We start from the raw sequence: 72,089 nt of genomic DNA, 5'->3' as shown, positions 1-72,089 counted from the left end.
GGACTCCTATGTATTGAACCCGGCCCTTGCTGCTATCAATTCAGCCTGGCAGAAGGGTTACAACAGCACACTTAGTGTTTGATTTCTATAACTCTGAATACATATAATAATTTACAGCAGTTGACCCCTTTCATAACTATACTTGCCCTTTGCTTATGGTTAAGAAATACATAGGGACCTTTGAACATATTGTCGAGTGGAAACAAGAGAGCCTAAATATGATTTTCAATAGGAATGGTCCATATCACTTGATTAGCTATGCTTAGTTTTAAAAATCAGCCTCTTTCTATTTTATAATTTCCAGGAATTCTGCTTATTTAACTGTGTTATCTAAACTAAATGCATTTATCTGCACTAGATTTGATATGGTGGTCAAGAAATAAAGAAATCCAGTATAGCATTACCAACCCCTGGAGCCATCCAGCTGTTTCTCGTTAACTTGTTCCAAGTATCTCTCAATGGTTTCATTATATTGCATCCATTTTCAATTTATTCAAATTTATGTACAATCTGGATCCCAATTTTGAAGCACTGGTCCTTCAACAGAGAAGAACAAACAAACAAACAAAAAACCCAGACAAGTTAAAAAAGCATAATCTTACCATTGAAGGCCAATTATTTTAAAGAGGAATCTTTTTTCTCATTCAACTCCTGCCTACTAGCCTGATATTCTGTTGTGATGGGATCCACAAAGGGGCTTGGGTGTTGCAACACCAAGTGTCACAATGCCTAACATTTAGGTGCCTAGGAAAAAAAAAACCACAGGAAGAACACTGCCTATACAGTGAATGGGGAGAGATAAGTGCCTTAGAACGTGATCCACAAAAGCCAGCATGCCCAATGAGTATTTAAGTATTTATCCACTCTGTACCAGAAAGAAAAAAAATGACTCTTTAGTCCAGTGGTTAGGGCACTCACCCACTCGGGAGGTGGGAGACCCCAGGTCCAGTCCCTCTTTCATTATTTATCCACATCAGAATATCCCATAGCTCAGTAGTTAGAGCACTCTCCGGAAAGGTGCGAGACTCTATTTAAATCCTTAGTCCCCCTCTGGCAGGCATGTGTTCTAATCACCATCTCCTCCTCCTTTTGAATGGGACCCAATCCAGTAGGTGTGTTCAGAGGCTGCCTACCAGATTGGGACCACTTATGACTTAGGTATCTGAAAGCCTATCTTCCCCCAGTTCATGAATCACTCTGGGAGGTAGCAGTGCACGTACCCAGGTTCTAAAACTTAGGTGGCTACCTAGGGAACTTTTGCAATGGAGAGTTAGGTGCCAAGTGAGCTTAGGCACCTTCAGAGTTGGGACAGACAAGCAGGAGTTTTGAGGATTGCAATAGTGCTGCATGTGGGGATGTAGGCTCCTAACTCTGGAGGTTAGATGCCTTAGGATATGTCTACACAGGGATAAAAACGCATGACTGGCCCCGGTCAGCTGACTCAGGCTTGTGGGGTTGAAAAATTGCAGTGTAGATGTTTGGGCTTGGGCTAGAGCCTGAACCCTGGGACCCTACAAGGGTGGAGGTGTCCCACTGCCTCCCTGTTGCGGGACCCCTGCTGCGTCCCCCCTTCCAGAGCCTTTCACTGCTGGTGTGTAGCCACATGCTGCAGTGTGGATGCAGCCTGTTTTTCAATGTGGCATGTAGCTGCACGTACCCTACACGCCGCCACAAGCATAGACAAGATCTTAGACTAACTTTGTTATCCTGGATTTGTTATCTGAATTTGAATTACTGTAGCACCTAGGAGCCCCAATCCCGAACAAAGACCCCATTGTGCTAGGAACTGTATAAACTCAGAACAAACTCGGAGAGCTTACAATTTAAGTACCGACCAAACAGAAATGATCTAAAGCCTCTAAATTCAACTCCTCTGAAATTATCTGCACACACATCCACAAGAACGATAATAATAAAGCTACTTTACTTCATTCTTACATCAGCACCATTTTTAGAACACAGTTTAACTCTCACCAAGCTTCTTTGCACCTTAGGATCTAAACACACCAAGGATGGACACACATTAAATAACTTTTTCCATTAGTAGACACAGATTTTAATGGATTTAAGATATAGACTAGGCCATTCCGTTTCCCCTTTACCTGCTAATGTACTTCACTGCAGATCATTTAAGCAGATGCCTATATGGAAAACTTTTACATTTTGCATGTGTTAGCCTTTTTCTTCTTTATAAGATTTATTGCAAATATACAATGACTTATTTGAGGAATTCCAGGCGTGGGTAAGCCACAAAAGGTCTCAAAGCTTCAGAGTGAGGTAAATAGTAAGTCATAATATGTTTAGCAAATGACAATGTAAAACACAGGAAAAGAGAGAAAGGAAAAATATGTTCCCTGGCTGCAAAGTTATTAATATAGAAAGTCAGGTACAGTTCTGAAAGTATACTTTTTTAGCTTTCCCAGTTACAAATAAATCAGAACTATACATATATAGTGTATGACACTCCTGGGGGAATTCTGCGCCAAAAAAATCCAACATTCTGCATATTTTTTTTGTCAAATAATGAAATATAATCACACCAGTTTCATTTATTTTGGTAATTTATTTAAACTACCATGCAGGGGGCGGGGGAGGGAAATCACAATAACTTCAGCATTTCCTAAACAGATGAAAGTTAAATTATAATTACTTGGTAACCAATACCCTTGGTAACCAATACCAATTATCCAGTTATAATCCTGGATTTTCATTTAAATTACATTACTTTTATTTTGGTGTTTGGTGTTCTGTAAAATAGAATGTTGCTTTAAATTGCTCAGACTTTCACACATGAAAGTCATACAGTTTTGCTAATCATTGTCCTGCATTTTTTTTTAATGGATAAGTAAAATAGATCCTGAGCTGTAACCTAACCCCATTGTACCTCTCTGGCACCAGAAAAAAAGCGAGAAAGCACATAGACCTTCCTAGCTGAGGATTCTGTTAACTGTCATTTTCACACCCCTGAGCGAGAAAGTTGCTGCACTGTAAAGTGCCAGTGTAGACAAACCCTCAGTAACAGCCAGCGAGAGGGACAGAGTGAGACTCCCTCACTCGTTCGCATGCAGGCAGGCACCCATTCCCACCCCCTTAACATCTTTCCATGGACACACACAGGCATGCCCCTTCCCCCTCCCTCTCCTCTCCCCTCCCCTTCTCCCTGCAGTAATCTGCTTTCTGCCGCCAGCTGCTCCCAGCAGATGTGCCCGGGCTGCTGGGGAAGGGGTGTGTGTGCCCCACAGATTTCTTTGCTCCCCCATTCTTCTGCAGGGGAGCCAAGAAATCTGCAGAAGGTTTGAATTGGGATGCAGAATTCCCCAGTAGTATGATCCTATATAGCAAGTTTCTTTCCTAAAGGCATTCCTCTTGGCTACCTTCCGTCCCATCCCATCAACCTACATCTTAAGACAATTTGTTTATGAACATGTAGACTCCTATATGACTATTAGGAATTACAGCCTGTTTGGGGGCTTTCAGCCTGCAAACAGTTACATCCACAAATACCCTTATTAAGCTCAGTAGGACTACTTTTGCGCATGAAGTTACTCACATGGAGGCGTGGTTTCAGGATCAGGACCTTAGCGATGAAATGGAACAAAGAAATTCCACACATGGAAAGAATCCAGCTATTACACTGAGGCCTGAGAAAACCTACCCCTTTTTTGGGGGTGGAACTAGAGACATGCACAGCCCTATTCTTAACAATAGCTGTTCCTTCCCTTCCCATTTATATATAGGAGTGAAAGGTAGACTGAGAGAGGCACTTTGCCCAGAACACACCTGTGCCTGCTTGTGCCTGTGAGTTGTTATAAAAAATCAGTTAGCAAAAAAACCATTATTGTTCTTTGTGTAATGTTTATTACAGTGCAGTTGATGTGAGGGAGTTGGAAAGGGTGCTTTGTAAAGAAAGAATGGGCTTAATTGAGAAATATTTCCTGTCATAGAGAAGTGAAAGAAACATAAAAGCCAAGCTCCATTTTTCACACGCATAAAGGAAAAAACATGCTTTTATTACAGATTTAAAAAAAAACAGGTAATAAAGAAAATATAGAAAGCTCTGTGAAAGAGACAAGTAACCTAATGCTTCAATTCTGCTAGGAGCTCCACGTAGGTGGATCCCTACTCAGGGCCGCCCAGAGGACTCAGGGGGCCTGGGGTCTTCGGCGGCGGGAGGCCCCCAGCGCCGAATTGCCGCCGAAGACCCGGAGTGGAAGACGCTCTGGGGGCCCGGGCCCCGCAAGAGTTTTCCAGGGCCCCCGGAGCGAGTGAAGGACCCCGCCCCAGGGCCCCCGAAAAACTCTTGTGGGGGCCCTGTGGGGCCTGGGGCAAATTGCTCCACTTGCCCCCCCCCTCTGGGCAGCCCTGCCCCTACTGAAGTCCAGTGAAGCTCCGTATGAGTAAATACAGGGCTCATTGCAGGATTGGGGCCTGCGCAACATTTTGCCATTGAATTGCAATACAATTGCCCCTGAACAGACAAGGAAACTCCTCTACATTTTAAAGGTGCAGTACACAATGACATAGACCACTTAAAAAATATAAAGAATTTTAAAAAGAAGTTACTTGTTTTATAAGCCTAAGCCTTTCAAAGTATGATTCTGTGTGTAACAAACCCTCACAATGCATAGCCTTGCTCTAGTACTCATTAACATAGAACTAACTATTGTCATTTTTTCATCCACTAAAACTAAAGCAATGTGCACCACTAGTGATAAGTACAGTGCTAGGAAGCAGCCCAGAGCAATTGTTTTGCCTTTATAAATCAGATCTGAGTTGTGGACAGGCTAGCTACAGTAAGCTGTAGATCACATGAGATGGACGGGAAGCTAAGAAAGATGGAGGAAAATGAGAAGCAGCATTAAGTCACTTGGAAAACTCGGAGAAAGATTATATCTGACTTTGCTTGTGAGAATCGTTTAAAAAAATAACTTATTACTTGGAAGGCTTTCAAGTTAAACTGATACTGTTCTACTTCTAGGGGAAGGTTTGAACATTGGCAACATAAGCATCCCGTATTGCCTCTCCTCCTGACCTCCTAAGAAAACAGAATGTAGCAGGATAGACTGACTGAATAAATACTGAGCACCACATTTTAAAATCTGAGAGTCATAAAAATACATATGTCCCTGTTGCACTCCAGGAGCTCTCATTTGCATGCCCAGGGCCTGATTCTCCTTTCACGCATGTAAATCAGAAATAATTCCCCTGAAGTCAATGTAGTTACCTAGGTGGAGAATCACTGGAAGCAAAAAGAGAACAAGTCCACTGATGGGAACACAAATAAGGTAATTGCATGCAAAAGGTAGTGTTTAAATCCAATTCTGCAATGGGCTCCATGTGGGCAGAGCCCTTTGCAAAATCAGGAGCCAAATGCAAGCAGTTGCAGGCCCCCATACTATGCTCGCTGTTGACTATATGAGCCTGTGCTTAGAAAGATTAACAACAGTAATGAATGTTGTCATTTTTTCAAGACGAGGAAGGGTGCTGAATATGTCTGGGTGTGACAGAAAGCTACTGAGACAATCATTATCAAAAAATAAAAACAATAAAAATGTTCATAAACCTAATTTTTGCAACTGTCAGATCATTAAACCAGATATTCATCTTTTACTCATAATCAAATAGATGTTATTACAACAATCTACTATTCACCATGAATAATATATGAATGAGATAAGTAACTATTCAAATTGTATTAAAAATTACCCAATGTTCATGCTATAATATATTTTGAATACCGTGTCGTGCTTTTTAAAGGTCATAAGATTGACTAATTTTATCATTAAAAATAAATCCCATTCATTCTGTACATTATGTGCAATACACTGTAAGAAATATCATTGACAAGTCAATATGCAGAATTATTATTTGTTCCACAGTTGCAATAACTGCAAACTGCTCTTACTGTGTGTTCTTCAAATCACAGGCACCCAGTCCTCCACAGACTTATGTACTTGAGTTACTTTACCAACATGCAGACACTCATTGATTTCAATTGGCCTATGCTCATGAGGGAAACTACGCGTGCATTTGGTGGCCTGGAACCTTGGCTGGTTTTAAAACACTGGCAATTTAAAATAATGCTTTTTTAAAATTCACATTATCCGTCTCCCTGCTAATGCAGGATTGTTCTTTACTCTGCTTTGTCCGGTTTACTTTTCAATATGCTAAACCATGAATTTCTACCACTTCCTTTGGGTCAGAAAGGAAAGGTAATATATCTCTATTGATGCATCTCCTGTAGGTATCCAGAAGTTCCCCATTACCATAGTATCTGAAAGTTTTCTATATATATAAAAAGAGAGAGATTGTTATTATTTTTCATTCTCTTTCTTCTGTATCCTGTAAGAGAAATAGAGTTATTGATTTATAAGGTTTTGTTTGTTTGGGCTGGTTGTTTTTTTTGTTTGTTTATAAGTGTGAGTGGATATATTATGTGTGTGAAGAATTCATTGATAATTCTTTTGTGCCTTAAGTAGCTCTGAAATATTCTTATTTGGCTCTCTCCACCTCCACCCCCCTTTTTTTCCCTCAGAAAATATGTTTGAGGTTTTTTGGGTTTTGGTTTTTTTAATTTGGATCTCTAAACAGTCCCTGGAATAATCACATTTGGCCATTTCTTGTTCCTTACATTCTTAATTTCAAAGGAATCATTGCAGAATCCCAGAACCTGGGGAGAAATACAGACCGGATAGAATCTTGAAGTCAGGAGGCTTTGTATAATAATAACTAGAGCATTGATATAGAATCTGTATCTTTCCTATCCTTAATACCCCCATGCTAAAGCTCTAAACCCTATCCCGTTGAGTTTTCATAGTAAACTCAACAGGAAGTTGGTTTCATGAGGATATCTTCCCTGGAAAACTTGCCATGTGATCATGCAGAGAACTTGTTTCATTCTAATATACACAGGGCTGATGTCTGGATGCCATTCAGCCATGTTAGTCTGGTTGCTATGGCCATGTTTCCTATAACCTTATATTGAAACACTAACAGTCAAGAAGGGTTGGGTTATTTTGGTATATGAAAGTGGTTAGAGAGAGGTTAAATACATGCAGATGCTATACAAGTTTCCCCCAAAGGAATATAAGCAGACTAGGCCTGAACACACATGCTATTAATTTAGTCACCTCTACAGCTCTGCCAAAGCGATTCTCTGCTGATTTTCAAACCCTGACCCCTCCCCACAATTACTCCAGTCCTGTCCCCCACCACACACGCACACACACACCCCTCAGCCAATATATCTTAAGTTAATTGGGACCTATAGCATATCCTGCTCCCTCCATTGTCAGCTTCTCACACCAGAGGTGAACAATTCTGATGAATTGTGGGATGATTTATGCAACAAGCAAATGGCCATTCCCAGTGCAAATCCAGGTCATCGGAAGTGGAAAATTAGTGTATTTAACCTACCCAGGGCCTTTCAGTATTTTCACATTAAACACCAAAATTCTTATATTTAAAGCTAATAAAAGTATCAAACTGTGTGAGAAATCATGGCAAACATTTTGACTTTCAAGCACTATAATAATCAGAAGCACAGAGATTGGATTTGCAAACGTAGAGAGTCAATGAAAAAACATGAACTTCAGTGACATTATGCTTACATGATATTTCTCCTAATGTTTAAAAAATAAACTTCCTAGATCTTATCTTTGTTAAGCCATTGGATATTCCTCAAAGTGCACATGCATTATCATCCCCATATCATGCATGGGGAAATAGACTTGAAGAGGTGAAGTTTGTCCCAAGGACACCAAAGAGGTGTACTAGAATTAGAAGCCAGTTCTCCCGGTCCAAGCTCCTATTCCCTGGTTATACTGCCTCCTCCTCACTTCAGGCTGTGATGCTTCTGCCTTTGGGTATTGTCTTACTGAGAAAATACAATGACAGTATAATAAGGATGCCTTCATCCTATTGCTTATCCAATATTGTGATTAATTAATAAACCAATGTCTGCATAGCTCTTTGAACAAATAAAGACCAAGTGCTATGGCCTGGATCCGCAAAGGGATTTAGCAGGCATTGCAATGGAACCTTACTTGTAAGTGCTTAGAAAAATCACTGGAACAACAATGTGATCCCCAGAACCTAAGTTAGGTGCCTAGGCTCCCTATACAATGAATGGGGAGAGAGAAGTGCCTTCCAATATGATTCATATAAGTCAGCACTCTAGGTAGGAAGCTTCCTAAGACCCACCCCTCTCTGCTTAGCAATCCATGAATGGGGACCTATCTCCTGGAGTCAGATGGGTTAGGCACCTAAGTAGTTTCTTGTGGGAATGAGTTAGGCACCTGTCTCGCCCTACAAAAAGCCCTGTGGTTAGACCACTCACCTGAGCTGTGGGAGATCCAGTTTCAATTCCCTTCTCTCCCAAAGAGAGAATGATGTTAACAGAGGGTCTCTCACCACTCAGGAGAGGGATCTAACCACTGAACCATTCTGTTGTGCATGGGAGGAGACCCCCAGTGTCTTCTGTTGAAGCTGTTTCTCTGTGGATAAGTGCAAGTAACTGAAGGAGAGGGACTGGACCTTGGGTCTCCCACCTCCCGGGTGAGTGATCTAAACCACCAGACTAGAGTGTCATTCTCACTCTGTCTGACCCAATGAGTGTTCCACGGTGGATAAATACTTAAAATAGTCACTGGGTCTGAGAAAGAGAGAGAGCTATGCCTCTGTAGTCCAGTGATTAGGCATTAGGGCACCCACCTAGGAGATGGGAGACCCAGGGTGGAAGCATCCCTGCTCAATTAACGGTTTCATTATTTATCTACAGTGAAACAGCTTAAAAATGAGAGACTGAGGGGAGGCCCCCACCAGACTATCCCATAGCTCAGTGGTAAGAGCACTCTCTACTAGGTTAAAAGTTATGAGGTGGGCCAAACCGTGACCACCACCTCCTCTGGCCAGATTTTGAATGGGACCTGGTCTGGCAGACATGCTCAGAAGCTGCCTACCACACTGGGCCCTGCACACATCTCAGGCAGAGGAACACCTGTCTTCCCCCACTTTGTGAATCACTCTGGGCCTTCAATGGGAGATAGGCATCTGGATGCCTACAGGGAGGCAGCCATGTGCATGCCCAGAGGCAGAAACTTAGGCACTGAAGGAATTTGGATGCTGATAACTTAGGCATGGAGTGAATGTAAGCACCTCCAGGGTTCAGTGGGAGTTTTGTGGATGGCAGTGGAGCCTAGACCTGAGACTTGAGTCCAAAGTACCTTTATGGATTCCCTTCTATATATTCATTGTTGTTGCAGTGGTTGGTCCATTTTTTTCACTACTCCCAGCCTTTATTTTAACAAACCAAGTAACTCTTCCATGCGTATGGACCATCTCTTCAGTGGACCAGACTTGTGTCATGCACCTGTGTGTATTTCCTGGTAGAAAGGAGCTTCAAAGCAGGCAATTCAGTGAAGAGCCTGCCTGACAGACACAAAGGAGAACAGACACTTTCACGCCTCAGTGAGTACATGCCCAGCTAAGGCAAATCATATAGCCCCACATAAAACGCTGACCTAGAGCCATCACTGCGTTTAAAATAGCTGAAGTAAAGAACACAATTACTTACAGGCTCACTACCATGTGCTTTGACACCACCAAGACCCATTGCCAGCTTCAGGTCTTTTGCTTTCTTCATTCAAATTGGCCTGGGATGTGAGCATTATCACAGGGAGTCAAAACTAACTGAAAATGTATTAGGGTGAAGCATGCACAATTGTTTCGATTTGAAAGCAATCTTTGTTCCATTAATTGAAAGCTAACGCAGCCCTGCAAAGCAACAGGCAAGTTTCTTACACCGTCATAGTGCCTCATCTGCACCAATCACAGTCACCTCCTAGCATTACAAGCACTGCACTCCCAAGCATAGCAGCCAATATTAGTGGCTTTCAGCTTCAAATTGCTGCCTTAAGGCCGCTGTGATCCTTATGGCCCCGCACTGTGCCCCTCTAATAGCCCTGGTCTCTTTCTGTTCAAGTTCAGCCTCCAGGTGCTGAGCTACAGAGGTCCAGCCCTGAGTGAAGCTTTCACCCTTCTCTTCACAAATATTATGGAGCGTACAGCACATGGCTATAAGCACAGGAATACTGTCATCGGCCAGGACCAGCCTCCCATATAGGCAGTGCCAGCAGGACTTTAAATGGCCAAAAGCACACTGAACAGATATTCTTCATTTGCTCAGCCTGTTGTTGAACCGCTCCTTGTGGCTGTTAAGGTATCCCATGTACGGCTTCAAAAGCCATGGCATTAAGGGGTAGACAGGGTCTCCCAGAATCACAATGGGCATTTCGACTTCCCCTACGGTGATCTTCTGGTCTGGGAAGGAAGTTCCAGCTTGCAGCTTCCTGAACAAGCCAGTGTTCCAAAAGATGCGTGCATCATGCACCTTTCCAGACCAGCTTGCGTTAATGTCAGTGAAACCCCCATGGTGATTGCTGCTGAGGGTGAGCAGGGAATCAAGGGAGGGTCTTCTCCAAGACTGTGGTTCCCACTCTGGTCCTTATGTGGCTCACCTGTGTGCAGCAATGGTCCCCCACCCCGTGACAGCAGAGTGGTGTGGGAAAGTTACCCTTAATGGGGCAAGAAACAAAGCAGCTCTGCCAAAGAACCTGCAGCAGCGGATTGCTCAGCGTCTCCATGAGAGTTTTGTGGAGATCTCGGAGGCAGATTCCCGTGAAGTGAGGGAGTCAATCAACACCCTGTTCTTCCGCTCAGACTAGATACGTGGTGGTATGTGCATCATACAGACACAAGCCTGCTTTCTGCAACCCTCCTGCCCCCAACATCTTGCTTCAGCAATTCCCAAAATCAAAGCCACTTACTAGGGGCCTTCTCTCCTGTTTGCACTTTGCCAAGCTCCGACACCTGTGACTGGCTAGCCTCCTCCAGGGTAGAGAAGAGCTCCTGGCTGCATGCATCTCTGACCTCCGAGTTGTCCTCTGCCTCTGCGTCCTCCTCCCCCTCCACATCCTCATCCAAGATTTCCTCCTCTTGGTTCGGTCTACTCTCGACTGGCAGGTGAGCCACCGAAGTATCCACAGTGGCCTTTGCAGTGGAGGTGGGGTCGCCACTGAGTATTGAATCCAGCTCTTTGTAGAACTGGCAGCTCATGGGTGCAGCACCGGAGCAGCGGTTTGCCTCCCGCGCCTTGTGGTAGCCTAATGGTAGCCTTTTGGGTAACAAAGTCTCTGTTCACAAAACCCTGCATTTATGCATTAAAGGCTCTGTCAGTCTCTAGTAGAAGAAAAAAAAAGATATGTCATTTAAAAAAAAAAGAAGAAGAAGAGGGGGATAATGATTCTCTGCCCAACATTCCTCTCATATAATAAATGTTGGACTGATTTTAATAGCTGCTACATCTGCCTACACAATAACTGAACTCATTGATACCTTGTTATCCTGAGCATGATAAATATGCTCTCAAATCAAAATCTTTTCTGCTCTATAAAAAGCAGGAATTCAGTGAGGGCACCGCCTGTGTATGATAGCTCTGTCTATTTTCAACTGAGTTCCCACACCTTCTTTCTTGAGGAATAACATTTCTCTGCTACTTCTGGCCATAATTAATATGCCATACAAGAACTGACTTGAAGGTAGCAGCTTTAAAAAAATATGCAGTGGATCCTTAAAGTTAGTTTTCAAACAAAAAACCAACAATTACAAAGAAAGCCATCAAGATGCTTTCCATAATTTTAAAGAATTTTCTCTTCACTCTTAATAACAGCCCCTCGGTTGCTTGAAACCGAAATCTATTTAAATTTCAATTGCATATTGGTTTGTTAGGAGTACTCAGGAGTCTTAAACTGTGTATACTGTTGGCTTTTATTATGAAATGGTTGTGTGTGCTCATTTCCAATTGCAGGGTTGCCCAGGAGAACTGGGCTGCTGCCACTGACTTTATTTATTTATTTTTTTAGAATAAAACATTAGAACTTCAGGAGATAGAAAAATATGCAGAAGGGATCAGATAGGCCAGAACTAAACAGGCAGCACATTGGTTTTGAATGTCTGTTTGCAACCTACAGTTGGTGAGTTTCATTTTAAACCATGCACTCTTTTTGAGCTAAATCCTGCTGGATGCTGAGCACCCTCAACTTCCACTAAATTAATAAGGGGTGAGGGTTTAACACCTTACAAAAGGCAGATAGCACTTTGCATGATCGGGCACTTAATTTTACATACAGCATTTCAAGGACTCTGAATTGAGACCCCACTGATTACTGAGGATGTCAATTTTAGTTGGATGTATTCCCGGAAGTTTCATCACATGACATAATCTTTAAATTAAATATTAATCTTTAATTCCTGGAGACCCCAGAACAATCCTGGGGGGTTGGCAACCCCACTGATTAAATGGCCTCTTTTGGCTTGCAGTTTCTCTAATCTATTCATTCTCAGCATATCCAGCATTCCATCGGGCTCTGCTACCCCTGTAATGTTGCTAGTCAGGAGACTGTGTGCTTAACCCTGACTTCTGTTTCTTGCATTTCCTTCTATCCCTGACCTCACATTACACTTCCCCTTTGATTCTGGTACCAGGTGCACTTAAAGATAAATCAGAATATGCAACACACATCTCCTTCAATGCATAGCGTTAGGCCTATGGTCTCCTACATACTCTAAACACTCAAGAACAAACTCATTAAAACAGGTTTTCTATATGATAAAATGTATTATGTCGTTATGGTAACAAGAGTTCTAAATATAGGACAAAGAATAAGAGACACCACTTAAAGATGTGCATCAAATTACGACAACTGAAATTTTAAAAGTAAATCAATTATGGATTTTTTTACCTTTCCTTTGAATAGCACTTTGTAAAATCTTATTTGAAACTCATTTTTATAATTTCCCTGTCACCCTCATATATCCACACTCCATAACAAGTCAGACATTTGACATCCAGTGACTGTCCAGGTATATCCGTCCAGTGACTGACATGCATATCTTCAGAATTTTAATCTCCTGACCAGTTCAAACTGGTACCCAGACACCATGGTGATGGTTGTCATATGAGAGAACCTAGATAAATAGAGAAACTACAATGACACAAATGCTTGATTCAGATTTTCACCTTTTGGATGCACTGTGCACCTCTAAATAAAATCAGTTAAAGAAAATTATAAATGAAGATCAATGGTCATCAGGAGGAGAGAATTTGCCAGTAAGAGCAGCTGGAGCTCCATAATGGGGATCATTTAAAATCAGGCTGGACAAAGAACTAAAATTATACTGTAGGGTACTGCCAGGGTGTGAACTATTAGAAGTAGTTGCTGTATTATGGTAGTAGCTAGTAACCCCAGTGAAGGATCAGGATCCCATTGTACTAGCTCCTGTACAGACAAATAGTAACCCCCCCCAAAAAACCAACAACAACAACCAAAAACAACAACCCAGCATCTTATAATGGTAATGGGCATGAGGACTTAACAGGTCTTTTCGATCAAATTTTTAGAATTCTGTGTGCTGTGGCTGTCCTTACCTATTGCGTGGCAAGAGAGAGAGAGAGAAACTAGCTATTTTACTTAATTGTATTTTTCTCTCTCTCCTTTGCTAGTTTTTGTCTAGAAAAAGAATGTGTCTGAAATGGTGGGTTTTTTGTTGCTTTTTTTTTTTAAAGAAGAAAGTTGTTGTGGAGGTTAAGAACACAGACTTTAGAAACAGTATGCTGCAAATCTCAGAGTTGTGCTGAATCACAAATACTGAGTTGCAACTAACCAGCTGTACTGCTTACCACTAGGTGCTGCTTTTGAACTTAAGTCAGATGCATGAAATACTGTAACTCAAAACATACTTGAAACAACTTTAAAAAAAAAAGTCTTGTCAAAATCCCAGTTGCAGCTGCTGTCCTATTATTCTTCATAATTAAACTGCCCTGGATGTGAAGACTTAGACATGAATGTGCTAGATAGGCAAGACAAATCAATTCCCTTCAGCTGTTCTGATCTGACCTAGCAGTAATGATCACTGAAGATGATAAGCTGCAGCAAGGATATCATTCAGTGGAGCAACAAATTAGCAAAACCTTGAGAAAACTGTTTGTTCCCACCCTTATCTAACTAGATTCTGATATGAAGTGGTCCTGCTAGGAAACTGGACAGCTAACACTCATCACTCCAATTGGTGAGGATTATAGCGCTGCTTTAGGGCTTGGTCCTGCAAGGTGCTCATCATTTTGTTCCTGATGCAGCAAAACACTTACATATCTGCTTAACTTTGAGCACTTGATAGTCCCATTGACTTCAATAGGACTATGCACATGCATGAAGTTAAGCACATACTTAAGTGCATTGCTGGACACAGTAATCAGCAGCTTGCAGAATCAAGCTGCTAATAATCTTGCTAGGGAATGAGAACAAGCAAGTGATGTTCTTGAATGGTCTAATGAGGACTATTTAACAATAACATCCAAGTGGAGACTAACACCATTAATATTTGTAAGAGTTTGTATTACAATAACACTGAGCCCCAAAGAGATCAGGACCCCATTGTGGTAGGTGCTGTATGTCCATATAGCAAGAGTTTATAGTCAGCTCAAAGGATGGGAGAGGGGAAGTATTATCTGTAATTTACACATGGGCAGATGAGGCCCAGAGATTAAGTAACTTGCCCAGGGTCACATGGGAAGCCTATGCCAGAAATGGAACATGAGATCTCACAAGTCCCAGTCTAGGTGATAATTCTCTTCTTGAAGAAGCCAAACATTATTACAGGTATGAGGAACATATTTGAGGGTTCATCTCTAAGGAGTGGGGGGAGCCATTAATTTCAATTTTAAGTTTGTTTTTGTTAAAATCAGCTTCCAGACAGGAGGTTGTGTCACCAAGGCTGTTGAATGGCAAAATTTTTATATAACCCAGCACAATAGAGTTTGTATAATAATCCCTATGTTTCTCTGTCTCCCCACACTGCATTAGAACTCAGGGTCACAGCCACTCTTGCTCACCCAATGGCTTTCCAAGAAAAGTTCCCTTTTGTGCTACTTCTAAAAGTGCCCTTTATTTCAGTATTCCTAGTAGCTTGAAAATGTCAGTATTAATGGATTAAAGGTGAGAGGAGGGGCAGTATTCATGAGCAGCACACATGTCTTTATAAATTGGACTCTCTCTCTGTACAGGTAGGTCATGGTAATAAATTGATAGTGAGATTCATTTTTCTATTCATTGCCTGTTTCCACATGAAGGTGGTGTTCTTGCATTTTATTTTCTTCTATGTCAAAGTGACCGAGTAGGAACACTTAAGTTTGAGAAGCTCTCCTTCCTTCTATCCTACATCTATCAGTCTCTCTCCACACCTTTCCCCCCCCCTACTCTCCCCTTTCAGTGGGAATTTACCACTCTCCTCCTTGTCTTGTCCCCAATCCTGAGTCACTAAGTTGGACTACCTGGTACCACAGAACTGGGAGAAGAGAGTGTACAACAAGGAGTAGGAGGGGAAAACAGCCTCATAGCCGTGGTGATATCCAGTACTTTAGTCAAAAGCCAGACAGTTGTACAGGACAGATATTTAGAATACACTGACAACTTAGTGCTTCTATTTCTGGTTACCCAGTTGATTATTATCACTCAAAGAATTTTGTTTCCTCAACTTTTGCACATGATTTTTTGTGTCCAAGGGAGAAAGCTATTAGAAAGTAGTCAGAATTGAAACAGTTTCCAGATTGTGCCCTTGGTTACCATAAAGAATCCAAATTCTGTTGCATTATTTTACACACACTTTGATGCTGAGAGTGGAGATTACAGATGGATTGGTTCGCAGTCTGTGTGAACTCTTCCTCCCCCTATTTTCATCCCATTTAGTTTGGTGTCCCAATGAAACTTCCAGTAGACATCATTATAATCTTTTTGCTGGGGTTTGTTGGTTTTTAGTGGTCTTGATTGGTTTAATTTGGGGAACCAGTAGATCAAATTCATTGCTCAGGTCCAAAACCTAGCTGGCCACTTGGAACCAGCAGGAATCAGTTGGAACTTTTCAATTAGAACTTCCAATAAGAACCCCCCTGAGTTTCACTCTGAATTCCTGTCCTGAGTAAAACTTGCATCTCAAAGTAAAGCTCACCTAAAACCATTGCATTTTGCCTGGTTTCAGACATATGTGAAACAGTATACTTAAGCATGGTTTCCACTCAAACTGGAAAAATGGATAGTATCATCTCATAATATGGTGATAACACTCTTTTCATTCCACTAGTATCTCTGGAGAATATTAAACAGAAGCTACTAAAGTTAGCCATTTTTAAATCAGCAGGTCCAGATAACTTGCATCCAAGTGTTTTAAAAGAGCTGGCTGAGGAGCTCACTGGACTATGAATGTTGATTTTTAATAACTCTTGGAGCATTGGGGAAGTTTCAGAAGACTGGAAGAAAGCGAATGCTGTTCTAGTTTTTAAAAAGGGTAAACAGGATGACACTGCAGAGATACAATGATCTGAAAGCAGTGTTTCCCAAACTTGGAACGCCGCTTGTGTAGGGAAAGCCCCTGGCGGGCCAGGCCGGTTTGTTTACCTGCCCTGTCCGCAGGTCCCGGCCAAACGCAGCTCCCACTGGCCGCGATTTGCTGCTGCAGGCCAATGGGGGCTGCAGGAAGCGGCGGCCAGTAAGTCCCTTGGCCCGCGCCACTTCCAGCAGCTCCTATTGGCCTGGAGCAGCGAACCACGGCCAATGGGAGCTGCGATTGGCTGGACCTGTGGACGCGGCAGGTAAACAAACCAGCCCGGCCCACCAGGGGCTTTCCCTATACAAGCAGCGTCCCAAGTTTGGGAAACACTAATCTAAAGGAATAAATTTAGCCATTGCATTGTGATGTTTGCATTTCGATTGTGAATCATCATGCTACATCACCATAATACAACCATCAGCATGATACGTTATTCCTCCCACTTGGTTGGTCTTTTCTAGAAAGACTGTAAGCTCCTTGGGGCAGGGACTATGTGTTTGGCCAGTCCCTGGCACAAAGGCACCTTGTTCCTGGTTAGGACCTCTGTGCACTGGTTTAATACAATAATAATGATAACTTTACTTCAAGCAGGGATGCTGGGACAGGGGAGGGCATGGTCCCCCACTTTTTACCAGCTCTAAGGGCAAGCGGCGGGGGAGGAGGGTGGAGAGGAGCAAGCGGGAGGAAGAGGCAGCACAGGAGCAGGGCCTCAGTGGAAGAGGTGATGCAGGGGGGTAGGGCACTGTTCGGGTGCCTGTGCCCGCCCCCCCTTTAGGGCACTTCTGCTGCTCCTGACTTCAGGCCAAATCCTGCATTCTTTACTCTGGCAAAAACAACCTTGAATAAAATGGCCATTTTGTTTCAGTAAAGGCTGTAACTTGTCCTCTGTGACTATTTTAAAAACACATCAAAGGAACCTTAAACTAAACTAAAATAAATAAGATGTTTATTTATTTATTTATTTAATTTATTTATTTATTTATGTGGTTGCAATAAGTTTATGTAAATACCTGGATTGGGATACATACTTTAGGGGGTTCTATAGGGGAAAGATATGCATCTTATTTAAAAATGCATTTTTTTTAGTCTAAAAGGTCAAAATTCCAGGTGTTTGAGGAAGCTACTGTACTTTTACCAGTATTAATCACCATAAGATGAAAATACAACTGGGACTAGAAAAGCATTACAGCAGCATTTATAATCAATCATGTCTTCTTATCTAGGCTGCCCTAAGATATGTTGTAGCATACTATGCATCTATAAAAAGTGCAGTGTAGTCACTGAAATGTATTAAGACCCCATTGCTACGTTTTGCTTCATTTCATTTGCATGATGCCCGCAACCTGAGGCCCATTGCTAGATGCTTTTGCCATGAAATGTTACAACAAATAAAATCATTACAGCATCCCCAAAGCAAAATGAACTGAGATTCAAAGTTCACCCACAAATGTCTCCAAGGAAATAAGAAAAAAAAAATCTTTGCAATCTATTCTTGGTGCCTAGGAAACTCAGATGTTTCAGAGAAATTGAAGTGTTTAATCTATCAAGCTTTATCTTCTAGCTAGAGGCCTTCCTAAAAGAGGAAATGATAAATTAAGGCCCTGGACATCCATAACAGGAAGGTACATGAACATACAATTTGATTTCACAAAGGAGAAAAGAACAGGTGAGTCAAATTATGGGAACATGACTACCTGGTCAAATGATGATGACCTACATTATTCAGCATTTCTTATCCCAAAGGATACACAGAGGAATCATTTCACCCAGCCCCAAACTGAAGCCATCTCCAGGGAGAGGCACAGGAATTGTTTAACAGTGCACAGCAATATAAAACACAGAATTTAGGATAGAAAGCTAGGACAAATACCATCCACCTAAATGAGACAATCAGAGGAACTTCAGATAGGCAAAGGAAAAAAGGTCATATCATGGTACCCCAGAAGCTCTACATCCCAGACAGAAGAGGCATCTCTAAGGAAAGGAAGTGGAGAAATGTTATGAGCCACATCACTAATCTCCTAGACAGCCAGAAACTAAGGCCTTAAGGCCCAGTTTGACTGATTTCATGGCTGGGTCATGTCTGGGTTATGTTTGATGTAGATAAATCTTGGTTGACAGCAACCATAATCAACTTTTTCAAGGCAAATGTGAATACAAGCAGAATTAGATTGGACAATAGCAGAGAAACATCCTGTGAATGTGTTCTCTGACTAAGCAGAATTATCAAGTTACACATTCAGATAGGAAAGGAATGATCATTGCCCGAGTTTTATGAAAAAAGTATTTGTGAGCATTAAGATTGACTTACAGCCAAGTTAGAGAAGGCAATACACTCATGCAATGTATGTCCAATAAAAGTTTAGAGAACTATGGACTCATAAATTTTTTCTCACCTTGAAGAACCCCAAAGTATTTAAAATAATCTGTATACAAGAACTGTTTGCCTACCACACAAATAGAGAGGAATATGAGAGTTTTTAAACACTACATAGCAGTTTGGGACAGGAAGTGAATAACACTGTATAAAATTAAAAATCTAGGGGGAATTTAAAGAGGCAGAATTCAGTTACCTAACTGTGAATTTAACACAGGAAATAACTTCTCTTATGAAAAGAGTCACGGGGATTTTAATTACCAAATATTTTTTTACCATTAATTACCTTTCTAGCTTATCTGGAAGTAAACAACTTCCACAGCACAGTGCCTCTTAGCAGCATGCTTAAAGCACGGCTTACTGCATCCAACCCATTCCCAGCAGCACCTTCAGTCTGATTTGAAGGACTCCCATGCAAATACTGACCACGCTGAGCTTGTGAGAGTTGATAAGAGCTCAAGCCAAGGTGAAGCAGGACAGCACTGCTGTAACACTTGGCAATACTTCAGAAGCCATGTTTGGTTTTTTGAGTTCTGGCACAGACAGCTGTGTAACCATTCACTAATCCAGAGGCAGAGAGCCAAATTTACCAAGTCCTCCACTAATATTCTATGTCTACAGAATTCATGAATGTGTCCTATCTCAGACCTGGTCAAGCTCCCCCTTGCAGGGCAGTCACCAGGTTGCTGTGTTTGGACCCAGATGTGGGATCTGTGTGCTTTCTAGCCCCCCTGGGTCTGGGTACGTTCTAGGCACTCGCTCTTTGTCCAGGGAGTGAGCTACAGGCTGAAGAAAGACTCTTGTCTGGTACCTCTTCTCAAAGATGACCCCAAGACCAGTGCTGAACCTCCTCCCCTCCACAGACACTAGTAGCTTAAACATGCCCATGGAGGGTGGCCAGATGCCTGGTTTTCAACCGGAAAGTCCAGTCAAAAAGGGAACCTCACGGTGTCCGGTCACATCTACTGACTGGACACACAAAGTCCAGTTACTGCAGGTGGAGAAGGTGCCTAGTCATTACCCGCACCAGCCCCTATTTATCCGGGGCCGCCTCCTACCTGTGTTGGGCAGCTGCAGCTCCCAGCCCTGGCTCCAGAGGTGGGAAAGAGCAGCGAGCAATGGGGGAAAGGGGAAAGAGGAGCAAATTGGAGTGAGGCCTTAGGGAAGGGGCAGGGCAGGAGCGGGGCCTGGGGTGGAAGAGGCAGGGCAGGTGAGGTTCCGGCACTCCTGCTGAAGTGTCTGGTTTTTAAATATTACAAAATTAGCAACCCTATGCCCACCCCTGAGGGGGAACACTGGGGAGCTCTGGTTTATTGTTTAACCTTTCAGGGACACATGATAATTGAGGGCATAAGACAGAGTTTGCTGAGGGATTTCTAAAACCAATCATTCTTAACTTTTGGCAGCACAAGATGTACAGGTCCTGGCAATATAAGAAACATCAGTAAGCAATACCCCTGCTTCAGTTTCCTCACCAGCCTTGAGCATTCTTTTGGGGTTGGTAAGGATCCTTTCAGAGTTCCAAATTCCCTCTTCTTGAGCTCACTCCTCTAGCTCAGGCTTCTCTTCCAGATCATGGAGTCCCCTCTCACTCTAGTTTGGTCTACGCTACATACTTACTTTGGTATAACTATGTCACTCAGCTGTGAAAAATCCACATCCCTGAGCTCTCCCGCCGACATAGCCACTGCCTCTCGAGGAGGTGGAGTTTAGCTGATGGCGAGCTCTCTCCAGTCAGCTTGAAGCGTCTTCACCAGACACGCTACAGCGGTGCAGCTGCGCGCTGTAGACCTGCCCTCAGACTCCTGTGCCCCAAACTCCCTTTATGTTCCTAACCATCCCAGTCTGTGTTTTTAAAAAGCTAGGACTAACACCGGCTGGTTCTCCTCTTCCCCTGCCCTCATTCTCCATTCCTCTGCAGAGAAGCTGGAGAGACTTGGTTTTATCTAAATTGCAGGCACTCCATTGTTCTGCTAGGGCAAGGCTTTCATGTTGTCGATGGTCTTTAATGACTGTAGCTGTACCCTAAATGGGACACTGTTATAAGAGACCCATGGCACAGCCAGGGCTAGCCTGGGTCAGCTGACTTGGACTCATGGGGCTCAGGCTGTGGGGCTATAAAATTGCAGTGTACACATTCGGATTCAGGTTGGAGCCCAGGTTCTGGGATCTCCCCCTCACAGGGCCTCCAGCCCAAACATGTACATCGCAATTTTAGAGCCCAACAGCCTGAGCCCCATGAGTCTGAGTCATCGGACCCAAGTCAGCCACAGTTCTCTTATTGCCGTGTAGACCTACCATCAGAGGCAGCCACCCAGGCACCATTCCCCACTCCTTGCCACAAAAAAATATGATGCAAGAATACCATAGAGACTATTGCAAGGGCACATATATACAGATAGTTCATAATATTAAACAGTCATAAGTTGTACATAAACAGGCCCCCCAAACTGTCACATCTATTTGCATACACATTCTGCATTTATGTGCACAAACAGACATGAAAATGTAGGAATACACACTTGTGCTCACAAATTATGTCAGAGGAATAAAGGAGGCCTACTGACAACCTGATTGTAATGTCAAAAAAAAATGGGGGGAGGGGTTTTATGAAATGTTTTATGAAAATCACAATGTACTGTAGTTGCTTTGGCCTGGGGAATGAATGCACTTTATTTGAACCCTCCAGTCCTTCTACACAAATGTTAATTAATGTTCCTTTCTTGACTTCACTATGCGAAACCCTATATTAGCTGTTTTCCTCAATTTTAAAACAGTCCGTTTCTTGGTGTATGAGGTTCTCTAGATGCAAATTCCATGGGGATTGTCTTTCCATTAAACAATGTCTCATGAACATCTGCTCCATTGCTTTTGTGGCACGGATACATTTTGCTTTCACTGCATATTTTTTCCCAAAAAAACAAAGAAGTGGTATCTGATTGGAAACAATTAATAATAAAAATTAAAGGTCATAGAAAGACTTCTACATAAACAGCCAAGAGAGAAAAAGCATTAGCCATTATATTCACCAAGTTAGAGTGAACTTGATTATGATGAGCCAATATTTATATTATAAATCCACCATTTGAAGCCTGGGGGAAACCATTCCTCATGGTTCCTTGTTTTACTTGGCCATTAAAATGACTAAAACTTGACTGATTTAGAGCCAGTTCCTGATATCAACCATCCATACCTGAAGCCAATGGAAACTGTAGGCAGTCAGCCCCACTCACAGTCTGTCCCTTCATTTCTTTTTGTTGTTTATTAGTGAAGCTTTTCCTGTGGCTGACCTTGACTTTTTCTAAATTGTGATATTTTGGGGCATGTCATGTATTTCTGACCAGCCATTTCTTTACTCTGGAGAACTGAAATAGCCTGTTTAGCTGGAGATTTGTAAAAAAAAAAAAAACGTGTAATTGTGTCATAACAGATCAGAATGATTTGTAAACATTGTGGAAACATTTTTATAAAAATAACTGGACTGTCTCTTGCTCTCTCCATTACAAAAACATACCAAAGCTATTTAAGTGGTTAAGTATCACTACAGTAACTTTAGTGGTGACGTAACTGTTCCCTTTAGAGCTAATGCCAAAGTTTCTCCATGAACTAGCTAACAGAAATCCTTATTTGTGGATAGAGTGTGGGACTACAAGTTCCGTGTGAAGTATAAGAATCAAGACAGATAAACAGTCTAGAACCGAGATAAACAGTGCAGGCCAAGCCAGTCCTGCCATTTTTACTAACACAAGTGAGGTGCTGGATTGGTTGCCAAAAAATTTTTTTCTTAACCTTGACTGAGCACATCAGTGACCAGCTTCAATGAAATCTATCTTCTTGTAAAATCAGTATGAATATTTAATTTCTGCTATAGGATTTCCAGAAATGGAGGCTAGCACAGGCATCAGATGGCCAGACATATGGCATTCTTTACTGTAATGTCAGACTGTCAGCATTTCAAAATCCCTCTTTTTTTAAGGCAATATGCAGATGAATGAGCCAAATAAGGTTTCAAGGAACAACAAAAAGGCAGAATGGAGAAGTGATTAAACTTGAAACTGGGATCCTGCTAAACTCGAATGATGTCTAGAACTGGTCTTGTAAATGTGTTCATGCCAAGATTGTTCAGAGACGGACACCTTAAGGGATTAAATAAAGGAAATGGCTTTAGAGCAGTAGTACAGTTAAACCACACCCAAAAGTAGCACAAGGTTCAGATGGCTTAGTCAATGATATTCAATGTATCATGACAATTCATGTGTTGAATATATTCCAGTACTTTGAGCATCTAAAGCAGAAGTGGGCAAACTACGGCCTGCGGGACCGTCCTGCCCGACCCCCGAGCTCCTGGCCTGGGAGACTAGCCCCTGGCCACACCCCTGCTGTCCCCCTTACCCCACAGCCTCAGCTTGCTCGCTCTGCCACCAGAACAATGCTCTGGGTGGTGGGGCTGTGAGCTCCTGGGGCAGTGCAGCTGCAGAGCCCGGCCTGACCCGGTCTCTGTGCTGCACAGTGATGGCGGTGGCTCCAGCCTGGTGACGCAGCCGTAGTGCCATCAGCCACCGGTGCTCCCAGCAGCACGGTAAGGGGGAGGGAGTGGGGGGAGGAGGGTTGGATAGAGGGCAGGGGAGTTCAGGGTGGTGGTCAGGGGGTGGGGGGGTGGATAGGGGTCGGGGCGGTCGGGGGGGAACAGGGGGTTGAATGGGGGCAGTCAGGAAGGAGGTGGGGGTTGGATGGGGCGGCAGGGGGCAGTCAAGGGCAGGGGTTCTGGGTGCAGTCAGGGGACTGGGAGAAGGGGTGGTTGAATGGAGCAGGGCTCCCAGGGGGCCGTCAGGGAACAGGGAGAGTTGGATGGTGCAGGAGTCCCTGGGGGTGGCAGATGGGAGGTGGGGGCCACGCCATGCCCCCCTACCCTAACTGGCCCTCCTTACAATTCATTAAACCCGATGCGGCCCTCAGGCCAAAAAGTTTGCTTGCCCCTGATCTAGAGGTAGAGGTCAAAAGAGAAGCCTGACAGACATCACTGTGACCATGAAAAGGTCAGGCAAACTGGTTAGATTAAAGATAACTTGCAGAGTGGAAAGATATGGGCTCATTGGAGAAGGGGTAAAATAAATTAGCAACTGACTGATAGTGAGCTACTAGGGTTTGAATTAATATTAGCTAGGCTATCCTAATGTCAGCAAGAGGTGGTAAAATGGGATGTAGCTTTTAAAGATCTCATGGGCTTGTCATTCCAGCAATTTGCTGTTGATTGAACTGATGCTTTTCATAGCTATCATGTACAATCGGTACTGGGAGTTGGGGATGTGTGTAGAGTGAGGAACTGAATGCACATTTCCAGCAGCTGAAATCCACCAGTATCTCATTCTCCCCCTTAACCACCTTCCAAAATGAGGGGTTAGCTTGAGTAAGGATCTCAAGATTTGATCCTAAATCTGTCATTAAACTCTGGGAATCTAGATCATGTCACCTGTGCACCATGCTCAGGATTGTATAGGTCAACATTGTGTGCAAAGACACGTCTCTATATGACTGATGTAACACTGCTGCTGCTTTTCTTCATGAATGAGATGTTGGAGTGCTGCATCATGCATGACCAGTTCCCGGGTCACGCACGGTCTCGGAAGAGAAGGCAGGGTCAGAGGAAACTAGGGCATCATGGAATGAATTGAAATGGCACCTGGTAATCCCCTTCACAGTGAATGCTTAGAAATGGCAGGAGAATGTAAATTAAACCTGACAGAAACAACTTTAAACAGAGCAATAGAAAAATAAGTCCAGCTAAAACTGTAGTTAATAAAGTAATTATCAAGGGCCTGAGCTTGTGTTTTTCAAAATGCAGTTTAATTGAATTGTCAAAGGTCAAAGAGCTGACAGTGTTATTAATTAGAAGCATATATTTCTTTCATTATTCTTCAGCAAAGCAATTTGGAGTGGTTAAAGCATCTCTTTTAGTATTCACCTTCTTCCTATCCATAGGAATCTACATTTCTGAGTTAACTAACCCCTGGCACCTATTTGATTGCTGTGCTGTTAAATATAAAAGCTAAGGCTGTCTAATAAATACACATACAATTTATTTTTCATTTGGCTGTGCAGTGTTTAGCACATCTGGTCTCTGTGTAAAGTTACATCCAGGGCTATGGTTTTTTTGGTTCAGTGCTTACCCTAGGTAACAGGTGCTTTGCTTTCCAACTAATCTTCCAGTTTCATTATCCAGTCTAGTCAATACCCCAGAGAGCTGCTCCACATATACTAGTTCTTGACAAAGATTTACTTTTAGTTTTCTTTTTATTGCCAACATTTATTCATCCTCAGCCACCTTGGTTTTAATATCAGTCCATCATAGCACCAGACCATTACAAGCTTTGACATTACTATGCATGTACAAACCTAAAGAACAAAAATGAAAGCCACATGTTCTAGTTGTTTATGTCCTAGTCCCAAGATGCTAAATTCAGTGGGAATTTTCATAGAGTTTAAGGCCAGAAGGGACGATCAGATCATCTAGGCTGGAGGTGGGCAAACTACAGCCCGCAGGCCACATCCGGCCCGTGGGACCATCCTGCTCAGCCCTTGAGCTCCCGGCTGGGGAGGTTAGCCCCCAGTCCCTCCCCTGCTGTCCTCCCTCCCCCGCAGCCTCAGCTCACCGTGCTGCCAGCGCTCTGGGCGGCGGTGCTGGGAGCTCCTGCCAGGCAGCACAGCAGTGTGGCTGGCTCCGGCCGGGTGGTGCGGCTGCCAGTGCGGCTGCCAGTCCTGCTGCTCTGGGCAGCATGGTAAGGGGACAGGGAGTGGAGGGGGGTGGATAAGAGGCAGGGGGTCCTGGGGGACAGTTGGGACAGGGAGCAGGGGGTGGTTGGATGGGGCAGAGATTCTGCGGGGGGGGGGCAGTCAGGGGATGGAGAATGGGGGGTTGGATAGGCGTGGGAGTCCCAGGGGGCTTGTCAGGTGTGGATAGGGTTTGGGGCAGTCAGGGGACAAGGAGCAGTGGGGGTTGGATGGGTCGGAAGTTCTGAGGGGTGCAGTCAGGTAGCACCTATATAAGAAAAAGCCCCAAATGTCGGGACTGTCCCTATAAAATCAGGTAGGGTGACCAGATGTCCTGATTTTATAGGGACAGTCCCGATATTTGGGGCTTTGTCTTATGTAGGTGCCTATTACACCCCACCCCCGTCCCAATTTTTCACACTTTCTAGCTGGTCACCTTAAAATCAGGATATCCGGTCACCCTACAGTCAGGGAGCAGGAAGTGGGAGGGGACGGATAGGGGGCGGGGGCCAGGCTGTTAGGGGAGGCACAGCCTTCTCTACCCGGCCCTTCACATGGTTTCAGAACCCTGATGTGGCCCTCAGGCCAAAAAGTTTGCCCACCCCTGATCTAAGATGACCTAGGGTGACCAGATGTCCCGATTTTATAGGGACAGTCCTGATATTTGGGGCTTTGTCTTATATAGGTGCCAATTACCCCCCACCCCCGTCCCGATTTTTCACCCTTGCTATCTGGTCACCCTAGTATATCACAGGCCATTAAATTTCACCCAGATATCCCTGTATTAAGCCCAAAGACTTTGGTTAGATTAAAACATTTCAAAATTGGACTTAAGCACCACTACATGGATCACACTCAAAGTGTCTGACAGGATGAGCTGTTGCTTTAGGAGGGTTGAGGCCTCAGTTTCACCTCTGCCAGTTTTGTCCTGGCTCCCCATCTGGAGGCAATGAGTAAAGTGGCCTGAGAAGGAGTCAGGTGACCAAGAGCCAGGACTGCTGGGGGATAAAAGGGCAGGCCTGGGACAGAGAGAGCTGTCTGAGGCTGTGGGTACTACTGCGGGGGCTGGCCAGAGAAGGGTATATTATGGCTGAAGAAGTGAAGTGAACAGGTAATACCTATATACTGGTGGCTTTTACTGTCATATCCTCAGACCTGTCTGAGCATGGTTAGATAGGGTGGCCATATTTCCCTGTGCTAGGACACCTGGTAATATTACTCATATTTAAGTGAGTTCAACGGCAATCAGTCAGAGCTATGCAGTATCAGCGTACAAATTAACATCAAGTTGACTGAGCCCATGTTAAAAAGAAATACTGCGTAGTTGGATTCTTTTTATTTACCTTATCTTTAAGGCTTTAGGGTTCACACAGGGAGAGGTGACTGTGTGTCTCTCTTTCTCTCTCTCTCACACACACACACACACACACACTCACTCACACACACACACACACACACACACACACACACACACACACACACTCACTCACACACACTCTCTCTCTCTCCCCCTCCCTCCCATAAACCTCTCTCACGGGGGTGGGGGAGGGGGTCGACTGACCCGACCCTTCTTGCCCGGTGCTTTCCGTCCTCCATGCCTGGCTGGGCCCCCATGACAGACCTGCCTCACCTGGTGCGTGTCTTCTTGAAGCAACATGTGAGCGGGGCATGTGGGGGTTACATGCCTCCCTCCCCAGATTTTTATCAGGGTTCACACCAGAATGTGGCCAGCAGCACCCTTTCGGCACTGGGTGAGAGGGAAGGGACAAGAGCTGCTTCCAGTTGTGGGGGAGGAAGGGATGACCTGGCCCCTGTCCTTTGCAGAGCTCTTCCCCACCACCCTGCTCCCCTGTGGCTGGAAGTAGCTTGTCCCTTCCTGCCCGCGCAGTGTCAAAAGGCAGCTAACACCTCCAGGCTGCCTCCTGTCTGCCACGTGGGCAGGAGGGATTAAGCACTAAGGATGCACTGTGCACCAGGGCCCAGGGAACCTGACTGCAGGGGCTTCAGAGAACCTGGCCACAGAGGTGGCTCAGCAAAGGATGGTGTTGAGGGGACGGAGCAGCCCCATGCTCCCTGGAGGCAGGACGAGGTGGGTGAGAGGGTGCTAAGTCCCTGGCTATGGGTCTGCTGTGGAGCCTGCAGGGTTGGGGTGTGAACAGGCTGGAAATTGCTCCCTGCCACTGCCACTCCAGAGCTTAGCAGAGGGGCAGAGAGAGGCTTCCCTGTGCCTGTGTGGGGCTTTGGCACATGCAGAGATTGGCTCCTGGCCAGTACCATGGGCCAAAGGGTCTTGGGTTTTCCCGGGGCACCAGCCCAGCCAGAGTCAGTGGGGGAAGGAAGGATCCTGCCAGTCAGGCTGTTGGTGAACTGAGCGCTCCAACCAGGGGCTGATTCTCCATGTAGCTAAATACCTCTTAAAAATCTGGCCTCGTTTATTAAGTCTCATTAGAAGTTGATGGGACTTAGGCTTCTAACACCTATGCACTTCTGAAAAACTTACCCCTTAAGCAGGACCTTAAGTACTCGGCTGTAATCAGCTCACTTGATTCAGAGAGATCGCTGCTAGAGGAACGATGCTGTTGTAATGTTACAGGCTATGGTCGTTGTTATGGCCCTATCTGAGTCCTGGTAGTGGACAGTTATCAGTCTGCCATATTGGACCCTACCTTTGGATTCCATGTGCTGCTAAGCTCCCTGGGTCTGGGTAGTGACTAATCACTATTCCTAGCTCAGGGAGGAGTCAGAAGGATGGGAGAATGGCAGGAGTTCTGGCCTTGCCCCCTCTATTCACCTGCCAAAGTAGCTGACCAGTCATGTGGTGGGAAGTAGGCTGCTTCATGAGATAACTTACTTACTCCTTCCACAAGTGTTTTGAGACCATTTCACTTCCTTGTCTGTTCATGGGGTGGTGAGATGAGCGCTGGGCATTATTCAGGGCAGACTGTAAAACCACAATGCACTCTACAATCAGTGCTAAATTTTATGATGGTGACCAGAGTTTACACTTAAATAGTGGTTTGTAATAAAACGGCTGAAAATTATTCACAGCTTTGAACATACCACAGGGTAAATATTTGGCTCTTCACATGTGAAGCAAACTATTTTCAAAAGCTGGTAAAGTGCTTAAAGGATATCTTTGTATTGATATGATGTATTATACTAATAAAGAGTAAGTCACTGGCCAAAGCAGATCCTCCTATTTTAGTGCAAAGGAATTGATTAATTGGATAGAAAAAATGATGGGTCCAGTGGAACAAACATACATAATTGATATGCAAATACTTTCTCAGGTATTTTATATATACAGACTCATGAAATCACTGGCATCTGTGATACATGAAAGTTTTCGCATGTAAAATTGAGATGCTGTGCATGTTCATGAAACACGCTTCATATGTGCACATGATTATTCAAAGCTACCATTGAATATGGGCTCCCCAGCCTGTTCATTTTTCTTTTTCTGCCTCTCGAGCTAAAATCCTACAAACATTTGAGTGTAGCAGTCCCAAAAGAGAATTACTTGCATGCTAACGTTATTTATGTATTCAAATATTTGCAAGGTCAAGGCCTTAGGACCCAATCCTGAAAACATGCTTAACCTTATGCATGTGCATAAGTCCATTCAGTGTCTCTACAAACATGTGTAAAGTTACTCAGATGTAAGGATCAAGGGCCTAGACCAGGGGTGGGCAAAATATGGCCCACGAACAGCACCACACGGTTTGGCCCCGCTCTGGCCAGGACGCTGGGTCGGGGGCCGCACCACGCGGCTCCCGGAAGCTGCGGCATGGCCCTGCTCTGGCTCCTACGCGCTCCAATGGGAGCTGCAGAGGCAATGCCTGTGGATGGGGCAGCATGCACAGCCATCTGGCTGCGCCTCCACATAGGAGCCAGAGAAGGGACATGCCACTGCTTCCGGGAGTTGCTTGAGGTAAGTGCTGCTCGGAGCCTACATCCCCTGAGCCTCTCCCCAACCCTCTGCCCCAGCCCTGATCCCCCTCCCACCCTCCAAACCCCTTGATCCCAGCCTGGAGCAACCTCCTGCACCCCAAACCTCTCATCCCCGGCCCCACCCCACAGCCCGCATCTCCAGCCAGAACCTGCACCCCTTCCCGCACCCCTGCTTTAGACCTGATCCCCCTCCCACCCTCCGAACTACTCGGTTCCAGCCCACACCCCCTCCTACACCCCAACCCCAATTTTGTGAGTATTCATGGCCCGCCATACAATTTCTATTCCCTGATGTGGCCCTCAGGCTAAAAAGTTTGTCCATCCCTGGTCTAGACTGTAAGCTTTGGGGCCTTGAATGCCTTTTACTTCGTGTCTTGTAGAACACCGAGCACATTCTGGGTGCCTAAATAATAATTCATATGAAATTTTCTTGAAGAGTCTTATTAAACCAAGGGTTTGTAGATACAAAGATTTCTAAACTTGCTCTAGTTAAAAATAAAAAATCCATTTCACCATTGACCGTTGACGCTCTAAGATCAAAACCCATTAAAAAGACAATTAAATATTTCCATTACTGAAGGGAAATGATTAATTTGTGATATGGGAAAAATAGTTATTTCAAAGCCCTTGGTACAGTAATAGGTTTGCAGCCTTTCTGCTGCACTGTAATGGGACCCTACTTAATTTTTCATTTGCTGCTAGGAAACAAGCAATAACCAAAAGCTCTAGAACTTGAAGGCTTTTTTTCCTGTTTTCTCCACTAACCTCGCACAATGAGCAAAATTAATCAATCCTATTATCTTTTACAGTGTGTGATCAGGCATCTCCCACCTAGTGGCTACAGTCTGCAGGGCAGCAATCCTACCTAGTGGCTATGGTGCAGTGGTAGAGGAACCCATGCCCTCCCACTGCACTGGGTTCCAACCCAGGGTCCTGGAGGCTGGTTTGGCAGCTCACCCCTCTCCATCTGGTGTCAGCCTTTAGACATCTTCCCTGAGTCACTTCCTACCTCTGTCTGCACCCCCAGCCAGCCACTGCCCGTCCCTGGGGAATATCACCTTCTGGGCTTCCAGTCCCATAGGTGCCGACGCCCGGGGTGCTCCGGGACTGGAGCACCCACGAGGAAAAATTGGTGGGTGCTCTGCATCCACCGACAGCTCCCCACCCCAGCTCACCTCTGCCTCCACTCCTCCTCTGCCTCCTCCCCTAAGCACGCCGCTGTGTCCTGCTTCTCCTCCCTCCCTCCCAGTGCTTGTGCCGCAAAACAGCTGTTTTGCCCGGCAAGCGCTGGGAGGAAGGCGGGACACAGTGCGCTTGGGGGGAGGAGGCCAGGGCCGGGATTGGGGGAGGGGCAGAGTTAGGATAGGGACTTTGGGGCGAGGGTGGAGTTGGGGCAGGGGTGGGGCCGGGGGCATGAGCACCCACAGGCCCTGCCTCTCATAGTCCTAGTTTCATGTCAGCTCTTGAGGAGGGCAAGTGACCCTTCACCTAAATCAGGGCTGTAACTTTTACAGTTGGGAGTTTTGTTTGCCAGACCTCTTGAAGCCAGGCCAATCAGTCTATGCTATTTCCCCCCAGTTTGGCATGAAACTTACACACAATTATCTACATTACGGATTTGCATTATTGTTCCCTCTTTCCCCCGCCTCACCATAGCTCATACAGAGGAAACATCTTTTAGCTTTCCCATTGAGCTGGGAAGAGAATCACTATCCAGTTCATAAAGATACAATTGTTTTTGACTATTCCATGTGTCCAAAGAATTACATTTGTCAGACAGATGTTTATCCTTAACAAGAATTCACTTTTCCACACAAGTATCATAAATCGCATCCATAACTGTAAAACAATTTCCATATGGTGCTTACTAATACTACCTTATTTGACCTGCAAAGAATCAGAAGGGTTTCAGGCCTCTTTTTTTTTTTCTTTTTTAAGAATTAGGAGATCTAAAATATTAATATAAAAGCTTAAATACTGGAAAAGGGTCAGCTGAATTTTGAGTAGGTCAACGTCTGTTTCTTTCAAGGGCTTTTCTGACCAAGTTACTAATCTTGACAGTTTACCTATATAAAATTGTGCCAACTTAATTTCCTACATTACCAGAAAAGGACTAGAGGTGGACACTCCTTGAAGGATCTAATAGATTCCTGCCATTATACTTGAGAGTCTATTCCAGCCTTCAGTTTAAAAGGTGGAATCCATGAAGGGACTTAAGGGATGCAACACTACCATCACAGCACCTAACTTTTACGTGTCTAGAAAAATCACAAGAACAACACTACAATCCACAAAGCTGTGTAAGGCTCCCTATGAGTAGAGACCGGCACCTTAGCATGTGATCCACAAAAGCCAGCGTTCTCAGCAGCGCCTTACCTAAACTAGTCAAGGGGAGATGCTGATGTGCTAAGCCCTGCCCCATTCTCAGTGATAGGTGCCTCACCATGCTATGATCCAGCAACAGGAACCCCTTTCCCAGCTTAAACACCTATGTAGTTTCATGAGGGACTGAGTTAGACCCCTGCCTCGCTCCACACAAAAGGAGGAGGAGTAGGCACTCACATTCACTTTTAGCCCTGTGGTTAGGGCACTCACCTAGGCTGTGAGAGACCCAGGTTCAATTCCTCCCTCCTTGGTAGCGGCAGAGAAAGGATTTGAACTGGGGTCCCTCGCCTCTCAGGAGAGTTCTCTAACATCTGAATTATGGGGTATTCTTAGGTGGGAAGGGGTACTCCCTCAGTCTCTCCTGTTGAAGCTGTGCCATTACTTTGCCTGCCTTTACAACCATGTGCTTCCTCTCTGTATATTCTTCCTCAAAACATTTCCTCTGGGGAGCCCTACTTTACCATAAGAAGCATTTTTTCTCTGTCTCTCTCTTTTTTTAAAAACAACAGTCTATATCCCTCTACAATATACCAGCCTGTATCTTTTGTCTGTGTATTAAGCCCATTGAGGGCAAAACCATTGTCTTCTGTGTTCAGTAACATGCCAGACAATATGCCTGAGAACCGTTAAGGCTATGCCATGGCAGACTGTCAGAATGCTGGCCAATACCATGGTTTGAGTTCATTAGAAATAGACGGGAGTACATTTTGTACATGTGGAGTCTGCTGATTGAGTAATCTTCCAACTAAACACACTTACCTGAATATTCATAGTCACTTAGAAGGCAGTCTGGTTTCCTGAGCGCAACGAGTCAACTCAGGCAGTGGCTTGGTATGGATTCAAAAGAGAAATGGTCAGACAGGAAGGGATTTTAGAAATTGAGAAGCAGTTGATTGCAAGATCTGAGGAAAAGGAATTGGGTATATTTTGGAAGGATAGGAGAATGAAGATGGCTCTGTATGTATAGTGGGCTCCTAGGAAGCTAAGAGAGAATTAAAAAATCATCCTATTGCCTCACAAATGCCATCTTTGACCAAAACAATGGGCTAAAATCTGCCTTCAGTTAGTTTTCTACAACCAGTATTTATTCCACTTGTCTGAAGTTTATGGATTAGTGAGTGGGGAAAACCCACTTACCTTATTTTAATTCCTCATCTCATTTAAATCACAAGTCTAGAAAGCTTGGGAAAAGGAAGGAAGCTGCAAATGCTTGGAGCTGACAAACATAGCCACATCTACAGTTGTCTGAATGGGTGAAATGCTTGCCTAAGAATTAAAGTGATACATTTTGCCTCCCATAACCCTACTAAACTCACGCTGTGTAACTAAGGACAATTTGGCCCAAGGTGTCAATAGCAAGGACAGTTAGAAATGAGGCTCAGTAACCTATGCTGCCTGACAGCTGCTGCAAGTGATAATAAAACATCAAGGTTGAGACAAAACTAGTTAATGGGCTCCCCCTCCCACAAGAGGGTTTATCAGGCAACAGATAGTTCTGGGATGCAACAGAATCCCAATGTCACCCCAGATAATCCTCTTAAAGTTTTCAGGCTTTCTCTGAAAGCTGTCTGTGCTCTTAAAGCAGACAGTAAATTCTAATTCAGCAAGAGTTATTTTAAATAAGAAATGCAGGGGTCTCTATGGTGATTTTAAGTTAACAAACGTAAGGCCTAGTCAGGATGAATTTGTGTTTAAAAAAGAAATGAACTAAAAGTACTCTTAACAGAAATGGAGGGAATGGAATAAAAAAGAGAATTCTGATAATTTCCTAGCAGGGATTTATTATCTTTCAGTTACAAAAGAATAAAACAAACCCACCCAGATGGTCTCCAGGGAGAATGTTGCTGTTTACAAATGGTGAGATGGGCTGTGATGGAATGTCCAAATGAAGTCAGACAGCCTGACTGAAGGCCACCAACTAGCCAAGCACCTGACATGCTGAGCATCTGCTATACAATGTTATTGGCTTTGAGCCAAATCCTGTAAAATACTGTGCACTCACCAATTCCAATGGGTGCTTAGCACCTCTCAGTATCCGAGCCATGGTCTTTGAGGGCCCAGTCCTGTGAGGTGACAAGCATTCCCCCTTGACTCTGTGCTATGAGAGTGGGATGCAGGATTGGGCTCTGAATGGTGCAATAACAGACCGATCCATGTAAAACCTGAAAGATGTCGATTTAAGTCCATATATACCAGCATAGAGTGAGAACATCCAATCTCCCTCTACCTATCAGTTGTAACCATAAGCTAATGACTTCCTCCTTAATACAATATGAGAAACAATCAAATTATCATTTGGTTTTGTTTCTAGCTGAGGAATGACTTCAGTGATACAAGCATTAGCCTGCCAAGTCTCACATGCACCATAAATACAATCCAGAAAGAGGTGTCATCCGAAAACAGCTGCAGACAGTTGCTTAACCCCCCAAATCTCAGGAACTCAATCAACTCAGCACTAACGTAGGTCTAATATGCAAGGATTTGCATAGGTTGTGAAGTGTGCAACGTTCACATGGGCACCATATATCCTCTGGCCAACTAGAAAAGGACAAATTCTTAGTATGGCAGCACTGAATAATACTGCACTGTGCCCAATCTCCTGTCCAGGGTAGCGTAATATCTCCCAGGCAGAAGTTATGGAGGCCCTGCATTTCAATCTGTGAGATGTTTGCAGCAGACCTGCAACAGCAAATATACTTCAGTTTATACACTCATGATGGGAAGCTAAGCAAGCTTATTGTGTTCTAACAGTTGACCGGTTTTCTCAAAAAATCAACTTCAAGAGAAGATATAATCCAAGCACCACAAACTCCTGTTGATAGCACATTCCACATGCTGTTAATCAGCTTTATGAAAAGAGCTAATTAGAAATATTGCAGCTACTTCTGCAATGAGTCAGGTACCTTTGGGCAATGAAAACATCACAGTTGGTGACTAATCTGGTTAAAATATGACCATATAGATCATTGTTGCAACCACAGTTATATATTTGCAACAAATCTTGTACAAAATGTAACATGTAAGAAGTCTATGGAAAGGTTATGATTTGCTAAATATGATTATGCTATTTGTATGCATGTATCATTTTTGTATTTGAAGTTATGAGTATTGGCTCATTGAAGTAATGAGTGAAAGTAAGCCGGTGCGGTATGGCATACCGGCAAGAGCCAGTACACAGCTGAGTGTACCAGTAGGGGGCAGCTTCCCCAGAACATAAATTTAAAAGGGCCCAGGGCTCCCGGCAATGGATGGGGCCCCTGGCCTTTTAAATTTCCACCAGAGTTCTGGGGCTCCCAGCCGCTGCCGCAGCTACTGCTACGATGGGGTTCTGGCAGTGATTTAAAGGGTCTGGGGTTCCCGGCCGCTGCTGCCAGAGCCCCGGGCCCTTTAAATTGCTGCAGGGGCCCCGGGGTAGCAGAGGCAATTTAAAGGGCCCAGGGATTTAAAGGCCCCATCCCTTCCACCTGAGGCTCCGCCTCCTTGCTCATGACCCCAGCCCTGTGTACCGGTAAGTCCCTTAAGTTACTTTCACCCCTGTCTATACCAGTATTTCAAATGTTTGCTCCTGAGGTAACGCCCACAAGGTATTTAGCCTGCACATCTTGAAGGAACTATTCAAGTAGAATGGCCCATTAAAGTACACTTAACTTATAATGGAAGACACCTATCTACTCTCAATGGACTTTCCTGCTGTGACTAGGCAAAATCATGCATGGGCATGTGACTTGTCCATGTGTCTCCAAACATCATCTTGTTACTGTGATTTCCCACAGTAAGAACAATGGGATTCCCTCCACATGGCAGAAGAGATAAAAGGCCCTGGAAATGTCTCCATTTTGCCCCTGTCCTGTTCAAACCTCTGGACTATGGACTTATACTAATGGGAGCATTCTAACCAAGGGACTGAGGTCCTTCCAATGATTTGGAAGCAGCCAGAGACTTCTCAAGCCAGCAGTTTATTCCATGACTGCTACAAGCCTGAACCAAGAACTTTGCAATTGTTGTTTGTATTTGCTTCCTTTAACGAATTTTAACTGTCACCTTTCTTTCTTTTCACTCTTCATGAAATCTCAGTGGTTTGACAGCCTTCAGCTAGTGGAACCATGATGGCACTGCTGCTTTCGGGACCTTGTACATCCAACAAAGGATGGAAGAACTGGCTCCTTGTTGATAAAATTCAAAGGTAAAATCTTGGAGAGTACATATCATATTAGTGCTACAGGAAGCCTCTTCCTTTTGTTTGTGTGAGACAACATGTGCATGAGAAATGTCTTATTTCAGGCCAGCTAGTTATCTTATGTGTATTTTCCCTGTCTAATATGTAAGCAAAAATATGGTACAGTATGACCCCCAAGTCCACGTTTTCTACATTTGGTCTCTTCTTCTCATGGAAGTGCAAAGAATAAAAGCTGAGACAGGGCAATATATAGGCAGACAGGAGGCCAAATCTAGACTACCAGATACTTTTGAATGTCCGCAAAATCTTTTTATTGTTGTTGGGTTTGTATTTTCTCTGGAGTCTGGACCTTCACCAAGAAATCTGGACCTTGACAAAAAATAATTGATCCCCTGGCTGAGTGTATGTTTGAAGCCCACATTTTGACCTATTTTCAGCTGCTGTACTGTGCTACATAATATCTACCAAGATGCCTGCATATCCCATGTATGCCAAACTCCGCTGATAATCTTGCATTCATACTGAGGGAAAATGCAGATAGCTAAATGTCTAGAGGTGGTTAGTAATGGTCTGTTTATTCAGACTTAGTACACAAGGAAAAAGAAGTATAAAGTACAAATAAACTTCCTAGCCCTAGAGTTGAAAACAGATGGAAAGTATTTTGCATTGGATTATGAATGCACTGAAATATTTACAAGGAGAATAATCCGTATTGACAGAGTTATTTGTGAAGTCACTGTAGTGGCTAGGGCACTGGAATAGGAACCAACCAGAAGACATTGATTTCATTCCAAAGTCTTTCACTTAATTGATGCATGACAGTGGGGTAATTCACTTCCCCACTCTGTGATTCGTTCCCCTTCAAGCCTTTGTCTTGTTTTTGATAGTCTCTGCTCCAACAAGTTTACAATCTCATGTATTTGGCTAGTATCTACAGCAATAGGCCCCTGATCTCAGAAATTCTACTAATTATCTTTGAGCTCATATCTACTTGAGTAATATTTACGCACATGAATAGACCCTCTGACTTCAGCAGGGCTATTCCTGTGACTGTGGTTTGCTGGGTCAGTGCTCTTGTCTGGATTCTGGATCTTGGAGCAAATAATGCACAGTGTTGATGATGTTAATTTCATGTTAAATGTTATTGTCTGGCCTGCTGGAGGAGCAGGAAATTGTTCTTAAAAGTAGGATTAAAGGGAATTTTTTTTAAACAATCCAGTTCTTGCCAAATAATTTAAGGGGGTATTGAAGAATTAAGCATTGAAGGCACTCAGGTCCTATTAAAAATAAATAAATAAACAGATGAGCTGCATAAACAGTCACTGTGTACATGGGACCTAAACACACAATGATGGGCCAGCACATGCAGGGGCGGCTCCAGGCCCCAGCACGCCAAGCGCGTGCTTGGGGCGGCATGCCATGGGGGGCGCTCTGCCGGTCACCAGGAAGGCGGCAGGCAGCTCCGGTGGACCTCCTGCAGACGTGTCTGCAGAGGGTCTGCTGGTCCCACGGCTTCGGTGGAGCATCCGTAGGCATGCCTGCGGGAGGTCCACCAAAACCGCGGGACCAGCGGACCCTCCGCAGGCACGTCTGCGGGAGGTCCACCGGAGCCGCAGGACTGGCGACCGGCAAAGCGCCCCCCCGCGGCGTGCCGCCGTGCTTGGGGCGGCGAAATGGCTAGTATTTCGCCGCCCCAGGATCAATGCATGAAGCTCTCACCTTCCCTGCCTGAAAAGATGTTGGATACCCCAGCGATAGCATAGTCTCACTTTTTCTAGTGCCCTGCAGAGGTGTCTCTGGTGTTGGGATCTGTAACGCAGGGGTGAGAATTGGATGTCAGCACACTGAGTAAGGATGGAGTATGGGCACATTGCATCAAGTGGAGGGTTATTTGAGGAACAGATTTGAAAGATATTTAGGCACCTAAACCCTTACGCTGGATAATAAGCTCTAAAAATCACAGTTAAGATATTTTTGAATACATACATTTATTGGCAGCAATTTGAATTTCTACTCATTAGTAACTGATTACTCTAGTAAATAATAATAAAACGTTGTACTTATCACTTTGCATCCAAGCACTTCAGAGTACTTGAAAAATATTAAGCATCATAACTTCCTCTGAGGAAGGTAAATATTATTACACTGTCTTTGTTTGTTTGTTTGTTTGTTTGTTTTACAGCTGGGTAATTTGGAGTATAAGAAAAGGACTGTATTTTCAAACTATATTTACAATGTTCATCCTTTGACAAAGTTTAGCTTTTAATGGGAGCCAGGCATGTTCATTTTGAGGACAGAATTTAACCAGAGAGACCTGATTTTCTTGTCTTTACCATGTAATCATTTGTACTTGTACCTGTACCTGGGGGGAGGGATAGTTCAATGGTTTGAGCAATTGGCCTGGTAAACCCAGGGTTGTGAGTTTAATCCTTGAGGGGGCCATTTAGGGATCAGGGGCAAAAATCTGTCAGGAGATTGGTCCTGCTTTGAGCAGGGGGTTGGACTAGATGACCTTCCAATCCCAATATTCTATGATTCAAATAGAATGTAAAATGATACACCATTGATTTGTACTGTTCACACATTTTGCATAGGAGTAAATGACAGCACAAGGTACAAGTCAAGGAAGAACCATGGCCTAAGTGATTAGAAGAAAAGGCAATAGGGTAATCGCCAAAACCCATCATGAAGGAGTTGACTCACTCTCACTATAGGTGTTAAAAAAATAAAGAAAATAAAACGTTAGCAGGATTAGTTTAGAAGAAGATGCTACTCAGTGCAGTGAAGTGGCTGGGAAGAATCCAGGAATGTTTTCCAACTGCACCCTCTGTGAGAAAGCTAGTATCAAAGTTGCTACCATCATGTTTGTACAGGAGAACCAAAGGCGCGTAGAAAGGAAAGGAAGGCCCCTTGAATACTTTTTCAGTTTGAAATTCCTGGTTGTTTGTGTGAAGAAAATCTTTGTGTTTGATCACACTTTGTTTGTTTGTTCTCATGGTTTTCTTTATCACTGTGCGGGCATCTATAGCATTTAACAATGTGTGTTTTGTTTAGCTGTGGGAGAAGAAAAAGATATTCTCACCTTAATGAAAACGAGGCTATTAGCAATAATATTTTGATTCCAGTCGTATACCCAAGCGATTACTTGGTGTACATAACACAGATTTTCAAAGGGACAAATGGGAGTTAGGAACCCAACTGCCAAGTGTCCCTTTGAAAATCTGTGTTATGTGCACCAAGTAATCGTTTGGGTGTGCGACTCCCATTTGTTCCTTTGAAAAGTTACCCCCATGTGCCAATAAGCAATATTAAGAATCAGGGAGAATGTGGGCTCCAGGACCCAGACCACCAAAGCTGTTCAGGCACCTAACTCCCATTGACTTCAGGACTTGAATGTGCCTAAAGACGTTTGGTCTGGGAGCTCTTGAGCTACTGAATTGAGACCAATTCCCATTGAGATCAGCAGAAACTGGGGGCTCAGCATCTCCATAGGATTGTGACTAAACTCCTTAGTCACCAACACAATTAAACTGGTACTTAAGTCCTTTGAATTGAAGGGACTTAAGTACTTGCTTAACTTTTAACCACATGCTTGGTGTTTTATTGAATTGAGATGGCCTCAGGGACATATTTAAGTGCTTTGCTGAACTGTGACCTAAATGAATAGTTTTGTATAATTCTGTACCAAAGTTCTTTTCTGAAATTAAGGAGAAATCAACATTCCAATCCTTAAGTTATTTTGACCTAAAGAGATTGTCAAGTCCGTATATGCTATTATGCTTGAGTACAATCTAATTTATAGGTGGTAATAGCATGTGAAAGAATGATGGTTTTGACTGAAGATTTAATAGTTACATTAAAATGTGTTTGCTCTAATGCTCCCTCTCTGTGGTGATTTTTATAATCTATTAAGGCAATTCCATCCTCCATATGAGCTGGGAAGCCAAGGTCACATCTGATCACCTCTGATGTCATCCACACATCTGTGGAAGTTAGAGACATGGCATTTTTCGACAGACTCTTTTGTCCCAGTGTCCAGGACAAATGCTTAATCAATTATAGGATGACTTTTGTCACAAAACTCGGACGTTCTAACAGTGAAACTTCCTTATAGAATTTCTTGTGGTGCCACAGAAGTATTACCTGTCACAATGAGGACAATTCTGAGTCATCTCCATATGATGGTTTATTGCAGAGCTCTCTCAGTGCTTTAAACAATTGGAGGGGGAGAACTCACAACTCTAAAATTTGAGTTTACTGGCAGAGAGCAAGCTTGGCTCAGCTTTAGGATGGACTGGAGACTGAAAATGCTAGAATTCCATTCCTCTTCCCCCCCCCATTTCTTTATTTTTGTCACTTGGTACTAGGTAACCTACACCTTCAGTGCCTAAGTCACTTTTGAAAATGAGACCTAGTAAACAGCTAGGCTTTGCAAGGCTGATCAGAGCAATGCCTAAATACCCTAAAAAATCGGGCCTTAGTCTCTGTTCCTCAGTGCCCCATCTGTAAAATAGGGATAATACTGCTGTTCTCCCATCCTTCATCTCTCTTGCGATTGTAAATCCTGTGGCCCTAAGCACAAGTTGTCTGCTTCCATCTGTTGGAGAACAGGGGGGAAATATAGCTTCAGAGCTTCTTTTGCATATGCTTTCTACCCTTCTGTGGAAATTTTGTGAGTCACCATAACTGTACACAACTCAGAACTGGCTGAGTATTGGAACTGACCTGTGAGGACGAGAGGAAGGCTACTTTGTAGTAAGGATGAAGACCTCTTACACTGGCAATGTTAAAGTGCCGCCACGGCAGTGCTTTAATGTGGCTTGTGTAGTCATGGCAGAGTGTTGGGAGAGAGCTCTCCCAGAGCTCTGAATAAACCACTCCACGAGGGGTGTAGCTACCAGTGCTGGTGCACTGTCTACACTGGCACTTTACAGGGCTGAAACGTGCTGCGCTCAGGGGTGGTTTTTTTCACTGCAGCGCTGTAAAGTGTCAGTGTAGACAAACCCTTAATTAAAGCCTTAGGTGACAGCAGCAGAACTGAATGAACTCCAGTGAGGCCTCTTCTACAAGGTTGCTAAACAAAGCTGGAATCACTATAGCTGGATTAGATAGTGAAGACTCAGGCCACCCAAAAGGCTGAAGATAGGTCCTCAGGATTCTGGGACTGCATTACCCAATTACACCAAACTCTTGGTGGGTTTTAATGGATTAAGAAAGGGAAGTGATGTAAAGGAACATTTGCTTATTGGATTTTCACACTGGGGCAGGGGTGGAGGAGGCAGAACCACAGTAACAAACCCCTGCCAAATTTGCAGTGGGACAGTGTTTTCTTTATTATCTTTATAGATAGACTGTTGCTATATTTTCTTTTCCAGCAATAGTTTTCCTTGTTTCATAAAGACCCCGTGCTTATGAGTAGGGAAGCCTTGTCTATTCAGGTCACTTACAGAAGGTATTTAGTAATCCCAGAAATTCTCTGTGGTAGCCCAAGGTAGTGGTGTGTGCTAGTTTTTTAAGATGGACCCCTAGCTATTTGAACCTAGCCCTCACTGCTGCCAACAACACAGTGCAGCCTTCTGCCAGATGGGTAGGTATGGTGCCTAACACAACAGGGCCTGATCTCAGAAGGCTGTATTGTCTAGTGGATAAAGGACTGGCCTGAGAGTCAGACCTGCATTCTGTTCTCTGCTCTGCAACTACCTGCTTGGTGAGCAAGCAACTGCACCTCTCTGCCTCAGTTTCCCCATCTGTAAAATGGGGATATCTCCTTTGCAAAGTGCTTTCATATCTACTGATAAGTGCTATAAGAACTAGGTATTATGTAATTGTAAACTATAGTGGTTCTACCTTTTCACATATGAATACAACTCTTCTATTGTCTTGAGAGACAGGCCAGTCCTTGCTTACAGACAGCCCCCAAACCTGAAGCAAATACTCACCAGCAACCACACACCACACAACAAAAACACTAACCCAGGAACCTATCCTTGCAACAAAGCCCGTTGCCAACTCTGCCCACATATCTATTCAGGGGATACCATCATAGGACCTAATCACATCAGCCACGCTATCAGAGGCTCGTTCACCTGCACATCTACCAATGTGATATATGCCATCATCTGCCAGCAATGTCCCTCTGCCATGCACATTGGCCAAACCGGACAGTCTCTACGTAAAAGAATAAATGGACACAAATCAGACGTCAAGAATTATAACATTCAAAAACCAGTTAGAGAACACTTCAACCTCTCTGGACACTCAATTACAGACCTAAAAGTTGCAATGTTACAACAACAAAAACTTCAGAAACAGACTCCAACGAGAGCTTGCTGAATTGGAATTAATTTGCAAATTGGACACCATTAAATTAGGTTTGAATAAAGACTGGGAGTGGATGGGTCATTACACAAAGTAAAACTATTTCCCCATGCTTATCTCCCTCCCCCCTCAACACACACACACACACAGTTCCTTATATCTCCTTGTCAAGTGCTGGAAATGGGCCATTTTCATTATCACAAGCAGTTATTTTTCTCTCCTGCTGACAACAGCTCACCTTAACTGATCACTCTCCTTATAATGTGTATGGTAACACCCATTGTTTCATGTTCCCTGTGTATATACGTATCTTCCTTCTGTATTTTCCACTACATGCATCCGATGAAGTGAGCTGTAGCCCATGAAAGCTTATGTGACAATAAATTTGTTAGTCTCTAAGGTGCCACAAGTGCTCCTATTCTTTTTACTCTTCTGAGTGCTTACCAAATAAGCAGCTATGAGACTTTTCTCAGCATGATTTAAGACTAAACTGTTGTTGTTGTTACATGAGAAGAACTGCCAGTTTAGTAACTGAATAGTATGATTCTGCAGGACTCTGATGATACTGGTTGTATGAAGAATCAACTGGATATGCTTCTGGAAGCTACTACTGTAGAGGCTTTCTATCCATTAATATATTTAAGATGATTCTTTGTCTATACGAGAAGGTAAATTACAGCTATTACAACATGTTGCCACTGGGAAAATAAGAAAATAACTATTGCTTTCAAAAGGTGGCACTGTTGGAAAACTATATGGAGGGCGGGAAATAAAAACCACAACAAACTTTACCCGACCCTCCTTGCCTAATGCATTAAAATGTATGGTAAGCAGAAAATAAAAATGTAAATTTCCAAGCTCATACTTGGACAGTTTTAGTGAGGATTAAGATAAAATTTCAGGATGATAGTTAAGTCCCCGGTAAACTGCTAGCATTAAACATGAAGGTGGATGAGGTAATTTTTTGGGTGATATCTCTTATTTTTATTTTTTATCTAATATCTTGGGACCAACATTGAAATATTAGGGCAGGTGAAGCATGTTACTAGAATAAAAAACGTATAACAGTTTGTGTGGTAAATGGATCATCAGCTTTGGTATGTTGATGCAAAACAAAGTTTCATGCAGGTAGAGCCCCGATGCATATAGCACTGTTGCCATGTTCTTTATGTGCTGTACGCTTAATAGTTATGTCATGACATAGCTAGCTAGTACATGTAAGGGGAAAAGCTAATTAAGTATATGTTCTGATCAGATGGATGCATTTACTTGACTGCAATAATGCAGGGTTTCTTACTGATGTTAGTTTAATGTAATTAGACAGGTATAGGGACCTGATTCTGATCTCATTTGAAATGGATTTTGTGCCAGTGTAGCACCATCAGTTTAAACATAATCTTCATTTACACTGATGCAAGTGAGATAAGAATTGGCTCCCTTCTTCTTTCAATGGTCAGTGAAATGCTGTGTATATTTATGGCAGCATATAAATAAGATCGTTATAACAAATACAGGCAAGTCACTGATTATTATTTATTCTAGTTTATGGTGATAAGGACAGGATAAAATGGTTGCTAGTCAGATTTTGAATTGGTTTTCCTTTGTATAAGGAAGGGGTGACAGCAGATTAATGATGTTAGTACTGGATTTTACTCTCCTCCTGTCAAACTTTGAAAGTCACAAAAAGTACCTCATGCACATGACATCCTCTGACACACATAGCATCAAAGGAAAGGAAGAACCACATTCATTGTGAGGTGTTTTCTTCAGTGAACATTTAAGAGTATAATACAGTAGTACATTTGATACACAAAGATTTTTCTATATGTATAAAGAGAAGGAAAGATAGAATGGAATCTTACATGTAACTAATCTAAGTGCTTGTCAATACACAAGTTTGCACCAGTTATTGCTATACCAATATAGTTAAAGTGGTATAGTTCCCCTCTCTAATGTGTTAGAAAGATGCTTTCTCCTGGTACAGCTATTTCAATATGGAAAGGGAAATAAACTATACTGGTATCAGGCACTTTTATACTGATTTAACTCCCTACATTAGGGGTAGTACTAGTATAACTGTTGTGGTTTGAAAAAATCTCACACCTAAGCAAAATAGTTGTACCAGTAAAGAAACTTGTTTCTACACCAGGCCTGAGAGTGAAAATATACTTTGGCAAGTGTAAACTAGGCTCAGTAAAGAAGAATGACATTACAGAATGAGATCTAGAGTCTGATTCTGAACTCAAATCAATTTAACACTGGTACAACTCCATTGACTTCAGAGCCTTTGACTTAGGCTCCCACCCTGCAAAGCACTTAAGTGTGTGTGTGTGTGTGTGTGTGTGTGTGTGTGTGTGTGTGTGTGTGTGTGTGTGTGTGTGTGTGTGTGTGTGTGTGTGTGTGTGTGTGTGTGTGTGTGTGTGTGTGTGTGTGTGTGTGTGTGTGTGTGTGTTAAGGATGTGGGTGGTTTCAATGCACTATTTATATTACTCTGATACTTTGAGCAAAACACTTGAATGTGATTAAAATAATCAGCTGGGATCAAAATGATCTTGCATGGACAGAGATGGAGACGATAACCTAGTAAGTCTTTTCCACCTCTAACTTCTATGATTCTTTGCCCTGACAGCTATGGTCACTTCCATCTTTTGGAGGAAAATTTAAAGTTGAAGTTCTGACCAGTTCTGGCCACTTAAGATCCCAGGGCATTTTCCCCCAGCAGTAAGTTTTTGCTCTCATGTCCTAGCCAAATTCTAGATTGGATATATTCAATTCTGTTTACCTAAAATTCCTCCTGATATTGGATATTGTATTTAGCAATGTTTCTTGCTGGGTTTTTTTTTCTAAATTGATCTCAAGCTAGAATACATAGCAACAGGTGTTTAAAGTCTGACTGGCTGCAAGTATTCCAATTTTGTATTCTTGATCACCAGGGCAATATTTAAAATGGCTTCCTTGGGATTTTCTATTTCTGACTTAATTATCCTTAATCAAAACCCCTGTCAATTTGTATAAGCTCTGGGAAGGACACAGCCACAGCACAACTGAAGGCTCTGATGTCATTGACAAAGCTAGTTCCCAGAAAAACCGCAATTACAGAATGTATAATCCCTGATTTATTTCTCCCATGAAGAATTAGGAAATAACTAGACAGCCACTTTCACTTCTCCTGGATTATGAAATAGATGCAAGGACTCCCTTGCAGAGTGTGGTGTTGTACTGTAAAGAATAGATTGCTTTCTGGTATGCAGCTGATATGATCACAATGTAATGTTGGCTTATTGGAAATCCTGAACCAATACTCTTCACTAAGAATAGTTGGCTCCCTCTGAGCCATGGAAAACTACGTGTGTCCAACAGAGGAAAAAAGAATGACAAAGCCTGATACAAAGAAGTCTCCAATTAGATGAAGTTGACTTCTCTGGAGACACTCTGTTGGCGCAAATCTGACAGTAAGTGTCCTCATGGACTAACTATAGCTCTCTTTCCCAAACGGAGAAAGGATAAACAAACCACTTAGACTTTAATCTGTTTATAGAATTTGATATTTGCCTTACAAAATATCAAACGGTTGAAATTCTCTAGGGTCCTTCAGTCTAATTTCCTTTGAGAACAATGTGCTAGGACATTAGCAAGCTAAACTTCCATACAACTATTGTTAGAATAATAACTAGGGGCATGTATCTGGCCTCACTTACACTGGTTTTACATCTGCATATCCCCACTGGCCCTGATTCTCCCCTCTTGTATAGCCATCTTACACCTGTGAGTATGAAGTGCTACCCATTCAGTTTTTATGGTGTTTTATGCCCCTCCTGCAAAGGGGTGACTTCAGTTGTTACTCCTGCTTTACACTGATCTGAGAAGAATCCGGCCTCTTATGAAATACACTTTTACTAGGAGTAAAACTTTCTATTTTCAGACCATGCTGAATATTTCAATCATTTACCTCAATAAATCTTATTTACAATAGTTCTATCCTTTCCTAGCACCAAACTCTCTTCTGTTTCCTAAGCATAAAAAATAGGGTGAACTCCTCTTGGTTACACCAGATAAACCCAGAGTAACCACATTGAACTCAGAGGGATTACTCCAGATTTACATGCATACCTGACTGCAGCATTTTCTTTCTTTGATCTCTGAAAGAGCTAACCTCTGGTGAGGTGCACATTTGGTCCATACCATCAGCGTACTTCACTATGCCTATTGATATGTTGCTATGCTACAAATGCACTAGATGCTTACAGTATGCAAGTAGAAAGCTATCAGCTATTAATCCTATACAAAACTGATCATTAAAAAATCTAAAGAGGCCCCCAAAAAGCTTTAGACAGATGGATCACCTGCCTTTCCCCATTTAAGAAAAATAGTCTTTTTGGTTTTAGATGATAAAAAGCACTCCATGTTCCCCAAGCAATGTTAATAGCACAAGACTGTGTATAGTAGATTCAAATTTGCTTTCATAAGCCTTCCTACACAGTACATATTCCATGCACTTTAAGGAAGAAAACGTCACCATTTGACAAACATGATTCATCTCTTGTGAACACCACTGTGTTTATTATAAAAGGAAAAAAGTCCTCATGCACTTTCGCTCGTATTTAAAGCAATCTCTGATTATAAACAATGTGTAAGCAGCTGGTACCAGTGAGCTACCATTAGCTACTAACATTAGAGGGAGCACTTACTCCTCTGGAGGGACAATTACTCAAATGTATTAAGACAGATGAGTACTATTGTTTTAGAAGCTTATATTCTGTTTTTACAATGTTGCAGTACATTGCATTAGAGTATGTAATGAAAAACCATGCTTATGTTATGTTAACACATACTGGCATACTAATGTAGGTTAATTGGGTTACATTTGGCTATGTAATGATGGTGCCACAATATAAAGCAATCAATGTAGTCTGTGTGTGGCAATAAAAACAATGATTTGATAACTTATCCAGTTAGAAATCCTGGCCTTGAAACATGTAGGTGTTTCTACTGATCACACCACTGTGATAAAACACAACACCAAATATATTTCACTGTTTGTTACTGCTTCCTGGTTCTGCTGTTTCAGCAGAGAAAATCTTTATTCTCTTCTAAATGCAGCACCTGAGTCAAGGAAAATGTGCAGCGCCTTCTGGTTGTGGAAAAACAGCTTGCAGATGACAAACAAAGACACTTGGTTGATATTCATGAAAGACCCCATGGACTTAAAGTCATCAGGCCCTACAAAGTTGTTGTGACAGGGTTTCTTTAGCACGTTCTTGTTTAAATTATCACGTATTTGAGATGTTTTTAACTTGCTTTGCTGTGTGGAAATTTAAAAGGGATGTTTTTCCAGGCTGGAACAATAAATGTTGCTGTGCTGTTTTAAAAAAAAATAAAAAGAAAGTGTGAGACTTCCACCCAGGATAGCTAGACAAGAGTCTGGCAGCTCTCCTCATGTGGGCTAGTGTGGATGCTAATTGTGAGTTGGTTGGCTGTCACTCAGGAATTGCTTTCAGTCGAGTGATCCACTCTGAGCCATTGATTCAGAAAGACAAGACCAACCCAGCTTCCCCCAAAGCAGTGCGATTGGGGGCTGCCATTGCTTTACCGCAGGGACAGATAATACTCATTCTTCTCCAAGTCCAAGTACGTTGCATGACTTGGAAAGTCGTGTGGTCTTGTTAAACATTAGAGAATCTGTTCCCCACCCCTTCCGCCCAAAGCTGGGCCTTGGTAATGGCTACAGAAGGATTGTGGGTATCTTTCTGGAAGAGCCGTAACTGTGAACTGTCCCCATTCACTTACATTAGGGGTGGATGTATATTTTATTTCCTTGTAACAGAAGTACTAAGCACCAAATTCATAAAGAATTGTAGCTAAGTTATTTCAAAAAAACAGCCAGGATTATTGAAACATCCCAACAACAAACTCAACCGTGGCTTATAAAGGAGGAATGGTCCAGTGGTTAGGGTATGAGTGTAGATCTCAGGGCACCTGGATTCAGTTCTCTCTAGTGCATGTTACAACTACCCTGTGTGAGTTTGGACAAGTCAACCTCCGTGTCTCTGTTCCCTGTCTGTAAAATGGGGGAACAGTACATCACAGCACCCCTGTGAGGTTCCCTATTCCCTCACACCAGTGCAGACACTTATGCAAAGGCCTGGGAAGAGATCGAATTCTTTGTTGTTATACTTTTAACAGTGGGCCAGATTCTGCGTTCCACACAGCAGACGCAGAGTGGACTGCTGAAATCCTTGGTCTTTCTGCTCAAAGTTCTAACAGTGGTACCAGTTCAGCTATCCATCCACAAGAGACTAGATCTGAGTACGTGCTTAATACAGACCAGGCTTCAAAGAGCCACCATTGTTTCAACGTCTTTCACTGAAGACACTTCACACCATCTCAAATCAACCCCCAACTTCCTCTTGTGTGTGTACCCCCAAATAATTGTTTTACATAGGGGATTTTTCTTGTGCTTCTTGGAGGAATTTTGGATCAAGTTTAGGGAAACCCAACTTTAAATCGATGCCTTCTGACATGGAAAGGAACTTTCCTCCCCAAAGCTTGCTGCTCGCCTATTTGATTGTAATCTAGCAGCGTTTTGCTGTTAATGGGCCTCCGCGTGGGATGAATAAGGTCCCTTCGTGTCTTACACTCTGTCAGTTATGTCTCACTCATTTTTTCACTTTATTTTTTATTGCTTACTACTTTGTGCACTCCTGCGTTATAATCCTAGATGATGAAAGGTTTGAAGCCGTAAAACTTAGTTTAGACAAAGATTGACAGCCATGTTATCAGTCAAGAAAACAGTAACTTCTCTCTCCAGCTGCCAGGAAGAGCCACTGTTAAAATCCCTTTGTGTGTAATCAGCATGTCAGGCTGAATCCTGACTAGTTATGGGCCAACTTTAAAAGCACTGAGGCTTGGGTCAGATGCTTAGCCAAACCTCCCTGAACTACCCTTAACTTCCCGAGTCTTCAAAACTGGTCCATGACTGGCTAGGATGTAATTAACTTTTTCTTGCTTATGTCCCTTTATTGTGGTTTATCCTGGTATTTTTCAAGGAAGTGCCACGTGGAAAGCGTATAATGTCGTAGCAGAAAAATGAGTCCGCTTTGAACTTAAAATGGGCACATTTTCATTTTTCTTACAAATCTTCTGGGGGCCTGATCCCCATGGAAAGAGACGATGTCTCCTAGCATGTTAAGTCCCTTCCATGGAGCAGCTACAGGAAATCTGGCAAGATTGGATTCTCTGCTCCCAAAATCTGTGATAATCATGGGAAAGTAATTCAACCTGAGGCTGTATTGTCTACTACTGACTCATCCCTCATGCTGTAGAACTGTCCCCTATTGGGCAAGCAGGGGCAGCTGTGGTCATAGGATCCCTGGCGCCATGGATCTAATAGAGATGCTGTGATGTGTCTCATGGTACCCAGGCCTGTGAGTCGGCCTGGTAACGACCTGCCTCCAGCATGCAGAAATCTTGGCTATGGTGGCTGGGTGTCATCAGCTCCCTCACACCAGCCTCTCAGCCCCTCAAGGTCTAGCCTCTGGGCTATGCCAGCCCTGACTTTGCCTTGCTGGTTAACAATTGGTGCAGCCCAGCCCCCAAGTCCCTTTGAATTGTTCCCCTGTGGTATCCAGGCCCTGACACTGGCTAGTCACAGAAATCCCAGATCCTCTGCCCCCCAAGGTGCAGTATAGCCTGTTTTACCTAAAATCACCACTCCTGTATAGCACACAGTACTTGTAAGAAAACAAAATAAGGCTTATTTATGAAAGGCTAGACATTCCACTAGAAACGAGAGGAAAAAATGGTTGAAACAAATTGTTGTAGTGCAAAATAAAATCATAAAACACAAACCTAATAAGAAAGGTAACTATTAATAAAGGGTTTTATCTAATAAAGAAACTCCCCACCGTCCCTTCCCCAACATTCAGGTTGTTGCAAAGCTGGCTGGCTTCACAACAATCATGAACAACTGGACACTGAGAATTCCCCTGCTTCCCAGAGAAAGGATAGTGCTTTTTCCCCACCATTTGTGTGACACTGAAACAATCTTTTGTTTCTGTTTATGTAGAGAGGGGCAAACCCCTGTCTTGTTCTAATGTTCCTCTTTTACCTTCAGAGTTTTGATTGTTTGCAGTTGCCTCTGATGGTTTTCCATTGAAAGTTTTGGGGCTAAACAATTGAGCCTTGCATGGCATAACTGGCTAAGCAGGGCAGGGGGGACAACTCCATCCTGTTTGAATGGTTCATCACTGAGCCATGTTATCCCCTGCTGACTAACTTTTACCCTAAGTCCCTAAAACATACTTTCAGCATAAATAAATTAATTCCTTAAATATTACCCACACATACCTCTGACAATGATTATGAATCTTGCCAGGTTATGAGCTTTCTGCAGATACTTTGTAGGTTACTCTTTATGGATAAATATCCTGTGAGACATGTGTTTGGTGTAATGAGTTTGTCAGGTCTGAGATGAGTTCTTTTCAAAGAACAGGGAACCTTTTTGCCAAAGAGTCTCTGTCACAGATGCACTGCTCAGGAAGTTCAGTGGGAGAAAGAGCAGCGCAGCCCCCAGTGTAAGTAAGAATAAGCAGAGAGCTTCTCCGAGTTATGCTCTGGCTGCCTATGGCCCCCTATGATTTATGGCAGGGGTGGGCAAACTACGGCCTGGTGGCCACGTCCAGCCCTCCAGACATTTTAATCCGGCCCTTGAGCTCCCACTGGGGAGTGGGGTCTGGGGCTTGCCCCGCTCCAGTGTTCCAGCCAGGGAGTGGGGTCAGGGGTTTGCCCTGCTCTGCGCAGCTCCCAGAAGCAGTGGCATGTCTCCCCTCTGGCTCCTATGCATAGGGGCAACCAAGGGGCTCCATACACTGCCACGGCCTCAAGGACTGCCCCCGCAGCTGCCATTGGCCGGGAATTGCAGTGTGCAGAGCTGCCTGGTCATGCCTCCACTTAGGAGCTGGAGAGAGGACATGCCACTGCTTCTGGGAGCTGCTTGAGGTAAGCGCTGCCTGGAGCCTGCACCCCAAACCCTTCCTGCACCCCTGCCCTAGCTCTGATCCCCCTCCTGCCCTCCGAACCCCTTGATCCCAGTCTGAAGCACCCTCCTGCACCCCCAACCTCTCTGGTTATTCTCTGTCCCGTTCTCTCAATGTAGCCCCTGTGCTGATATCTAGGCGAGGCCAGTGCAGAATCATTGAGGCAACCCTGCCTGTACCAGGCAGGAGGAGTTCCCTAACATTGAGGTTATTTCCCAAGGGCTGTTTCATTCTGACCCTCTTATATTGCTGGAGAGGTATAAAGAGGCAGGAGTGGAGAACTAGCCCTCCTGCCTTTATTACATTTTTAAAAGCGGATAACAGTTTTTGGACCCCCTTCTCCTCTCCCTTACGTTGTTAAACCAATGGTATAACCCCCTTGACCTCTCTTTTACACCAATGTAAGAGAAATGAGAATGACCTTTTTCTATCTAAGTTCATAAACTATTTTCTGGGTCACCATAACTCTCAATTATACAGAGGTAATTATAGTGGTGGCACCCTACTGATCTGCTGAAATGTCAGATTAATCAGTCATATTTGCCATTTCCTAATATGTAAGAAGGCAGTGGAAATCCTAGTTGTGTGGTTTATTTACCAATGACTTAAATACATACCTGTGCATTATCCAACCGTTAAACCACGGTGATTAGTATCTTAGGGTATGTCTACACTGGCAGAGTTACAGCGCCACTCAGAGAACGCTGAAGGGAAATCGCTGTTGTGTGTTCACACTGTCAACTGCCTGTGCAATAGCGTGTTCGCACTTGCAGCAGTCTTCAGAGCGGTGCACTCTGGGCAGCTATCCAACAGAGCATCTCTTCCTCTTCTGCTGTTAAGAGTTGTGGGAAGGCGGAGGGGTCGCGGGGCATCCTGGGTCCTGTCCCAATGCCCCATGATGCATTGCTTCACATCCCTGTGCTTCCATCTACATTTGGCACCATCTTTCAATGGTTTGTGTACTGCATGCTCTGCTCTGCCTCTTCTGTCTGCAGAAATGGATCCCATGCTGTTGACCAATATGCTGCTCGCTCTCACTAAGACGTCATGAGTGACAGTGGAGCTATTCCTTAAACTACAAAGGCAAGAGCAGTTCAACATTGATCTCACAATGTGTACTAGCTACGACACGAGATTGCTTGTGGCGTTCATGGAGGTGCTGACCACAGTGGAACGCCGCATTTGGGCTCAAGAAACAAGAACTGAGTGCTGGGATCACATCGTCATGCATGTCTGGGATGACGAGTAGTGGCTGCAGAACGTTTGGATGAGGAAAGCCACATTCATGGGACTATGTGATGAGCTTGCCCCAGCCCTGTGGCACAAAGGCACAAGAATGAAAAGCACATGGCGATTGCACTGTGGAAGCTGGCTACTCCAGACTGCTACTGATTCGTCGCTAACCAGTTTGGAGTGAGGAAGTTGACCACTGGACTCGTGTTGATGGAAGTGTGGAGGGCCATTAATCACATCCTGCTCCGAAAGGCTGTGACTCTGGGCAGCGTGCGTGACATTGTGGATGGCTTTGCACAAATGGGCTTCCCTAACCGTGGGGTGGCGATAGATGGCATGCATATTCCAAGTCTGCTACCAGACCACCTAGCCACCGAGTACATTAATCGGAAGGGGTATTTCTCAATGGTTCTCCAGGCGCTTGTGGATCACCATGGGCATTTCACTGACATTAATGCAAGCTGGTCTGGAAAGGTGCATGATGCACGCATCTTTCAGAACACTGGCCTGTTCAGGAAGCTGCAAGCCAGGACTTTCTTCCCAGACCAGAAGATCACTGTAGGGGAAGTCAAAATGCCCATTGTGATACTGGGAGACCCTGCCTACCCTTTAATGCCATGGCTTTTGAAGCCGTACATGGGGCAATTTGACAGCAGCAAGGAGTAGTTCAACAACAGGCTGAGCAAGTGCAGAATGACTGTTGAGTGTGGTTTTGGCCATTTAAAGGCCCGCTGGCGCTGCCTATATGGGAGGCTGGACCGGGTCAATGACAATATTCCTGTGCTTATAGCAGTGTACTGTACGCTCCATAATATTTGTGAAGGGAAGGGTGAAAGCTTCACTCAGGGCTGGACCACTGAGGCTCAGCACCTGGAGGCTGAATTTGAACAGCCAGAGACCAGGGCTATTAGAGAGGCGTAGCGTGGAGCCTTAAGGATCAGGGATGCCTTGAAGCAGCAATTTAAACCTGAAAGCCACTAATATTGGTTGCTATGCTTGGGAGTGCTGTGCTTCTAATATGAGGAGGTGATTGTGATTGGTGCAGACGATGCACTACGAAGGTTTAAGAAAATTGCCTGTTGCTTTTCAGGGCTCTGTTTGCTTTCAATTAATAGAATAAAGTGCAGCAGGTACTGTACTTGAGCAGGGCTAAACTACAGAGGGACAGGTATTGAGTGCAGTGGATACTGGGAGTCTGCAGGGCTGGACAGTGACAGGGCAGGAGTGGAATGCAGCGTGTATAGCCAGGAGGTTGATAAGAGTGTGTGGGTGGTGTCTGGGGGACGAATGGGAAAGAGTTTTGCGACAGCAGCTGCAGGGGAGAGGGGTGCGGAGTTGCTTGGTTTGCAGTGCTAGTAGCACCTGGGGCGTGTCTGCTTGGTGCTCCATAACATTTAAGACCTGCTCCATGACTTCATTCTGGCGCGCCACATTCTCCTTTCGGTCCCTCTTCTTGCTGTCTCGCTACACCTTCAATTGTTTTTTGGCTGCGGAGTGCATGATGACCTCATGCATAAAGTCCTCTTTAGTTCTTCGTGGCCGCCTTCTAATTCTGCGCAGCCATTCAGCCAGCGATAACAAAGAGGGAGGCTGGGCTCCAAAGGTCATATCTGTGAAGCAGTATTGTTTGCAACACAGAGACCACTGATTCAGTGATTTCAAACACAGCCACTATTTACATACCTGTCACTAACTGGCTGACCCCAGGCAGGGCCGGCTTTAGGAAGTGCGGGGCTCGATTCGACTAGTTTCGACAGGGCCAGCAGGGATGATTCACCCGGTGGCACTCTGGGTCTTCGCTCTGGGTCTTCCGTGGCACTGAAGGACCTGCCACCAAAATGCCACCGAAGACCTGGAGCGAGTGAAGGACCCACCACTGGAGCACTGCCAGGTGAGTAAAAATTAAAAAGACGCCTAAGTTAGGCACTCTTCTTTAGGGCACGGGGCTCTCTTAGGCACAGGGCCTGATTCGGGGGAATTGGCCTAAAGCCGGCCCTGACTCCAGGAGAGCACACATGAGCCACAAGCCCCACAAAATGGTGAGTAACTGCAGGGGCAGGGGAAATCGGTGTTCTGGGACCATACTGTACACTGGGCATGTGGCTCTTGGAAAGAGCCAGCACTGTAGTGTGGGCCTTATAATCTCACTGCTGAGGGTGAGCAGGGAATCAATGGAGGGTCTTCTCCAAGACTGCGGCTTCTGCCCTGGCCCTCACGTGGCTTGCCTGTGTGCAGCAATGTTCTTCCCATCTCCTCCCCCCCACTCCCTGTGATGGCAGAGTGGTGCAGGAAAGTTACCCTTAATGGGGCAAGAAATGAAGCAACTCTGCCAAAGAACTTATGGCAGCGGATTGCCCAGTATCTCCATGAGAGTTTTCTGGAAATCTCTGAGGCAGATGCCTGTGACGTGAGGGAGTCAATCAACACCCTGTTCTGCCGCTCAGACTAGACACGTCATGGTATGCGCATCATACAGACACAAGCCTGCTTTCTGCAACTCTCCTGCCCCCAACATCTCCCTTCAGCGATTCCCAAAATCAAAGCCACTTATGAGGAGCCTCCTCTCCTGTTTGCACTTCGCCAAGCTCTGACGGTTGTGACTGGCTAGCCTCCTCTGGGGTAGAGAAGAGCTCCTGGCTGCATGCATCTCTGACCTCCAAGTCATCCTCTGCCTCTGGGTCCCCCTCCCCTTCCCCCGCCACATCCTCATCCATGATCTCCTCCTCCTGGCTTGGTCCACTCTCGACTGGCACATGAGCCACTGTAGTATCCACAGGGGCCTTTGCAGTGGAGGTGGGGTCGCCACCGAGTATTGAGTCCAGCTCTTTGTAGAATTGGCAGCTCGTGGGCACAGCACCGGAGCGGTGGTTTGCCTTCCATGTCTTGTGGTAGGCATTCGACAGCTCCTTCACTTTGACCCTGCACTGCAGTGTGTCCCAATCATGGCCCCTTTCTGTCATGCATCGTGAAATCTGTCCATAGGTATCATAATTCCTACGGCTGGAGCACAGCTGGGACTGGACAGCCTCCTCTCCCCAAAAGCTGATGAGATCCAGCAGCTCGGCATTGCTCCAAGCAGGGGATCGCCTGATGCGTGGAGCAGGCATGGTCCAGGGCCGGCTCCAGACCCCAGTGCGGCAAGCACGCGCGTGGGGCGGCCCTTTCCCGGGGGGGCGGCAGGCTGGGCCGGCGGACCTGCCGCAGTCATGCCTGCGGGAGGTCCACCGGAGCCCTGGGATGACCGGACCTGCCGCAGGCATGACTGCGGAGGGGGCGCTCGTCCCGCGGCTCGGCTGGACCTCCCGCAGGCGTGACTGCGGCAGCTCAAGCGGAGCCGCTGGACCTGCGAACCGTCCGCAGCTGCGGGGGTCCAGCCGAGCCGCGCAACCAGCGGACCCTCTGCAGTCATGCCCGCAGGAGGTCCGCTGCTCCCGCGGCTCCGGGGCGCCTCCCGCACATGACTGCTTGGGGCGGCCAAAAAGGTAGATCCGCCCCTGGCAGGGTCATCTGGAAAGATGCGCTGAGACCACTGCATGCATCACCAAGCAAACAGGAAGGAGACTTTCAAAATTCCCAAGGAACTTAAGGGGTGAGTCTCACAGTTGGTCACCTGAGGGCAGGGCAGTAGAGTTCAAAGTGATGACTAGAGAGGTGAGAACAGACATTGTGGGACACTTCCTGGAGGCCAATCACCACGCTGTAATAGACCAGGGTGTCTACACTGGCACCGCGACACTGTAGCCTCGAGGCAGAAATCTGTACGCCTCTCATTGGGGTGGGGTTTTTACAGCACTGCAACTGCATAGTTTCTGCACACTAGGTGGCTTGGCAGTGTGTACACCTCAGGAGTTACAAGACAGAAAGCTGCTTTACTGTGCAGAAACTTGCCAGTGTAGACAAGGCCGTAGTAACTGTTGTTACTGAAGTTATTTGCAAACATGTCACAGCATCCTTTACATGGTGTCAAGGTTTCACATGCTCTTTATTTTTGTTTGAAGTTCTTTTAAAGAAACAGAGTAGCAAAATGATGGCACATCAAAGAATGAATGTACCTTTGTACTGCCGTTCAGTTTGATTTATTTTTCCATCTAAAGCTGACATTTATTGTGATGTGATCAATTTGTACATGGTTTGTATTTAAACAAACCATACAAAAATAAACTATGTTAATAACCACCAAAAACATTTGTATATTATGCCAGGAAGTAGAAGTAGCATAAATACGTTTTATGATTTGATGGTAAACATAATTGCAAATAACAATTACTGTTTGAAGAGGTTTGTGATGAACTGAGATGATACAATTAAAATATCAGTTCTGAAGAAGTCCTTGAATTTATTCTCTTCTGACAAATAAATAAAAATCTGCTCCCCTGGTTCCACTCTGTATTTGTTTTAACATTTGGTAAGCTCTTTAATTATAAATATCTAATTCCTTATTCAACATTCAGATTTCTAAATGGAATAAATGATCTATTTACATGCATCAGTAGACCATCTGGTTCCATAGGAGAATTCAACAAAGAATCTATTAATTGTCATCCATGTTTATTCATCATTCTTAATTCATAATTCCTATAAATAATTTAATCATAGGATCTTTAGCAAATAAACAAGCTCCAGCTTCCATAGTTCATGTAAATACGCAGAAAAATAAAATACTCGTTTCATGGATACATTTACCACTATAATTTTTCAACAACTAGATAAGCTACATTTGTCCTGTGTTTAATGACAGAGTGATTACAACCACCACCCAGCACAGAAGATGGAGAGGCCAACAATAAAAGGGTTAGCTAGTTATACTTATGGAAGACATGTAGAGTCCATAAAAGTACTGAATATTTAACTTTACTGGATGACTTTAAGCATTTCTCCCTCAATATGCATTATTATATGAATTTGATGTTTCGATAGGTAATTAAAGGTGTGTGCGCGTACCAGGTGCCTCCCCAAAAGAGAAGTTTGCAAGATAATATCAGACATGACATAAGGGGATAATGACATTGTGAAATGGTGCAGAAAGGACAACAGGAAGATAAGCTATGGCTCAATGAGGGTTATTGCATAGCCTGAAGGAGCATTTTTTTAGAGTAAACAGATGCCTTTACTAATTTATATAGTTATCTAACTTCATATAGGCATCATGCAAAGATAGGTCTTACGGAGTGATTTGAATGAAGAGAGGGTAATGCCCTTGTGAATCAGCTCAGGAAGATCATAGCATGCATAGGGAGTAGCGTAGAAGAAAGCACAAAGATGGTTGTGGGAGAAGCATGCAACTGACATATCAAGGCTGGAATTAGTGGTGGATTAGAGGGGGGAGTGGGGTGACATCTCAGCATGGAGGGTAGAGTTATGGAGGAAGTTGGAGGTGAAGACAAGATGGCGATAAGTTTGAACTTGAGGTGCTGCAGCAGGAGCAGGCACTGGAGTGATTCAGAGTGATGTGTCTGGTCCAACCAATGAGCACAAATATTATTTTAGCCGGTGCATTCTGAATGGGCTGAAGGAAGCAATGTCAGTGTCTGAGCCAGGCAGTGGGAAGTTACACTAATCAAGATAATGATAGTGGTGAAAGAGCTTTGGAGGAAAGATGAAGAGCTCAGTTTTGACCATATGAAGTTTGAGGCTAACTTTGAAATTTCCAGGAGGGAATGACATGAGCTATGGGATTAGATGGAAGGATATAGGTCAGGAGTTTAGTTGAAGACTTGAGTTTTCAACAAAGTAATAGTAGCTGACACCATATAAGTGGAGGAGATGAGCACAAGAGAGGCTGTTTCATGAAAGGTACAGGATGACAAGAAGTTAAGGACTTTCATGACTGAGTGTGTCAAACACTGCAGAGAGATCAAGGAATTTTGAGCATGGGACAGAGGTCTTGTGATTGGGTTAGGACGAGATTGTTAGAAACTTTGCTAATAGTAGTGGCTTCAGTGGAATGGAGAGGGCAGAAGTTTGATGATGGGTGGACCAAAGATGGAATTGGGAAGCAGCTAGGTGGCCACATGAGTGAGACCACAGCCTATCATGCTGATCAATATTTCCTGTCTCATTGTTTCCTTTAACTCCCCCATCGGTCTGTGTTTATCCATCTGTCTTTTCTTACACTTTGACTATAAGCTCTTTGGGGGCAGGGAGTGTCTCCTTGTTCTGTGTTTGTACAGCACCTAATACAATGGGGTCCTGGTCCATGACTGGGGCTTCTAGGAGCTATGATAACATAAATAACAATACATGATGGAGAAGAGTTGGATAGAGAATTCTTCAAAGAAGGAGGAGTGGGAGGGAGTGAAGGGAGAGAGGCCTGAAGTGGCAGGAGTTGGCGAGGAGAAGCACAATACATACTCGATTGTTCTTTGAGGGTGGTTTCACATGTGCGTGCCTGAAAAGGAGACCACCACCACCCTCACAGAAAGCGGCTACATATACAGTATCTGTGGGATATGCAACTCTCTGAGAGTACAAGACAATGGAGGAAGTGGGAGATGAAAAGTATGTGAATAGTTGTGATCATCTTAGTGAAAACTTGAGGACGCCAGAAACAGTATTTGTGTATCTCTGAATCCAGCAGCCCTGGGTCAGAGGTGATATTTTTAGCTCCTCGCCACACACTGTGTATCACTTGCGCTGGTGCTTTCAGTGTGAGTACCTTCAGGCTGGAAAATGTGATTCACTGGAGCGATGATGTAATTTCCAGAGTGATCTTCTCTCGCTGCTTATCTTCTGTAAAAATAGACTTTGACATGTCAGCAGGTGAAAAGGTTGGACACCCACTGCCAGTTATGGGTGATAAGTGTCTTATTACTTTCACATCTCTGATTTTTAACAATATGTCCATTACCTGAGATACTATAGTCATTACATTTTCAGGGACAGAGTTCTTTAAAGTATGGGGAGCTTCAGATCCAGCATTAGATTGCACAAATGTGTCTAATCTTCATGAATGATGCATGCACGTCCCTTGGAACTGATACAGCTATCTTAATAACATACCAGTCATTTCCCTCAAGTTCTTCCAGCATGCTGTTATCTTTCTAAATTCACAACTAATAGTATGGCAACCCAATGTCTCCTTGTGAAGTGTTGTCTAGTTGGCAAGTAAGCTCATCTCTAGCTCAGAAGACAGATGGGAATTGGTAATAGGCTATAATCTTTCACCTCTAATTCACCAATTCAAATTTAGCCCAGCTCAGAAGTGACTGAAAATTGTTCCTACTTGATGATGATTTGAAGTAGTCTATGTGAAAATAGAGGCAGTATTGCCTAGTAAGATAAAGCACTGAACTGGAACCCAGGGGTCCTCTCTGGGCCTCGCTTTCCCCCTCTAAAGTGAGGGTAAGGATACCAATCTCCTTTTGTGGAGAACATTGAGATCAGCTGATGAAAAGGACTATCTATGAAGAAGGTACTATCAGACTGGGATTTTAAAAAGAGCTTTAGAGAATTAAGCACCCAAATCCCTTTGAATTTAACAATCACAAAATCTTCCACTAGTGCAGAATAAGAGTGACCAATTGGGGAGCGGGTGCAAAATAGCTATGTCAAACTATCTGTTCCGTACTATTTCCCCATGTGGGTAAGCAAGAGATAATTACTTCATAAGATAACAGATTTTTAGTCTGCAAGTATCTAATATTTCTGAGGTTCATGGGTTCTAAGAAATCCAAGGCTACCTACATGCAGAATCTCAGGTGCCATCTAAACCATATACATGTGTTATCAGGGATACTATCTAGGACCTGACCTTCACCTGCAAATCACCAGATATAAATGAGGATGAACTTTAGCTGGCATTAGCTGTTGGGCTTTTATTTTCTGTAGGCATTGATACTAGTTGGTTACAAGTGTGGCACAATAAAAGCGAACAACAAACTGCTGTGCACATTCCATCAATCATTATAATGCCCTGCTGCAGAATTTACCAGCTGCCCTGCATGTTAGTCTGACAGCTCAGAGTGGTGCTGTAGACGGGCCCAAGACACAGAATTTAGGTCTGGATTTGTATTTTCAATGCCTCAAAGATGGGATGTTCAACCTGAGTTTTGATTAGGCCTATGTATAAAGCTAGGAATCATCTGCAACATTCAAATCTGGTTCTTAATTCAGGTTTCAAATGCCACTAAAATTCAGAGTTAATCAGATCTGGGGCCCCATCTTCACAAGTGGACAAACTGATGTTTGTAATGTTGTTTTATGGAAGTCACCCCTGTCGACTGTATGCAAATCAGACTAATAGCACATATTGCCGAGGTACATTAAATTTGGACTTTTGGGGCTAGATTAAAGGTTTGTAGCACAGTAGGACTCTGGATGCTACCACAATACAATTAATAATAATAACAACACAGCATATGGCTGCTGATCATTCCATCCTTACAGAAGGAGGTAGAAACAAGTATTGGGACAACAAAGGCATTTTTAAAAAATTTCTTGAGGGATCATTTTTACTTGGAATCCAGCAGAGGCTATTGTTTGTTTTACACTATGGGCCGGTAGTGGGGCAGCTGGCCCACTTTGGCATGGAAGCAGTTAAAGCAAGCCAGAGAGGCTGCACAGAATCCCAGCCAATCCTGGAAGGGCTTATTGGGAGCCAATCAAGTGGCTGCTTGAAAGCAGCCAATCAGGGCCAGGCTGGGCCCTATAAGAGGGCTACAGGGCAGGGAGGACCCCAGTCTCTCCCGTCCCTGGAGGGCAAAGGGAGAAGAACTGGTTCTTAGATAAAGAAGCACCTAAGACAGAGCAGGGCTGGGTAGGATTAGCAGAGGCTGGGAGAGCTCTAGGCTGATGACTGCCAGATTGAGGCCCTGACATAGGGGCAGAGAAGGTGCTGGGGGTATGGGGAAGTGGCCCAAGGAAGCAGGCAGTAGAGGAGAGTTGGAGTAGGGCAATAAGTGGCTGCCACTAGTGATGAGAGGGGCTAAGCCAGGCTGCAGTTTGCCCTTGGAAGAAGGAGCTAGACTGAGGTGAGTGATAGAACTAGAAGCTGCCGGTCCCCCCCGGAAGAGGGCGGGAGAGCCAGTGGAGAGGGTATAGCTGGAGGGCAGGGTCCAGAAGTGGATGCCACAGTCTGGGAGTGATGGGGGTCTGATGGTGAGGACAGTGGAAACTGAGAAAGTGACGGAGGGCAAGACACCACTAGTGAAGGCGTGCTGCTGAAAGAGCTAATTCCCTAACTAACCACCAGGAGGCACCGCTGTGGTGAGTCCGGCGCTGTTATAGGACCAAATTTTCAAAGCAGAGTATTTTGGAAACACTTTCAGAAACATACATGGATCTACAAGATCTTATGCACTTGTTCATGGGTACATGAAGATGCAAACAGATATTTGAATGTTTTGTTTCTTTTGCGCATGCAAATGCATGTTTGCTCATACCAAAGATGTTATATATCCTTTTGTGAGTACACCTGTTTCACCCTGCTTTGAATAAGTTGTCCTTGTGCAATTTATTAACACTTCAAGTATTCCAGAGATCTCAAAATATAATAAGACACCTGTGTGTCAAGTGTCAGTGGAGTAGAATGGCAAATTCCATTGCAATGTACAATACCAACATGGGTGTTCTAAGATGGGGTATTTGTTTTCTCTTTTAATATCTTAGACTATCAAATTCCACAACCGACTTTAAGCTCTGTTTGACAACAATGGAGCTGAGGCATTATGACAGGAAGAGAAACTAGGAGCTAAATCCTTAACTGGTGTAAATCAGCAGAACTCCATTGACTGCAACAGAGGTTCACCAGCTGATGTCCAGGGTTAAGGCATAAGCTCAGCACAACTTGTACATGTGTAATATTTACACTGGTACATTAGGTGTAATGTGTCCGATTTAAGAGGTGTAGATATGGCTTCAATAGTAGCTGCATTAGGGAATATAGATTCCCATGGGACGGCGTGTGTGTGTGTGTGTGTGACATGCTCTTTCATGCCTTGTATGCATGATTAAAATATTCTGCCATTCCCACTCCTCCCTAGCCCCTCTACCAAGAATTTGTGGGAAGCGCTTCTAGCTCTCATTAAAAGCGCTCACTGTGTGAAAGCCATGATTTTTTTTCTTTTCTGTGCCTTAAGGAAAAGATGCTATTGCTGTGTGAGAGACATTAGGCTTTGATGAAACCTGGAGCAGGGTTTATAGCCCACAAGAAGGTTCATGCAGCTCCCTGAGACAAGTATGCACACGTTTGCAATTACTGTTCATCCATAAGTTTGCTGTAGTCTAACTCCATGTCTCCTGAGTGGTACCTATAAACTACTGTGCAACAGCCTCATTCATGTGTCAAATGAGGAATCAATGCAATCAGACCACAAAAGTACATATTCTGTATAGATCAGGCCATAAGATATTAACAGCTGAAATGTTACCGTATATTTCGTCACAGCTAACAGAAGTAATGGAAAATATTGATTTCAAATGCTACTGCTAAAAAAAGGGAGCATATTTTTAAAACCTTCTCTCTCTTTCTCCTCTTATTTGTGCTAGGGGAGATAAAATGCCAATCAAAAACTTTGCAAAGATGTGTGTAATAACTGCCGTAACATTAATGTTTCCCCTCTTGGGCTAGCTAGACGAAGAAAACTGAGGCACCTCAATATTGTACAAAGCTCTTATGACTACATATAAAAGAAAAATAGGCAATACCAGTGTGGTGCCAAATACTGATGGAAAAGATACGTAGTTGATGTTGGCAGCAGAGGAACAAATGTAAAACAGAAATTACACTGCTCCAGGATGGTGGGTGTTGCTTAGTGATTGCTTTATTCAGTGAAGCTTTTCTAGAGGAACATCTGCTTTATTATGTTGTATCACAGTAAATAGCATTAATACTTTACACAGGTGCTATACATGAATGATTGTTTTTAGCATTGTTTATATTATTCCCTCTGTTAATATGGGTAACAGAAATATGTGCCAATAGTCTGCAAAGTGTCCAGTATACTTTCTTAAAAGCCAAGCAAATGAAGCATTAATAGCAACCTGCCTCTTATTCGTAGTTGCACTGCTGATGTCCTGTGAAGCAAAATTACTATCCTTTCAGTGTGTGTGCATAGGGCTGGTTGGAAAAACTTGGACAGGAGAGGTTTTTTTCATTGGAAAATTCAGTTCCATCAAAATAGAAACGCTTCACAACATCACATCAATTTTGCAAAATTTCATTTGTGATGGGGAGGGGCGAAGGAAGTTCTGGCAGTGATAGACCCATTTTGACATTTTTGGAACAAATTATAAAATTTCATTGAAAGAAAAAATGAAATGTTTTGAATGTATTGTGTGTTACATTATATAACATTCTGAAGTTTGGGTTGAGGTTAAGATCCAATTCCATATTGTCCAATGTGCAGAACTGCATTTCTATAGAATATCCTTTCCTGGCACATCTACGTTCAGCCTTGCGCAACTGACTTTTTTGCATCCTCCATGCATGACTCTTGTTTGTACATTTGTCACTAAAAGAGTGGTACCAAAATCTCATGAGCTCTTTTCACAAATGTTTGGTTTTATCTGGACCAGAATTGGAAAACAGGCCTGGTTTTGAATATAACATGGAACTAAAACAAGAGGGAGAAGATGGGTTCCAATATGAGAATTCATACCCAAATCTGTATATATGCACCTTGGAATTCAAATGAGGGACTGGTTAAGACTTGTATTTGGTTATATTGCTTCTAAGCATCTTGGTTTTATTAAGGATGAATGAACCCGTTTGGATAGTCGAAGGAAAGGCTCCAACCTTTACTCAATCTGGAACTCTTTTGGAATATGAAACTCTCTCATGTTCTTTCCACTCTACCTCATCTTTTAGTTCTCTTACATCCCTACACTTCTCAGTTCCAGCCCAGATCAAAGGCAGATTTAACGTTCCCATGATATTTTTGGCAGAAGCAGGAAATACTCAAGATATAACGAGATAGTCCTGTGAGATTTCCAGTCCAACATGCAGAATGAAGAGAGATGGATAACCTGAAGATTGAAATAAGCACCCAAATATTTGAATATTTTTACCAAATGAAAATTGCAAGTGGGTTTATTTCCCCCACTACTGGTTTCACTTCATTCACACTAAAAATAAATGTTGCACTGACTAGAGTTTGGCAAGGATGTCTGCTTAGTTTGTATATACAAACTATGGTATGGGGCTTATATGTAAGGATGGTCATGTTAGCAGGTGCTGTTCATGACTCCTGTCTGGTACTCATGAAGACCAGTGAAACAAAACATCTTTCTAATCTGGATTTGTTTGATTCAATCTGATGCCTAAAACAAGCCCCCTATAGAAGCCTGGATATTACTCATCATAGTTTGTTTGTGTTGGCCCCATCAGTTAATACTTCCTTCAAGAACACATTTAAAAACACTGTGAATGGGTCCCCACCTATTCCCCATTACAACCAAGATCATAATCTGAAAATGTGCCTGACCCACTCCAGCACAGCTTTCAGATTAATGAATGCACATATCTACGCTTATAGCAACATGGAACATTACGGATTCTCACCTCCCCAGAGGAAGAACAAAGCATGTGTGCGTTTGTTAACAGAGTCAAATATATCAATGTTTTCAAGTGATTAGAGAAGGATACAATGTATGCTGTTGCATCTGTGACTCATGTTTAGTCTGTACTAACCAACTCCCTTTGGTGAATAAATTAAACAGATCTTGTTTTTCAGCATTTACATGTCCATCAGATGTGAGGGTTTTTTTAATCTGTTCAGTTATTAAATTAAAATTTACCATGATGCACTTAGAGCACTAACTTCAAACGTATATAAACTGAAACCTTTAAAAAGAGATTTGTATTAAAAATATCTAATAAAATAGTGATGAACATATTCTAGTCTGCTCATATAAAAGGAAGACAAATTATTATTTGGCTTTTGTGAGCCAATAGTATTAAGATTTAAAGTAACATAAATGCTGGAGTCTTAGGGCAGTTTAATAAATAAAGAGTAACATTCGCGTTGAAGGAAAGGAGCTTATTGGCCGAAAAGTGTTATTTCAGGTTATATTTTTGAAGTGGCCTAATTTAATCTCTCAGTTTACACCTACGGCTTTTTGCACATTCAGATATCTGCAGAACTCAGGGTTTTGGCTCATAGACATACGGATAATTGGACAACACCATGTAATATTATTGATACACATCTGAGGCCTTATTTTGCAGCACATAGTCCCATGGATTTCAAATTTGACTTCTGAGGTCTGGCACACAGGGGTGCTATTAAGAGATTGAATTCTTATTTCCTGGCCCTACTTTCATGACAGGGCTTCAAAGGTTAATACCCTACCATATTACCGGGGGCGCTGGGAGGAGGGTTAAATGCACTCTTTTGGCTATTGTTACATAGCCTCTACAGAACATGTTTGAAAATGTCCCTTTTTGTGATTTAGGGAGGGTGTATCAGACTGTAGTTCTGGGGCCAATTTCTGTGCTAAGTTGAGGAACACCTTGTACGCTATCATTAACTTCAAAGAGGTGGTATAAGTTGCAAGTGAATGAAGAATTTTGGCTTCCTTGATTCAATTCTGCCCCGGCTACTCACCAACGAGGCAACTTTGGGCAAGTCCCCTTATATCTCTGTGCCTTTTCCATATGCATCAAGAAATAGTGAGAACTACCTTACAAGGATACTCTGGGGCTTAATTAGTTGATATCTGTAAAGTGCTTTGAGATCCTTTGATGCTAGCCTCTATCAAAGGGGGAAGTGTTTTAGTAATAGCAACATTTATTAAAACCATTTAATTCTCAAATGCACACAGTTTGTTTTTAAAACTTAATTAGGGTGTTCTTACCCAAATCTGAGCAGCCTACATATTGCAACTCTATTGTTGTTTTGGTGTGTTAGATACATTGTGTCCTGCATACATCCTGAGAGCTAGGACTTCCCACTGTTAAGCTTGCGAAATTGTCCCCTTCTCAGACTATTGTATAGACAGCCCTGGGAGGGCAGGTGCAAGTCTGTGTAACATTTGCAATGTGTTCTTGCAAGCTGCAGGCTTCCTTTTGAAGTTTTAACAAACACTGGACAAAGCAGATCGCTGCCCATCATCCAGTCCCACTTTTGATTGGTTTCTTGACAAGCAGCTTGTAGCTTGCTCCTCGACAGAATGTTCTGCTGGAATGTAGATGAATGCACTAAACATCTGTTCAGGGCGTTTTCACTCCAACAGAAACAGGACCTTGTATGGGGGAGGACCCAACAAGACTGAAGTGTAACTGACATGGCTCAGTGTAAGGCATTTGTGGAGACACCCTGGGCCATGTGTATGGAAAGAATACATCAGAAATAAGTGTCTAATTGCTGAGCAGTGTTCTTTTCTCGTGGCCTGTTTAAGAGGAAGGTGGGAAATGGACTGTGGTCTAAGTACTGAGTAGTTTAGCTTCCTGTAATATTGCCTGTTGCATTCAGATTGAGTCATTCCAATATCATGTGGGTGTTTATTCGCGACATCATCTCTGGAAAGTTCTCTTCCCGTACAGGCCTGGAATATTTTAACTGAAAATATTCTCGTTGCAAATAGTTTAAGGTAACACTTAAATACTCTGTTAAAGCAGATTCTCTTTGTGCAATTCTAGATCCAAGAATAATATTTTTAAAGTCTTATAAACATATTCTGAAAGCCATGTAAACAGGTTTTTTTACAGCTTTGTTGTATAGGTTAGAATTGTGATCCTATGGAACTCCACATTCTGCCTTATCTTTACATGTGGTTCTTTCCAGTCCAAGTACAGCCTTTCATTACATTACAGCAGGCTGCTTCAAATATCTCCTCCAAGATTATGACAATCCAGAGACTTCAGATAATACACTTGCATATTATTATAAACTGTGTTTTGAAATGTGCCATAACACAGAGGAAAGGAGCCAGAATTTGCATTAGTTTCACTGCTTTTACTATACCTTGGAAGAACTGGTTTCTGATGAATGAGTGGCATTTGATTAGTGCAGACTGAAGCTTTTTCAACAGGATTTTTTAAAATATAACAACATGCAGCCTTGAGTCCACAGTAAGGAGGATGAAAGGTCACCCAAAGGAAGGAGCTTGATGTCATACCCTTCAAAGGAGCAGGGTTTTAGCTCTACTGTACACTTTTGTTGGCAGCATGCCAAAGACCGAATGCCTCTGTGTATTTATTATTAGTGATTCATGTGGCTGTAGCACCTAAAGACCCCATCTGAGATAGGAACCCAGTTGCACCAGGCACTGTACAAACACATGGGAAAAGACAGACCCTTATACATGATGTGTCTGTTTAGGCGCTAAAAGATGAGAGGATAAACAGATGGGTGACGTGACTTGCCTATGGTCATGCAGCCGGCCAGGGGCAAGGCTGGGACTAGCACCCAGGACTCCTGATTCCCAGTGCAGCATCCGATTTAGAGATTGAAACACCTTCAGCTAGGACGTGACATATTTGCCCAGTAGATAACTAGAGGGCTTCAGTCTCCCGTTTCTCAGTCTAACACCTTCCATGCTCAATTTAAATTAACTTTTAGAAAAATAATAAACTTAATGGCCTAGTTAATTAATGCAGTGGAAAGCCTATAGAAGTCCTTCTGCCATCTACATTAATACCAAGTGACTTCATTATGATTAATGTTGTTAAAATAAATGTCACAAGAATGAATAATGGTTCAGTCATTATTTTAAAGTATTGTCACTAGATCTATAAAAGCTAATGAGTCAATTCAAAAAAAGCAATTCCACATGTGCGTGTATTAAAACCTGTGGAGAATCCAAACTACTCTGCAGAAAAATAGCCTGGAAGGGAACATAAAAAGATGTTTGATTGTGACTACTGTCTAGATGTGAGAGGATCCGTAGGAAGGATGCTTAATTACCCGGCTCTGAGAATTCAGAAAGTTCAGTAATAAAGGAACTTGGATTGAGACACTGGTTGGCCTGGGGAACTTCTTTCCAGCCTCAAAGAATGTGTGACTTGTCAATGCTGATTTACACCAACTGCTCTGGCCCTGCTCTGTAGATTTGATAAACCCAGTTTTTACACAGTGCTGCCTGGATAACTTTCTGTGAATTCTGACCAGTGTATTTTATAACACTTCCTGACACCCATCTTCAGACACTTAAAGCCAATGACCTGCAATCTTTGTATAGTCAGAACAGAGTTACTGAAAGATGCCAGACGAGTAGCGCGAAACATTGAAATGCTCGTTATCCACAAAACAGACATGACCAGGTCAGCAGCAATGCAAATTTCCTCCACATTGTACTGTACAAATTTCATAGCTTCATGGATTTTAAGGTCAGAAGAAACCATTAGATCAAGAATCACATCCTGAATAAAATATGTCACACAGAATTTCACCTAATTACGCCTGCGTTGAGCCCAGTAACTTGTATGATTAAAGCATGCTCCTTAGCTCTGACCTTGATGCTCCAACCTATTTGGGGTTAGATCATGACATTATCATCTGGCCCCACGCGAGGGGTAGGGGTTGCTTTGCTGCCCCTGGAGCTGCCTGAGAAATTGTGACTCATCCTGTACTCCCCATTGCTTTGAGAAGGGAATAGACTGTCTAGGGTTGGTGGACAAAATGACTTGGTCCCTGCCACTTCTCTTTTCTCAGATTCCAAGGTTGCTTTTGAATGCTGGGCTGTTTATTTGTTGTAAGGTTACTCATTAATTATTTTACTTATAAGATCTTTAATTTTTGCATATTAATTTGTTGACTGCGGGATTCTCATGTAATGTAATGGCTGTTATACCTCTCTGACAGTAAAAAGGAGCTTTGAAGTGGATGTAAAATTATAAGGCCCTATTGCACTGCTAGAGTGGGGTGAAGTTAATTTACTGTAACAGGCTTTATATTTTTATAAAGGGCTAGATAAATGTTAGTGGTAGTATTACTATTATTCCTTGGTTTATCTCGAACGTTGTGTATCATAGTACTTGCAGAATTACAGCCAACAGGTATGTTAGGATCACCTTCCCCACCACTAAAATTCAGCCATTTCTAATATAGGATGCAGCAATCAATATCACAGTACCAGCAAAAGTGCACAACAGTTATATAGAACAGGGAATTTATACTTTATTCACTGACAGCAACGGGAAGGCAGAATGCAATTGCACAAATTGAAAGTTTGCTAGGTCACGGGAGTTAATGTGGGATCATTAATGACCACAAAGGTCAGGGTCTTGTTTTTTATGTTACATTTCAAAGCTGGCATCTATCCAGTTCTTGTCTTAACTCTTTGGGAGCTGCATTGATGTTTGTTTTCTTTCCAGTGGGGGAGGGTGGGAGATAGCTCAATTAAACACTTGTTTGGAAATAAATTCCATATCTGTCTAATTAATAAATTTCAGGGACTTTGCAAAATTGATTTCAGACAAAAAAAAATGAGGAAGTGGTCTTACACGCCTCCTCAGTGTCCTTTTAACCGAGTCCCTTTATCTGGCAGAAAGGTTATACTAACCTATCACCAGCTTTCCAGGTGATACTGTGCAAGGGAGCAGGGTCTCAGAGCCCGAGCAGACTGTCTACACTTCTATTTTTAGCCCTGAAACCTGAGCCCAAGTCAATCAATCTGGGCTCTGAGACTCAGTGTTGCAGGTTTTTCTTTGCAGTGTAGACATACCCTCAATCTCTGGTCTGGAGGGAGGAGGACACAAGTTCCTGTCCCAAGAAAGGTGACTGCTAGAGGCAGCAAGGTTCCCCCTGGAGCCAAGTTAGTCCCCATTCTTGCCCGCCACTTATTTCCCTTTTAGTGGGGCTCATGTGAGTACAGCTGTAATTTGCAATAGAATGGGAAGTTGACTTAATCCAGAGAGGAGCTCACTAGAGAAAGCATTTCATTCCGACTCTGCCACTCCTCCCTGGACTGGCCCACCCATATCCACGGAGTGAAGTCTTGGCTCCATTGAAGTCAATGGGAACTTTTCCATTTAATTAAATGGCACCAGGATTTCACCATGGAGTCCAATCATGCTGAATTGAGAAACGCACACTACGTCAGAGGCAGTGGTGAAGTATGCTACATTAACTTCTCTTCTTCCTTACTCTGCTGAGGGGCCTATATTCTGGTAGAGTTCCCAGCTCCATAAAAATCACATATTCATTGTACATACACAAAAAAACCCTCTTTTTGTCCTGGGGGTTCAATTGGATTGGCAAAAACAGCCATTAAAATATTTTTTACGGAGCCCCAGGCTTGGTTGCTTTTAGGTCTTCTTTCCCATAGCCCCATATATCCCACACGCTCCTCCCCGAGACTACCTCCATCTTGCTTCTGTTCAGAGTGGGTTCTAGTGAGCTGCACCTGCCTCACCAAGTCATCAGTAACTGACTTGCAGTTCCCAGCAGGATTCCACCACCACCTAACAGAGTGGTGCAGCATCCTGGCACCGTGTCGCAGGTCCTGCTTTCCTCCCTCGTGTCTGCCTTTTTTTGTGTGCTCTAACTTATCAAAGAGCTGCTCTTGCTTATAGTCCATCACCTTGACCCTCCCATGTTGAGCGAACAGAAGGGAGTAGTCACTGGAAGCCTGTTTATGAAAACAGATAATGCAGCAGCATCTCCTTTAGTGCAGAGCCGAGGTGATGCTGTCTTTAAAATATGCAATAAAGGACAAATGGAATATGAGGTTCTGATCAATATTTTATTTTGAGTGTTGTCAAATAATGCAATAAAGTTTAAGAGGAGCACCTGACTACGGAGTGAAAATCACTAGAGGTGTAGAAAATGTAATAAGGGTTTAAAGAAAGTTTATATTTTTTTAAAGCAAGCACATTTGGCTGGCCATGAAACTTTTTTTTAGCTGTAGTGATATAAGGTCTCACTAACCAAATGACATTGGGAGTAGCAGGACAAATCTGCACAGTGCGCATTTTACTGATGATAACATACTTACACTACAGTATGCCGCATTAATTTAGCAGCAAATTTTAACCCTGAAAATGCTGGCATTTTCTAGACTGCCAGCCAAATGAGTGCTCAGAGGTTCAATAGGATATAGCTAATGTTTGTTGTATCACTGAAGTTTGTGGCAGAAAAGACCTAGGTCATCTTGTCCAGTAAGATATAGAACAGTCAGTCAGTCAAACTGTTTCCATGACTACATGATTGAGGCCTGGATTTAAGAAGACCCCGCATGGTGACTCTTGGCGGTGTTAGCCTAGGGCTGAGAGAACAACAGGATCTTGTCTGTTTCCAGCACTCTCAATAAAGAATCCCCTTTATTTTTATTGCAGACAAGTCCATCTCTTCCCTGAAGGCCCCATACTGGCTGATACCAAGAGAAACAATGCCAAAATACTTGCAATCCAACCAGAAGAAGGAATTTTATTTTTGAAATCTGGCAAAAAACAAAACCAAGACTATCCTGAAATTTTCAACGCTTTTTTTTTTTGTAAGTTTGGACACTTAGATCGACTTCTGAA

The 72,089-nt window shown here is 43.5% G+C and overlaps 1 long non-coding RNA gene across 1 annotated transcript; it reads left to right on the top strand.

Moving 5' to 3' along the window:
- The first annotated feature begins 14,563 nt into the window (after positions 1-14,563).
- On the top strand, positions 14,564-48,247 carry LOC120370661. Its single transcript, XR_005583867.1, has 3 exons — positions 14,564-14,717; positions 35,996-36,104; positions 47,517-48,247. It is a non-coding gene; the product is annotated as an uncharacterized LOC120370661 (long non-coding RNA).
- Positions 48,248-72,089: the final 23,842 nt, after the last annotated feature.

The sequence above is a fragment of the Mauremys reevesii genome, linkage group 8, assembly GCF_016161935.1.
Source record: "Mauremys reevesii isolate NIE-2019 linkage group 8, ASM1616193v1, whole genome shotgun sequence".
NCBI lineage: Eukaryota > Metazoa > Chordata > Testudines > Geoemydidae > Mauremys > Mauremys reevesii.
The sequence above is the reverse complement of the archived record's forward strand: the minus strand, read 5'-3'. Positions and strand labels throughout refer to the sequence as shown.